The sequence below is a fragment of the Opisthorchis viverrini genome (assembly GCF_000715545.1).
Source record: "Opisthorchis viverrini unplaced genomic scaffold opera_v5_334, whole genome shotgun sequence".
Classification (NCBI taxonomy): domain Eukaryota; kingdom Metazoa; phylum Platyhelminthes; class Trematoda; order Opisthorchiida; family Opisthorchiidae; genus Opisthorchis; species Opisthorchis viverrini.
In genome coordinates, this window is record NW_008751986.1 from 384,142 (window position 1) to 456,230 (window position 72,089).

The 72,089-nt window shown below is 44.3% G+C and overlaps 5 protein-coding genes across 5 annotated transcripts; 3 read left to right on the forward strand and 2 right to left on the reverse strand.

Moving 5' to 3' along the window:
• Positions 1-12,408: 12,408 nt before the first annotated feature.
• T265_10052 (hypothetical protein) lies at positions 12,409-24,639 on the forward strand (the record flags this gene model as incomplete). Its single annotated transcript, XM_009176306.1, has 6 exons — positions 12,409-12,574; positions 18,999-19,093; positions 19,851-20,216; positions 21,262-21,541; positions 24,352-24,573; positions 24,602-24,639. The coding sequence occupies 6 exons, from the start codon at positions 12,409-12,411 to the stop codon at positions 24,637-24,639; spliced, it is 1,167 nt and encodes a 388-aa protein (XP_009174570.1).
• A 13,236-nt stretch (positions 24,640-37,875) lies between these two features.
• Positions 37,876-38,670, forward strand: T265_10053 (hypothetical protein; the record flags this gene model as incomplete). The annotated part of the gene is made up of 1 exon (XM_009176307.1): positions 37,876-38,670. The coding sequence occupies one exon, from the start codon at positions 37,876-37,878 to the stop codon at positions 38,668-38,670; it is 795 nt and encodes a 264-aa protein (XP_009174571.1).
• A 9,122-nt stretch (positions 38,671-47,792) lies between these two features.
• T265_10054 (hypothetical protein) lies at positions 47,793-48,077 on the reverse strand (the record flags this gene model as incomplete). The annotated part of the gene is made up of 1 exon (XM_009176308.1): positions 47,793-48,077. One exon carries the CDS (start codon positions 48,075-48,077, stop codon positions 47,793-47,795), a length of 285 nt encoding a protein of 94 aa, XP_009174572.1.
• A 12,457-nt stretch (positions 48,078-60,534) lies between these two features.
• T265_10055 (hypothetical protein) lies at positions 60,535-65,247 on the forward strand (the record flags this gene model as incomplete). Its single annotated transcript, XM_009176309.1, has 2 exons — positions 60,535-61,761; positions 64,921-65,247. 2 exons carry the CDS (start codon positions 60,535-60,537, stop codon positions 65,245-65,247), a joined length of 1,554 nt encoding a protein of 517 aa, XP_009174573.1.
• T265_10056 (hypothetical protein) lies at positions 63,055-63,462 on the reverse strand (the record flags this gene model as incomplete). Its single annotated transcript, XM_009176310.1, has 1 exon — positions 63,055-63,462. The coding sequence occupies one exon, from the start codon at positions 63,460-63,462 to the stop codon at positions 63,055-63,057; it is 408 nt and encodes a 135-aa protein (XP_009174574.1).
• Positions 65,248-72,089: the final 6,842 nt, after the last annotated feature.

Consider the following 72,089-nt stretch of genomic DNA (forward strand, 5'->3'; position numbering starts at 1 on the left):
GTCGACCACATGCCACAGGAATCAATGTTGAGATTAGGTCTCCACAAAATTCTACAGATGTTTTGGGAAGTGTGAAACTATGCGTTCCGACACATGAATTTTATGTGTTGGCTTCTAAACAATAAATCAAATTTATAGTCACAGGTTTCCAACCAAAACTCTCAAGAAACTATAACATTTAAACAAAATGGAAAATCTGCCGAGAAATAACACTACCGGTAACTCCATGAAGACCACCTTTCGTGGGCGAAATCGGCTGTCTTATTCCATCAGATACACCGTCTCGACCTAAAATGGGCGACGAATAGTAGCCCATTTGTCACTTTCCCGTCTAACAGACAAAAAAATAAGTGGTGGCTGACAGTCGCTGCTCTGTTAAAACTAACAGCATGAAACGCAACAGTGGCTTTCTATTTACACACCTATCCATGCTAATTTGCTCAACGTCATCATTGAGTGCATTAAGTGCACACGCGTTGGCTTTCCAGTCGGATCACGGGTCAGATGAAACCCTGATTCTCGTCAAGGCCATACAATCAAGTAACCTGAGTGTTGTTCTTGATACCTATTGGTTGATGTGAAATGCGCGAACATCCATTACAGCAGAAAGATAATTCAAAGACCCGATCGATAAGCACGTCCGTGTGATTATTTAGCCTGGCGTAAGCCGGTAGAAAATAAAACGCTAGTAGGGCGCTGTTTTGGGTAAGCAAAAGCAATTTTTATTTGGCACCGGTTCACAACCTTGCAAGAAGCCTATTATCCTCGGCCGTTTGATAATCCATCAGTAACATTTTATTTGCCTAGATTCGAGACATGGGCAATAACCCTAGAGTTGTCTAATCATGAGCGTAGATAGGGCCAAATGGAACGACAACAAAGAAGTTCAATTTTTATTCATTGCGGTGCTATTTCGTTGGCAATATAGCAAGATGTTTAGGCTACTAGAAAGTTGAAAACAAAGTGGTTTTAATTGAACCTCCTTACAGTTCGGAATTTTGGTTGAATATGAAGTTCACCTTGGACTATTATTTCAAAAATAGCTGGTTATTGGAATTATTGAAAACTTCCTGTAGAAGGAACAAACCCGGTTGATTCGAAGTGACCTTCTGCAGACCAGGGTAAAAAAATGTGCCTACGCTTTCTGGTTACTTTTGCTGACGTATTACTTAATACCGCTAAAAGGAAAGGCGGTCTGCCCACTCACAGTTAAATGCTTCCAAATTATTTGAAAATAACCACTATCAGATGAGATGTGTCAACGGAAATTCGCTGAGACGATAGAGTAAGGTAGTAATTTAGTAATTCGTAAGCATGTACCATATGATGCTTCAAGCTTCAGGTGAATGTTGGTGCAACACGTTCCTCCAATGTTATGGGATCTTGGCATAAATGTTCTAAGCATCATACTACAATGTTGAGATGATTCAATTAGTTTTTGCAACTTATTTCCAGTTGGATTAGCTGTTGTGATGACTATGATATGATGATGGTTCAAGGATGGCGATGACGACATTAATTGAACGAAAATGCTTAGCCTGCAAACCGTCAATTAGGTATATAACACAAAATAAAAGGTCCAACATGTCTCATTTCTGGTTATCTCAATAAATGAAGTCATTTTCATTAGGTTCTCCGAAGTTGTTTTTACCTTGGAATTTTAGGATTTTGCACAACTGAATATCATCTGCAAAGGTGCTAACGTTCACTCTTTTAAATTACTTCGTGAAAATTTCTTGCAGCATGGATATAAGAAAGTATAAACGTCTTTCTAGTTCATTGTTGTCAGTCATAATCGATCTACCATAAGTGTCTCTAGGGCCTCAACCTAATTGTGTGTGGGGTTGCAGAGCTGTGAATTGAAATTCGTCCGCTTTGAGGCTCCAGATGGAAACGTTTTTTGAACTTCTGAAGTGGAGGAGGTTAGCTCACTATAATGTACGCACAATTAGCCCGTAATTTTTATGTGAATTTCTCCTGATCACACTGATAAAACATTTTTCAATTTTGTCTTCCTTTGATCTACCCTAGTTTAGTCAGTAAACATAGAAACGTTTAAGATAATCTTGTATCTCTCGAGCGTTGCCATTGGTATGCATTTTTGTGAAATTTGCAGACGGAGTAGTGCGAGAAGATATACAGTTCATCAACAATCGGCACGGTATAGTTAATACACAGATACAAATTTGCAATATTTTTATGGTGGGCTTTGCGTATCACCAAACACAAAAAGAACACGCAAACACTGACTTCTGATAAAAAGACTAAAAATTCTGCCGTAGAAAATGCATACGTGTTTTAGTTACCTCTTAGTTTGATGACAAAATAAAAACCCATACAGTGCGTCCATTCATTGGGATCAGCCCATGGGTCACTTTTGTTCGGTGACGTTATGCTCCCGTTGTTGGGCCTTATGGAACTCTTGCCCACAGCGCAAGAATAATTGCGTTACGAAACAATTGCAGTCAGGTAATCGGTGTCAGCTTTATACAGTCAGATTGTCCGTCAAGGTAGATACTGTCATGATCATCATGCCATCACAGCCAAAAGAGACGATCAGTAAGAAAATTGTAATCGCATCCAGCGATTAAGTATGTCTATTCGTGTCGACAGAATGTGAAATTCGACCCAGCGGTTTCAGAATCCCGTATTCTAATTTGAGGTCCTCGTGGGCGAATAAGCTCATTTGAAGAATGTACTCTATTCACTTCCTGCCATTTTCACATGAAAAGCAAGTGCTCAATGAGTTCGATGGTCCCTTACAAATAGGACCTTTTGTCATGTCTAAGTGATTGGTACACAGACAGTTTCGTGGCTTCAGATCAGAAACATGGTTGTATGTGGAACTAAGCACGAAGTCAGTTAAGGTATTCGTAGTTTGAGTGAATTTTATACCGTTTCCATTCCGCCATAAATTCATCCCAAACGACCGAATGCGGCTCGTTTCAGACACTTGGACGTTCTCCCTTCTCATCCAGTAGGTTCAACCCTCACCTAAGAGTCCCTCGAAAGTATGCATACTGACCCCAGCTTATGTAATATTCCGCCGAGTCGGTCATCGAAAATCCAGAGATAACTGAAAAAAAAACGATAGAACCGGCCTCCGGACAGTAAAACTATCACTCGTAACCAGAAGGGTAGAATACTTGAACAGGACAACGCAATGTTTTATGCTTATCTGGATCCTACTCTGCTTCGTGAAGCCTTACTTTAGGCTGTAGTCTTGGTCTACATCCGACTGAAATATCATAGAGTGTACTAGCGTAGAGAGTGTAGACATTTATGACTCCAAAATTCAGTGGGGGACATCAGTCACAATGGTTTCTGTAATTTATTGAGCATGATATACAACGATTTCGAGGTGTCCATAAAAATATTTCCGAAACCTCCGTTGACGAGATCCTGTGCTTTTGTCGAGACCATTTTCCACTTTCTGGTGATTTCGCATCAGCTGCTCAACATAATGGCCGTGCTAGTTCTGTAGTTAATTGCTGTTGACCAAAGTCATTCGTCTTCATCCCAGAGAGTGGAATAGTGATGAAGGACGTGGGCTATTTGATAGTTGTCTCGCGGGGTGTATTGCTTTGACTGCTCACACCCGGGACTTTTTTCGAATTCAACGTACTTCAGTTACCAAATTGCTATCATACCATTCAAATGGGTGGAATCCAAAGACATAAACTGAATCACAAAGAGGGAGCTAAGAGGTAAGGTGGAGAAACGAGCTCAAAATAATCTAGGGGTCATTCCTACCTCTCTGGATAAAAAGCCGCCAATCAATGGTAAGGTCCGGTGTAATCTGGTAAACCGATACATCGGGTTGTGATTGCATACTTGTACCTACTCACTTTTACTCAATATTTCTTCCGCTATAGTTCCGTGCGCTGAGCTCACACAGCTCTCTTGTTAGCATAGCAAGCGAAGGGTAGAGATCAGGCCTTTGGCCTGTCACAATATCGATGAAGCCGGTGTATGACTCCACCAACCCTTTCATTCCCAGTTGCCGCTGGTGATTGAAGTATTCGGAACGTGGATATTTCGTATACTGACCGACGCAAACACTGCCCTGTTCTTTCTATACACCTTACTGTGGGAGTGCAGGCTGTGTGATGGATACCAAAAGGCAGAAGGAGCAGGCAGATCATGTATGATGTCACTGAAATGATGCATACCATAATTTTGCTTATAGTATCAACCGAAAATGTGCAACCAGATACCTCTGTTACTGACTGTAGGATGATCTCCAAATAGTAAGGCGCAAAGTCTTTTCTCCACTCCCATTTGATATGTATTTTCATGGAAAATGCCAAATTTTCAGCACCAAGTGTAGTTGCCATAAGATAACTTTCCTGCTCTCGAATTCTTTGGTGCATGTCTGACGCCCCTGTAGGCTATGTTTACTAACCCAAACTTCTGTGTAACCAGCACCAGAGTTATGGTATGAGCCTATTCCATCACTTGAATGCTACTGTGATTGTAGGGCTCATTTTCACATTAACCATAAATCCGAAGATATAAAGCACCACCATTTACTTCTCAACTTGCTAAGTGCCTTACACTAATGCAAAGACTCGTTACGCCACTCTATTGACAAATTGTTCCAGAGTGGTAAACTGACAAGTCATTCACTGACATACTCATGAAACACCATGTTGTAATTGGTTACCAGATGTGCAAAACCTGCAATCATATCATTCATTTGAGCTAACCCCCTCTTGCCCTGCATCTTTAAACTCCAGGAGCAGTAGCAGTGGTGGCATGATGGCAACGCGCCCTTCCCGCATGCCGGATGATCTGAGTTTAAATCCCGGCATGATTGCTGACATGCTTCAGTAACAGCAAACTCGAGTCCAGTGCTCCTTTTTGATGTAGACCACCTAGAATAATTGCGCCAGGACAGGAGGGTTGAGCAAACAAATGTGATTTGAATACAAGGCCAAGAAACATCTCTTTTGCGGCAAGAATTGCGTCCTACCCACAAAAATAACGACTTCAGTTTTATTACACTTACCACCGGTAATTAGTCTCACACTAGGGTCTGTTATATCATCAGCAGAGGTTTTGCCGCGAAATAGCTCAAGGGTTGATGGGTGGGATATGTGCCTGAAGGTTTTTCGTTTGACCACAACCCTGGAATCTGGGCTGTTCCTTTTACAACATAAGTCATATCATTGCTGCCCATTTTGCTTTTCGCGGTAGTGACTTACTTGAAAAGACCAACTAATTCACAGGTTTACCACACTTCTGACCGATGTTTCCCAGCTTCGTACAGTTGTCTCTGCTCAAAGAGCCACTTAAGATAAAGTTAGGTTATCTATCATCGTGGACCGATGTAGTGATGAACAGACAGTTTGAAGTTCACTACCACTTCCTCCTCTTCAGTGCTGAAGTGATTTGTGACGCCCCAGCTGGAAGCTGATAACTCTAAAACCCGTTCTGGTCAAAATCTGTTTGAAAATCGCCTAACACAGCTCTAGTCGTGCGCAAGCTTTCCAGTTTTGGAAACCTATATGTGCCAAATCAGAATTCTCCCTTGTCTGGAAGTAATATTCAGCTGGAACCCCTACGGTTCATGGACGAGTGACGAAGTAGTATTACTATGTTCACATGTAGATTTTATTGCTATACGATGGTGAAACGTTTATGCTCTTCATGTTGGCCGTGATCAGAATGCTGAATGAGCAGTCCACTGACATATTCCGGGTGGGCTAACGATCTTTTGCATTAAATAGGTATTTCAATGAGACAATGAAGTTACCGCAGAACCAATCCAAACTTCATGGTCAAAAGAAATCCCAGGTAATTCGTTTTCACTGAATCATGAGCCGATTATCCAGTTGCAACCGAATATGCCCAAATAAATGCTGCCAATCAAACTTGGTTGGCCCGGCAATATATAATTTTAGCACAATTTCCTGAAGTATCGGCTAACGTCATTTTTCTACCACTTAAAATCCACCTAATATGTGGATAAAGTACTTGAAATGAAGTGAACTGTGTTTAGTGAATCCTCGTCAAATCATGGGAAACAGGAGGCAGGTGTGCCGCTTCAAGTGCAGGTATTACGAGGTTATGTTTTTGTTTCGTTGATTTCTGTGCATTTAACAGTGCTCCCCGAGCGTTATTCACAACGGAAAAGGAAAACGGTGGTACTATTAGGTTGCTCTGAACACACAAAATCCATAATAGCACTGGGGATTATATTTTCATGGATGTGCTTTGCATTATGAATGAGGGATTGTGAGACTTCACCTTGTTCGTTCGGAGAATGACGATGGCAACTGTGTCGGAGACCTAAACGGTCTGGGTATCACTAGAATACATAACGTTCCGAACATCACATGTATAAAATTTCCCACTCATTTTGCACTGCACTCATGCAACTGATTTTTATGCCGAGTTTATCCACAAAATAAGCGTGGTTTAGAGGACGATATATTACCAAGCTTGGAAGCAACACAATCCCGAGGCAAAATAGGTAAAAGAAGACAACTGCGTTATTCAAATGTTTTAAAAACCTCGATCAGAGTCGTTTTGAAAAATATTATTTCGAAATGCGAGGCGGATATCACACGATAAATGGTCAAGAGAATCATCACGCATGAGCAAGTTTTTCCTGTCTATCACTGGTATGTGAAAAGCATGAGCATTTTGTCATTTTGTCACATACGCCAATTTCCGTCCCCAAAATAAAAATCCCGATTTGAGAATAAATATAAAAGCACTCTTTGACAACTGACAGTCGGCCCTCTTGACGAGCCATTTCGCTGCATTCATGTAAAGATGGAAATTTGCACTCGTTGATGCCTAATTACACCTCCCACTTATACACCACAGGACAAAATTATATGACCATCGAAAGTCTCAGGCAGTGTTGATAACTTCGATCGTTAAACAACAGAACTTTGCACGTGACTGGAAAGGGAAGTGACACGTGCTTACCAACTTTTGGTTTTCCGAAAATTCTAATGGGCACACCATCGGAGGCTAAAGGAACGTGGCTTCATTGTACGACTAAACTGGTTTTAGACCTTTGACAGGCTCCTGATCAACTGAAAACCACTATTTCATTTTAAAGACCACCTGGCAGAAAGAAAAATAACTAAAATCAGCAGTAGCATGTCACTCCATTCCAGGTACTCCTGATCGGAACTTGGTATCCTAATTTGCACATTTCTAACAACTGTCATGAAAACATACATAAGAAAGAATTCCAGTAAAACATCAATCATTATAGCTTTATAGTATTAATCTGCACTGCGAGAAAATCTGGTATGCTGAGTTGGACAAGATACCATTTCTCAGCTTGGAGACGATGACCCAGTATATGCATCGAGCAATGTCATACCCAAGCACTTGCCTTTGTCCGAATCACAAAAACCATGCAGCACTTCTTTTTCACGATGGGACACTCCTTTAAACCCTTCTGGACTGTTACAGAACTGCACTAACCTATTTAATTATCGTGCTGTGGTAATACTCAGAAGCCAACAAGCACTTGATGATAATAAAAAATTGAACGATCAGTGAGACACTGTTCCTGACAAAAATGAATCATTAATGAACATCTTGATCAAAGGATATCACAGCAAGCAGAGGAAAGGAGGAGAACAGTTGGATCTTTTAGTAATCGAAGTTTGGTGGTAGGTCAGTGAGTAGGTCCAAAGTTCTACGGGGAATTAAGGTACTGTTTGGGACTGATGGGGTCTCATTGCGCCAGGTATCACAGCGGAAGATGGGCAGTGACCAGGTTGTCCTTGAAGTAAAACTTCGTTAAAAGCACCACCACCAAACAATGACTGAACTGAAAAACGACGGAAAATACGTCGTTCTATTTGGGCCTAGTGTTCAGCATTTCCACTTCTTTCTGCTTTATTACAGCATAACCATTACTAAATGTTCCATCAACTCAGACAACCCATAGGAGGCAACAGAACCAATCAACTACCAAGGTATCACGATCCATTTCGATTGAATTAACCAGTGGATGGCGTATGAACCATTCAACAGTACTTTTGGCATGCTTATTAAGTCTATTTTCAAGTATGTATACGTCATCCTCACATAAGCGATGACTAATTTGGTCTGGTCAGAGGCCGAAGATAAAAATGATCATCGGGGATCCGTTTTTCCTGCGCAGTCCGGAGTTTTGTAGAAAATGGAGAGGGACGTAGAAAATCGTGGAAAGCAAACAACTGTGAAGCGAAATACGTTCAATCAGTTTTTCAGTGCAAACCGCGGAAAACTCAAAATGTCTATCAGATGGTGCATTCATTACCTTTTATTCCATATAGTAAATCAGGTTGAAGGATTACAGGTTATTCCTCTGAGTGAAGTGCAGATAACCTCGTGAGAATGGAGCTTGAACGCTCTCGCTCTGTTGACTACGCGATAGTGTTGTTGGCTAAATTCCTATTATTTATTACTATTCTTCACAATGATTCAGCTCAGCTTTCAGCCTAGAGAAGAAAACTGCTTATTTCACGCATTCATCAGCATAATAGGATACACTAGTCTATATGACATGCTGAAATTAACGCCCAATAAATGTGAGGATTGATGGACGGATGCAGCGATTCGCTTAAGGACACTCAGTACAAAATAATGCTGCATCTTAAGACACAGCATGCACACCGAAGTTTACTCCAGTCACAAAAATTAGCCGGTTTTGACAGTTGTGGTCGACTTATTGCTGTAGGATTCTGTTCACGGAACGGAACATTAGCATGTGACTTAAATTCGCGGCGCTGTTGCAAAATTAAACACCTAACTAGCGTCGTACACACCAGTTTCAGGCTGCGGGTCGAGCCGATTTAATGTCTTCAGAATGCAGTTGGATACCACGGCACATTCTGTAGCCAGGAAAATGTACCAACTGGCCTAACTTCAAGAAGATAGCAGAAGACGGTCATATGTGTTGGTTGCATCTATTTGCGATCTATTGGTGGTGCACGTCGCACTCAGAACAACGTAATTTGCCACGTCGAAATCAAGCAATTCTTATTTCCAATTAAAGGCAACTCATCTGACACAAATGGAATAAACTGAAGTTAATGGTAGTGCAGAACACTTCAAGGATTGTAGGCGGTGTCAAAGTTAGAACTACTAACTAACTAATCATGGAAATGAAGGATGCTCTAGTGAACTATTAAGAAATGGGTAATGATGATATCCCTCAATAAAAGTGTATGTCCCACCGTAAATGGCTTAATAAATAGAGAGCGTTTAGGCAATCCAACAAAGAGCAACAAGGCTGAGTAATGACTGGAAAATTGATATCTCCGAATAAACTTCTGGGTTTTTGTGAAATGACACGCGTGTATGAAGGTTAACGAACATTGAAGTAATTTTAGATGAAATCACAGAGGGACTACTCTAGATAGCCAGCTAGTTTTTCCTTCTATTTTTGTAGTGGCGAAGGGTTTGTTAAATAGACTCCACCCGTCCACCCTACCTGCATCGAAAACTCCCCTACTTGGAACGTATGGCCGCGCACATTAGTGCCAAATACATGTTATAGTTCTCTCTGAACAAAGACGTCTGATCCACTCTTTCTTCCCGCAATCGTAATCAAAAGGGGATCACCTCCAGTCTAAGTGAGTGAAAGGGGAATCAAAACCAACGCATCTTGTCAATGCTCACCCCCGAAGTGAGCAAGATGAGTTTGAAAATATAGGGGGTTGTGAGGAAGGCAAAATCGGCGTCCCATTGAAAAATACGGATGGAGAAACTGGCCAGCTGGAAGTGCTGAAAATCAGTTAGATTGGTGCGGAAAGTACGGGACCCTGATGAGCATACAATTGTGTGAAGCTCGCCTGTCAGGTTTTCTTCGACAGTGCTTTTAATGTGACCTCTCTAAACTGAAATTGTATCGTGATGATACATACAACCTTACCTATTCCATTCACTTGACATCGTTTGGTATTTTGTGACAAAAATAACGAAGCTGTGTTTGAATAACACGGAGTTCATGAAATTCCCCAAGTGACAGTCATCTAGGTCCCGTTTTGGTGGTCTAGCTGACAGAGTGATTTAGGGGAAATTTAGTTTATTACTGTGTGATGTCAATCATCACACTGCGATCGCCCCTAGGAGTCACCGTCACCATACTGGAAACAACTATTTTGGCTGCTTCGCTTGGATGGCCTCACCTGTACTGCTCCAGAGCAGATAGCATGCTAGCGTGAGCCCATGTCACGAGACAGTTTGCGCGCGCGGCAGATCGATAGTACGAACGAACACAGCCCGTTGAATCAGATCTCGTCGTGTCATAGTAAATTTCGGTCCTATCCATGACAGGCAGACATCTCTATCCAGGCCAGATGGGTCCTATCCGACCGGCCTAGACCAAGAGCCAAGCTTCAAACGTCTGGCCACCGTCAACCAATAAACATGAAGCGAGTAAACTCCAGCATTCCTGGTTAGTTTGCATGTTGAGCCAGCCCATCCAAGCCTCGCGAAATCGTGCGCCAGGGCCTGTGCACGCAGTGTGTGCAACTATGTATCACGTACGTGTGTATCACCTTTCTATGCTTTGTAAGTGTGTTCGTGCGTCACCGTATCTTGGGCTGTCTGGCCACGCATGGTTCCACAATGGAACAGGCCAAGAGGCAAGCCACCGTCTGTCTGTAAGTCGAGCAGCCCTACACAACCCACCCCTCAGATCATGTGCGCACTCTCGCGGAGCTCGCCTGTGCGCACGACACAAGGCTGGTTGACACAATCCAACACACCGCCTCAATTTTTACGTAGCCAGTGAAAATTAAGCCTTATTTTCATTGTTAGCTTACGGTCAAATAAACTGTTCTACCGCCAGAGGAAAATTGTGGAACTTGGTAGGTTCAGAGAGGCAGCGTAGGTAAGTTTACTTATATTTGCTTTGATTATTTGTCATTTCGTGGACATAGCGATTGGGCAGTCACCCAAACAGTGAATTTTAAGAATATTTTCTCGAGCAGTACCCATGCTGATGTTACCCTATCACTCCATCCGTTGAAACCCAGTGAAGGCAGATCACGCTATCCCATATAACCAGACGGTATATGGTGGAAATATTGAACGTTGACTCCTCTATAATCCCTGTGTAATTAATTCCCCTAGTATAACAAAATTATTTTGTATCGGAAACTCTGATTATTGTAAGGCTGAAATCGGTGTTTGGACCTTCCAATGTTACGAGTGGAACATGCTTCACCTGTTTATCTGATTTCGAGTTCACCCGGAGGACACCGCTGGACACACCAACCCAGTTACTCTTACGCTGCAACAAAAAACCACCCAAACCATCAATAACGACCAGTTTTCATACATCTTTTCTTACTCTAGGAAAAGCGTATTGTACGAGAGTAAATAACCATTCGTTATTATCCTATCTTTTGCTAGACTGCTCCGTTGATGGCCTAAACAGGCCAAACACCGGAACATCCGAAATTGGGGGTAAGTTGCCACCAGACCACATTTCTTCACATTTTCAGAGAATGTTCCGCACTATAATAGTTTGTCAAATCAACATCATGCGTATGCACCTATCGCACACGCACTCTGGTGTGGTGTGTACTGTGTACCCAATGCGCCGATATAATTGGTTGAGAGTCCGTGCTACACTGAACCGTATCGCTGTCTTTAACCTCTGAATAAAACGTCACATCATCTTGCATATATGCGGTCCGCGATGGTGTTTGTCTGTTTGTAGTCACCCTTGTTTAGGTCGTGAAACATACGTACACTAATCGGCCATCGATCAAGCGCAACGGTGTTGTCACACTGTGCTAAAGCTCTCTTCCAATATCATGCGTGCGTCCAGTTGAGCATCGTGCGCCTTCGCGGATTGGACTAGTCACGCCGGTAAAGCCGTCCTTTTCTCGTCGATACCCTATACGCTTAAAGTGTGTTTTCGTATTGATTCTTCCGCTACAATTGTGGTTTTATTCATCCTTAAGCGTCCTCAAAACCACTGAACCTCTCCATATTTCCGTAAGCACACAAAACGCGCAACACTATCCAGAGATTTTTGTTCCCCGATGAAGATAACAACCTCACCCGATATCATTTTAGCTTGGTGATTCTTTTGGGTGTTTATAAATGCCTCTTGCTCCGGCTCGGCAGCGAAGAGGAAAAAATTTCGAAAAAAATATTGGATTAAGTAAACGTAAGTTTGAATTTCACTTACATCGAGCAGCTTCCCAGTTTTTCGTATTTCAGTGAATTATCCCCTTCAGGGCTATCTATTTTTCTGGTGACCAGTTGATACTCTGATTTTCTTATTTACTCCATGTTACTTATTTGAGTAGTATTGCCTTTTATTTTTTAGAGCGTAATTCACTTGCTCCCAACACGGGCAGATATAGAACACTGCTATCCAATAGCGAGGGACAAAAGAAGCGTGGCTTAGACATATCGGCGGACAGAATGAAGGGAACGGCCAATACGAACGGACATGTAGATTCTCCAATGGTCAATGGGAAGCAGTCTACCGTAGGCCGCCCCCGTAAGCAACGCACCCTCGAGTCTGATGTCACCGAGATAGCCATTCAGCCAAAAGAACGTCAGTCTGTGATTCCCACGCCTATTATAAGTAAGTACTGAGCACCGTATTTCATGCATCACGTTCTTGAACTGCTAGGCCTTGGACTCCGTAAGCACATCAACTAGTTCTGTTCGTTTTCGGATGCTTGATAAATTCGTCGGCTAGCGCGAGGTCTCCCAACTGTCCGATTTTATTTGTTTTTCCCTTAAATTTGGGTGGCCCTCCGAATTCTACTGCACCACTCCATAGTAGTAGAGATTTTTGCTGGGACAGAAGCGACTTTATTTATTCAGAATGGCTGGGTGAGATCAAGCTTCACACATCTGAATAGCATTCCTTCCTAAGGCGAGTTGGACGTCTCCTAGGAAAACACCAGTTAATTGCTGAGGTTATTGGTGCTCAGTGCTTATCGTAGTTTCCTTGAACTTTTCATCATCCTATAAAATTCGTCGTTATTTCCCAGAAAGGCACATTATGGTGTTTTTAATGGGATTTCTTTTCAAAATTCCTAAGCTGACAGGAATCTTACACCACGGTATTCCCACTTCGAAAAAACCAAACAAATTCGGTCATATCACTTAGGTACTCGTATATCAGAGGGACCATATTTAATGACACTTGTAGGATGACTTACCTCTTGTGGATCATGTACGCTGCTATATGTATGTACATCCAACAAAGAAATAATCGCGGGTGTCTACTCGATACGATAGACAGTTTGGGTATCCATAAAAATGTAATAAGCCACCGAGGTTTGCGAAGTACTTACTACAATGAAATGTGTGGCTTTTCCGTTACTTCGCTTATCTTTAATTATCTATAAGCTTGTTGCCGAAAAAACAGTCAGACAGCACATGAACACAGTGCCGCTAACCGACCCAGTGCAAGACACAGCACCGTCGTGGTTTCCGCATTTGAGCGCAGAAAACTGCATTAGTTGCGGTTTGAGAAAAAAATTGCGAAATAACGTCCCTTGTTTAATTCTTGAAGAAGAGCTAAAGAACATCGTTTTACTTCTGCGTCAGTTTCTGCGCACTAATTCTTTATGTAGGTTATTGGTAAAGCAGCCCATCACTTCAGACATCTGGAATATGCTGGCGAAATCGAACTAATTGATTATGCTGTTGTTTTTGAGTTCATGACAAGGAGACTACCACCCAAGATCCCAATCAATTTTGTATTGAGTTATCATCGGTAGGGAAAAACGTTTGAAACTCGTCGCCTTGAGCAAACCCGTCCACAGTTATTCCACCGGCGAGGGCTTTCAATCATTTTAAGGCGCGGTCGATAAAAAAATCAGCATCATCGACAATTTGTGAAATAGTGAACGGAGGAATGGAGTGCTAAAACCCTGATTCTAGTAAAACTCAGTAGATTAATTTTGAGCTTGGGAAATACAGGTCAGCTTCACAGAACCTACCTTCAACGGGACGTTCATTCATTATGAAAGCAAAATTTTTCCATGCTTCTTTTAATTAAAACAACTTCATAAGTTCAACTGATTTTATTAGGGTTAGACTGCAGTCATTGACGTGATTCTCCACAGTTAATAGGAGGTGCTGCGGAAGTTTTTTATGATAATGAAGCTTACGATTTTGTATAATACTGACAACCTTGAAATGATGCTGGGACAGGCAGACATAGAACGGTGTGGTGTGCAGTTGTCCGGAGTTGGCATAACATTTCGTTTTGGGGCTCAGAGTTTGTTATTAGATTGATGGACTAAGTGAGCGGACGTCATCCACTCGTTCCTGATGTCCCTGTATCCAGTGCCAGTGTGTCCTATTACACTAACTCCCTGAAAACGCCTTGACTTTTGGCCGATATCAACTTTTATTTTCCACATTGTAAACTCACCAACACTGCTGCGTTGTCTTCGGGATGTTTATTGCTAGCCTTTTCCTGTCTTTTCATTGCAAGTGAAGTTGTTCATTGATCAACGCTCCTTCTCTCCTCAGGTTTGATGTTGCGTTCTTTTCGCCACGTCTGCAGCCACTCATTTGACATACGGCATCTGTAACCCAAATTTATTGGAAAGTATGATGAATTTCTGCTTAATTGGTTAGCTTTTGAGGGTTAAGCGTTTTGCTTGTCTCAAAAATCAGTCTCTCAACTTGACTGTTCTGAATGTTGTAGTTGCACCGCCCTTCCACGTTTTCACTGAAACCCCGATCATTTGGAGTTTCTGTACGATAAAATGAATTTAGGCTTGTCCAACCAGTGGCCCTTTCTTCATCTAGCTTTCTTGCGCAGTTTCAGCTGTCTCTAAACTGGGTGCTTTCTCCCCCCCCCCGCATCCAACATTTGCCAGGACAATTTACAGCACTAGAAATTCAAAGCTGGGAGGGGACCTTATCATATGTAGTCTGACCACTGTTCTTCTTCGGCATTTAACTGGTTGATTTACAAAAATCATGTGGACGCAGTTTACACTGGCGGGAACACCAATTAACGATTATTAATGTTTCTGAAATCCGCTCATCAGGTTAGCACATATCCAGTGGTCAAAATAATGATTGTGACGAAGAAGAGCAGTTACTATTGGCCGGGTGATTAAAAACGGGGTACAGCATAAACAGCTCTTTGGTAAAAATAATCTCATCTACTTGGACAGAGTGGCCTTAAGACCTATTGTTCGGGTGGTTCTGATAGCATGTTACATGACCAACGTAGATTCAAATTTAGTTCGATTTTCCTGTGACAGTGTAGCGCCGACTCATATGGGCTTATTGTGTCTTCTTCGATGGTTGCCAAGCCATGTCCTTAGTTCCATTTTGGGCTTTCTGTAGACGACTTGAAACGGCTCGCTTGGATATGTTTAGTGTCAGTTATACCTGATGTGGCTAAAGTTTTGAATATTTGTTATTGAGGCTGGTAATGTATTTCCTGCCGGTTTACTGTTTCATGCACCCAGAATATTTGGCCCTAAAAAAGAACTGAAAAAAATACATGACCATATTTTAAGTGTGCATCTTGTTTGAGCTTTAACTTGTGATATAATGGTAAACAATGATCGCTGTACTGCTGCTGAGAAAGATCTTTGTGAAAATTTGAAGATGCAACGCTTGGCTGTGTACCAACGGTTTGCTTTTGGGATCTTAACAACATCGTCACAGTTGATTCACCTTGAGTCATTCCTAGTTATTAATCCGTTCGGGGTTTCGTTAGCTATTAGCACGTTAGCGACGCGCCTCATTTCAATGTATAATATAACATGAAAGCAGACCCGTCTGACCCGGTTCTTTAAGGTTTCTATCAACCTCAATGGCAGAAATCTACTAAAGTTTGTGTGCTGCTCTGCCTAAGTGAGCTTCACAAAGTCGGCTCACGTGTATCGTCCACTATCGTGATGCGGTATCATAACAACCGTGCGTGTTGCCACGACCATGACCGGCGAGTGGTTCTCACTGGTAATTAGACGGAATCAGTCGAAATATAAGCCCATCGGGTCAACACAAACAAATGATTTGAAACATTACCTGCGAGATCCTGCCTTGCTTGTGGCCGAGGAGATAATCTTGGGAATTACAGGGACACACCTATGCGCACTGCTTGCTCGCTCCCATCTGCACCTGTTTGAGATTTGGTCGGATCATGATTCAGCTGCGATAGGAAAAACTGTCATGCTCCTTACCATCTACTGCATGCCTGCCGATTAATCCAGATAAGTAAGGACTCATTGTTTTTCTTCCATTCGCTGAAAATTAGCTAAAGCCACTTGATTTTCGCCAGCCGATAATTCACATTCGCACATGGAGAGGAGAGCCGTAGCGAACTAGGTACACAGATACTGTAGTAAAACAAGTGTAGGAACTTCTCACCTTCGTATGGTTAATCCAGGATAGTATAAGTGATTCGTTTGGACTCGCGTGTTGACGGCAGCGTCGCGGCGACCGTAATTTGTTTCTGGTTATGTCTTTATTTTTCCGGTAGTGCAACGTTACGATCTCATGAGTACAGTTAAGCCACATTTTACTCGCAAGTGTTCACGAGGTCTCTTTAACGAAAAAAATCACCGTTCTTGTTCACTCTCGTTGCAGCGGGAAGGTAGTGTAATTTGGCTCTGCCTGAAAAGCCAAGAGGTGATTTACACTTTTAATCTTGTCTAAACAGACTACCCAAACTGCGTGCGTTGCATGCAGATCGAATACTGCTTCTGGGTTCTGAATCTGTGGACAGTGACCTCATCTGACAACTAAACCTGTCATAGTTCATGCCTTCTCCATTCCGCTACTGTAAGCGACACTCATCAGGCTTTGGATAAGGCCGCGTGGGTACAGTCACTTCCCACCACCAAGTCGTAATGTTTTACCTGCACAATCTCCAGTAAAAAGTTTTGGCTTATTATCTCATCTAATGTATTTCTTGCTGAATCATATCACTTGTCACGCACCATTTTTATCACCGTCACTGTCGTTCTTTAGGTAAGGTTGACTGGCAAACAAGTGTCGCTTGCCTCTTGTGTGAGATGACAACTGAAATTTTAGTGGTATAGCTAACTTGCAAAATTTCATTTCAAATAAAGTAGCCGTCCAAGAAGTCCTTTTATTCCTGCTTAGGTAGAGATACTGAATAATCACAGAAAACTACTCTAGTGACAGGTAGCGTGTTAGAATGGTGACTGCAGTAGCCAGCGATATTTTTTAGTTTGTGTAATCACCCATCTGTTTTTACTGGTATAAACAGCGTTAGCTTCCAACTGATTCATCCGCGACTACGATTAGCAATTCGTGCCACGATGGACGGCGTTCATTGGGATTTGAGTTCGAACCATCTTACTACTTTCCACGAGTAGTCTTAGTTTAAGTTTAAAAATCTCGTCGTGATGTAGACTGAGAAAATTCGCCCTTCTCAAGCCGTCTTCATTTCTTTCCCCGGTCGACGGATGGTGAGTGATCGGAGCATGTGTCGTCTGTGAATGACGAGACTTACCTTGGTTGTGGTCTGTTAACTATGAGGAGTTCGTTTTTTGTCCTACCCTGCCTAATGTCAAATGACTGGTGATTCATTTTTACACCTTATTGCTAAACTACTATTATAGTGTGTAAAAATATATGATATATTCTATCCGGCCAAATTAACATTTGCCAGCAATTCTTGGTTGCTTTTCCTCTTTTTCGCAAAACTCTCGACCTGACGCTCCCCTGAGAGTTTCATGAGAGGAAATCAGTGCCCATATCTCGTAACGGATTCGCGCTGCCGTTTGCGATTTGAAAATGCCAATTAGTTGAATAGTGACGATATGGTGGATGTACAAGTGTTCTCTAAACTAGTTCGCCCCTAGATAGGTATCATGTAGAAACAAAGATCGAGGGGCTAGTGGAATTCTCTCTTACAGCATCCATCATGGGGAATCAAGAGGACGGTTTTTAACTTCGATATTACTGTCCGATATTAGTTAAAACGTTCATCATAACCTTAAAGAAACATTTCTACTACGCACTTTTCGCTGTTGTGCTATGATACTCCCGTTCGACTCGCTCGAATCCCACCTCCCCCGGGTGGAGAACAATGACAAAAACAGAGGGCAATTTCCCTCTTGTTATTAACCTTAGGTTCTAAAGCATGGTGTGGTGCATAAAGAAATACAGCCACCTTGTGCTTCATATGTTTCTATCATTTTCTGTGGATTCCTACGCCCACAAGGATTGGTTATGAAAGTTCATGCGCGTGAACTTAGGGTAGTGTGACACATAACAAATGTGTTTATGAAGGATGCTGCATCTAACTATCGCCTGTTTTCAGGTGACCATTTGCAACAACTACTTATATTCTTCGTTTCCAGCCCAGTTTTACAGTTGCCGTTGCAACTTTCTGGCAACCGGCTAAACAACCTATATACTTAATATGCCATCACAAATGTTACTAGTCTAACTTCAAAAAAATAATGGGGACTGATTTTATTCTGTAGTGAAAACATATTGACACTCAGAAACTCGGGACTTGCATATCGCAGTAATGGACATTTTGGTAACATTTGTATAAATTCCTCGTCTGCCCCATTAGAGCTCATCTCCTGGTGGATTATAATGGTCACCATAGAATGATCTGAGAGAGCTGTTCTCTATTTACTGGAAAAGCAATATGAATAGGGAGTGAGTTGCACCGGGCTTGCTGAAACAACTGCTTTTTCTTTCTAAAATTGAGAAGCTCCGATTGAAGACGCGTTTCAGTGCACTTGAATGTTTTCTGATTGACAACCTGACAATGCACACACTCGTTCTATAATCTGCAACACTATGGCAACCACAGTTCTGAAGTAGTCGATTTTGGTCAGTCTGATTAAACATCTCTTATGGATAGTGACATGGAAGTGACATTCCAGTTTTTTAGCTGCAAGTTATAGGTTAAATCTATCCTCAAATCATCTCGACTGGAAACGAATACGGCTATAAATAAACGCTATGCCTTTCAGCTAGGTATTTTATTTGGCCTTGACATGCTCATGACAACGCGCACTATCTTCTTACAGGATCTGGTCCGTTCGATTGGCCAAGCTACCTCAAAGAAATCGGTGCGTCCAGTGTACCGACCTCACACTTCATCCATGTTCCTCTGGAAATCCAAGTAGGTAGCTTTGATTTTGTATTTTACATCTGTATTCTTGCATACTATTCCTGAATTCCCACGGAAAATTCAAGCTTCAACACATCTAAAATTAAAACTCGCGAAAATTTCATTCCGGGGCTTCCAGCTCCAAGATACGATCATCTGTTTTTTCAAATACCCTCTTAGTATTTCTCACCATTTCATTCAACAGCCCCATTTTACAGTTGTTCCTAGTGATTTTTGATACCATGTAAAATTATTTGACCATTCCACACTATTTCGGTGATCGTTCAGCCGTAACGCCCTTTCAGCAACTAGCTTTTATGCCACCCTAAGAAGGCATAAGGAATGGGATGCAGCTAGACTGCTCTTTCTCATGATCACATAGCGGCCATCTCTTCGGCATAGATGAAGTCACCCTGAGAATGCCCACACTACTAGGGGGGTGTGTACACCTACCGGATGCACGATACCACCTACATCGGAATTTTGTTTTGTAGTTTATCCTGTGACTGGACGTTACAGTAGTTTTGTAAATGTCTTTCATATCTGCATCTACGAATGTTCAGCAGTTCTTAGGTTCGACTCGTATATGATTTACTATTCGCACGGACGTCAACTACGCCTTTTTAAAGGGCTGTTTAGATGTCAAACCGTCCTAGATGCTTACCAAATAAGCTGACGCTCTTGGTAATCGATTATTACATCATTTTATTCAGTGTATTGCTTTTTGCGTGTGGTGTACCCAATGGGGTTTGGTTTCTTCCCGCCACAGAATGACTGCATTTCTCCTAGACTTGGAGCCAATACACCTCTCACCAGTAGCTTCAAGTGTGATCAATGCATGGAGGGAATTGATCCGCACCATGAGAGCCTATTCTGTGCGTTCAAGATTGTTGAAGTGGTGGGAAGGCGCCTTCGACTGCGATTTCTTGGATACCCTGAAAAATACGACTTTTGGACAACTGTGGACTCACCATTTTTGTTCCCCGTGGGATGGTGTGCTCACAACAAACGTCGACTCCAACCACCTAAGGGTTATTCGGATCGTGAGCAACTTACCTTCGATTGGGATGCATTTTTGACCAAAGAGGGTTATACTGCCGTTCCACGACACTTGTTTCGGGTGTCTTGGGATTGCGTGAGTTTATGCTGTTCGATATTCGAACAGAACATTTAGAGTTTTGTCCCTTTCACATACATAACTTATGGGGTCTGATCTACTGACGTCGTTTGTCCGGATAAAAACAACCCTTTTGCTGAATTATCATTCCCTTCGGCACATTTTAAACGCAGCCTTTTCTGGCCCGGATGTTATGTCTCGCTCGTTCTTGATCAAAATTATGCGACTGTCGAAATTGGCAGAAGTTTACAAAGATAGCAGTCTGGTGGCCTGGTGTTGATTATCCGAGGAGCAGCGCAGTAGTTCTACGGCGTACAGGGCATCACGAATAGAATTTCGCATGATTTTTTTGTACGGCAAATTACTCGCGCGAATGTCTAGAGCCGTTGACTACTAGCTTCAGAAGAAAACTAGCTCACACAGCACCGTTCATTGTGGAAAAGCTATACAGCCTGCACAATTATGTTGTGATGAGTCGAAGCTACTTAAAATTCAGGTTGATTCCTAAACAACGTAGCGCACTGACTAATTTTTGTCTCGAGGTGCATGGTTACGCTTTATGTAAGTAAGGGTTCTATTAGTTCATTCGTACTAAAGCAATGAAGTATTTTCAGCTTCACTTTTCAGTTATAGCTGACTGTTTTTCGATTACATGACCGGCTGTGTGATTCTAAGTAAGGTCATTGGTCAATCATTCGTTTGAGTGTCAAGGGAAAAACGTGTTTTTATTGATGCTTCTCTGAGACATTATTTGTCACCCTTTTTTACTGGTTTCCAAAAATTCACTCCATTTTTCATGGATCCCCTTGGCTACGAAAGCCCTAATATCTCTACTCATGATTTCAAAGCTTTACTGAGGTGCTTTTATATAGTTTATGTTGTTCCATTCTACTTGTGCCACGGTGTGACTTCAGCCAAACACATCATCACCTTAAAAACATACTGACTTATTCCAAGCGACAGGGTGTTTCTGAGATCTGTCACTGTTCTGCCATAAGTAGTCACTTACATTGGCCTTGTGAATTATCAACGCCTAGATTTCATTTCTCTCTGTTTGTTCTAGCCCACAAACGAGTTGCCCCCTCACATGTTTCGTATTGGACATAAACTGGAAGCCGTCGACAAACGCAACCCTGGAATCGCATGCGTGGCAACCGTGAAGGATAATATTGGTGACTACATATTAATTCATTTCGATGGATGGGATTCCGGATTCGATCAATGGGCTCATATAACCTCCGAACTTTTACATCCTGTTGGCTATTGTGAAGAAAAGGAACTAGTTCTATCCATTCCAAGTGGTGAGTACTCCTTGGCTGACACCAGCTTTCCGTTTGCGATCAGTAAATTAGTACATCTAGAGTAATCTGTCAAGTGGTTCAAGAATTGCCGCTGCTGGTTAGCAGGTTCTATCCCAGCTATGGGGGTTGAAAGCATCATCACAAGAACCTTTGAATGAAATACTTTGAAGAGCTACCGGTGAACCCTTCATACCTTTTGCTCGATACGGTGACGCTCAAGGTGGCGGAGGGCTGCCACTCATCTATTTATTCCGAAAGGATACCGGCGAAGGATAGCGGTACTTTGTCCGCCTTTCATGCAATGGGATAACAGGGGTTAGTCGTACTTTATCTAGAAATAACTGACAAGCTATCTGAGGAGTAAATTCGTCGCTGAATCAGTTTGATGGTACCACTGGATGTTTTCATCTGGGCTTTGAATGTTTATACGAGGCAGGTTGGCGAAGCCTCACAAATTTAAGGTTTAATACCAAGCGATTTTTTATGGTTTTTGCCCACTCTTCTGGTCAGTCTCCACAAAATTCTGCTGCTTCTCAGCGGTTTTTGTGCAGTTGTTACTAACATCGGGTTGACGGACGAAAAAATCCCATACTTAGGAATAAAGCTACTTGCTTATTGAAGTGTAATGCATATGTTGCAGCGTTCTATTGTCAGGTTAGATGTAGCACCCCAAAAAGGCCGTGGAGGCAGCGTCAGGCTGGACGTCAGTGTCTGTCAGGTTGTTAAGATCAGTATAGGGAGATCGAATCGCCTTGTTAGCTTTTGGTCACATCTGTACTTGTTTTCGACCATTCTACTGGTCTTGGAATGTCACCACAGGAAGATGATATTTAAGAAAAGGAAAGTATCTATCCATCCATCGTTTGATCCTAGAAGCCTCACTATCCGTTACGTTCGAAAGTGGTGGGATGTTTGGAATGGCTTATGGGAGTCCAACATACCATCTGCAATCAAGGAGAAGATGGTGCACCTTGTGAAAAACGGAGCCAGACGGATTGGGTTGGGGTGGAGTTTGGAACAAGTGCATAAAGTCACCATCATCTTCCTGTCGAAGATGTGAGTATCACCTTCTCAAGTTAGCCCGCAATTTGCTTTCACGTGTCCGACGGCGGTACAAGCGATTTTAGGGGTTTGGAGAATAGTCTTCCGCTTGCAACAGAAAGCGAGGAGGGCTGTTGGCACTCAACCAAAGAATAATGTATCGTGAAAATTATGGTACCTCCAGTAAGGTTTTCTTACAATTTTCTGCTTAAGATGACAATATAGCGGTGTGAATGTCCTTCGCCCCAATAGTTTCCGGTATAAGCTTGCAGAAAATGCTAAATGTGTAACGCTGGAATTTACAACCTCTCCAAAGGGATTAGTTGTCTGAAGGGGACCAGTTATCTTGTGTTCATGTGTATCTTCTGGTTTGATACCACAACCTTGCAGTTGTTTCACTAATGCTACACCATGATCTCCTAAAATAAATTACCAACAGGCCAACTTTACACTTGATGGGTTTGACAGGACGTCTCTGCCATAGAATGGATCCCCAAATGGCAAACGTTCCAGGCTAGCGGACCGAACATTTTGGTACCTAATTTGTTTCTCACGGGGGACCAAAGTCAGGACCGAGTGGTTTGCTGCGCTCGTTTATGAGGAGACACGTTTCAAATGGTTCTGCTTCGGAGAAGCCAGTGAGCTGAAGATCTAGATTGATTTCTGTGGCTTAAGATTCCAATGAAAATGTGGTAGTATTTGTAGTAGAAATCGACAGAGAGACGTTTTTCATATCGTTCTTATCATATGAAGACTTGGTTTAGTAAGCACAATAGCGTTGTTTCGTAGGCACGAAGTAGACCGCTCTACGTCTGTGTTGTTAAGCGAAAGAACCTAATATGTCATACTTTGTTTGATTACATCTGACTTCTTCCGAACGGCGTGTATTAGGTGCCCGGTTCTTACGGTCAACGAATGCGGCAGATGACTAACTTGTGATGTGACTTATGCTGTCAGTGAATTTTTAAAACCCATCGCTTGACATACACACACAGAGGTAATAGCAGTAGGTTGGCAACATTGGTAATATTACACATTCTTTCAGAAAGATGTCCATCAGAAAGATAGAGGGGGCGGTATAGAAATGAGCATAATTCCTGTCCTTGAACAGTCTATCCACCTTCTCGGTGGATAGACTTTCTACAAATACACTCATTTGCATGTCAATCTGGTATTCACGGGAGACTCAACTGTCGAATAGTTTTCAGCAACGTTGTGAGTGATTTCCTTCATAAATGACTTTTCTTTTCTGATAGGGGGATTACTGTGCATGTTTTTCAACGTATAACCTGGCCATGAGTGGACCAAGAGTCTACTTAGGTATCGTCATTATTAACTATCTCCCTTGAATCCGTACTTGCTCAGCTCATACGAGGCGAATGCAACATCAACTATGCATTCATGCTTGTTGTAATACACTGCGTTCTATTTCAGAATGGAGTACACGCCCCACAGGATTTACTTGGAAGCAATACTTGAAAGAAACTAATTCCAAGCCCGTCCCTAAAGAGGCATTTGAAAAGGTAATTTTTATTCCAGTGCACCATATTTTCCCTAAAACTTAGTCGGCTAGGCTAGTATAGTGAATTCTTTGAGTCTTCCTCAACCCCAGTTTAAGATTGAATGCTTATTACCGTAGGTCTTCTCAAGATTATAATACAGGTCGTTGTGACACAACGAGCATATTAAGTATCGATGGTGGTATTTTCGCACGTTCTATCTTTTCTGTCTTGATTCCACATTTTTGCTTTCTCCCTCTCATCCATCTTCTCGCGCTTATATGTAGCGTCCTAAATCAAGACAATCGTCAGATCAGCTACAGGCGGGGCAGCGCTGCGAAGCAGTTGATAAGCGATGCCCTCAACTAATCCGGGTTGCCAATATTGTCGCCAACACTCCTCAGGGTTTTCTCACGATCGGTTATGACGGCTGGGCGGAGAAGTACAATGTGTGTCTGGAGGCAAGCTCTCCCGATCTATTTCCTGCTGGTTACTGTCAGGCAACTGGCCACCCGCTACAACCACCACCTGGGTGTAAGTTCGGCAGGTTTGCCTTTTTTAGATTCTCCTACATCAGCTAATCGTCTTATTCATATTTAACGGAGATGATAGGTCTTGTACATTAGCCTCTATGCTTGAACTGAATTTATGCTCGTCAAATACCCAATGGGTTTCGGTAATTTTTTGGTGCGAAAAAACTGGCACATCCAATGCATGCGTAGTGTACAATGATGCTTTTCGTGCTGTCTTGCCTCATGGATCAGAAAAGCAACCCCTGCATTCAGATCTTCGACGAATTTCTGTGTTTGCCCATTGGTGCCTCCGGATCTAGTTGCAACAATGAATCAGTAATGCTGAGATATACCACATGGTTTTTTGGAAAGGTAACCCTCAAGGTGGTTACGCTCCACACACAGATTGTGCCGTTTAAGACATGCACTACATAGGCCTCGTATTCCTCTCTACGCCCAGCCCGTTAGCGGACGGATACGATCAGGGTGACCGTCCATGACTTCACAGCGAAGCATGAAGGTCCTTAACCGTCAGTTAATCCACGTTGGTAACTGCTGTGTTTCCGGATGGAGACTCTGGACCAGAGAAAACACGGGTTATGTCACGGCTAATTGCGGTGCTGCACCGAAACTCCCGTCTTTGCTGCGTAGATCCCTTACTTTTAGTACCAGTTAACGCCAATGAACTAATTAGGCCATCGCTTGCAACCTGTGGCTCTGTCTTTTTGCTTATCCTCTATACCACCTAGAACTACTGTACTACGTAGATCATTTCTGAGCTGGAAACTGAAGTTGAACTGAACTGAACTGCACCTGGTACAACTTGGTCTGTTGATCTCATGTTAAGCTAAGTCAAAGTTACGGAAAAACGGGAGATCAGACACATCAATATTTTATCGGCAAAGCCATTTCTGCTATCGCATGATAACAACCAATCGACAAGCAAAGAGCAAGGATTGTTTTTGCAAATCGTCTGTCGTTTTGGTTGTCCCCAAAAGACATGTAACTTGAAGCGAAGACACCCAGGCTAATGCGGCTAACAAGAGGATGGATAAAGTTCCGTGGAAAAATAATGCGATAACTCAGTCCAAGCAAGCTCAATAAAAGGTTTTCAGTGTAAAGCCAGGTTGAAGAATCTTTACAAGAATCGTATTAACCGTGGGTAGATGTTTGTAACTTGCCGATAGGTGAGTGTATTATGATGCCTGAGAAGTATACGTAACAAATTGTTGTGACAGTGAGCTTGGAAGGATTGCTTGTCCACTTCATAATGTATTGGAGATTGCGCCTAATAATGCCTGGATATGTTTGAGCAAATCAGCAGGTCAGTTGAAAGGTCCTCGTATTCAATCTTGTTGAGTCAGTATGCGATCTATATTCTGTACCGATTATGACCTTGAATGGACACAATCTGCTTCCTCTGTTCTCCCGATGGTGAAATCGGTATGAGTTGATTTTAGTGAAACTATTGATTGCTTGGAGCCTGCTTATCATCACACCAGAAATTTCTTTCGTTATTTACCTGGTCTGATAGTGATGTGCGCGGTACTCAGCATTTTTTCCGTCTACGTGTTTTGGGTGGCCGAGTGGATAAGATCGTCGATCTGCTCGTGGGTACCTTCAAGTTGGCTGCTGTGCACACAGGTTGCCTCAGAAATAAAGACAGAAAAAACAACCTACCCAACATAAGCTTTATTCAATGCAGCAATGCCGCAGAAGCCGCATAATGATGTTTTATACACTTAACTCACCAGAAGAATCGACGTCGTCTCGAAGAGACCAGACCTTACCGTGGTGTGACGATTTGCGCACCTCAGCGACCCATTAAGCTACGCTAAGGGGGGGAGGTCCCGGCGACACTAACAGAGTCTCTCGTACCAGATTGGTCAAATGGTTGGAGGTCTGACAAACAAACACAGTCTCCTGGTCCTCCAGGGTGGTGGTTGGAAAATGTGGCAACTTATTCCGTAGAAATGGAAATGTATTTTCTATTTCCCTCTAAAAACCGCTGCCTTGCGGTTAGGCTTTGGTTGAGGACCATTGTCCTCCTTCCTAGATGTGGGTGCCCTGACAGTATCCCAACCCACATACAACCTGTACTTCAGTGAAGCGTCGGTGTTCAACACTGATGTCATGCTGTCGATGATGATGATGGTGACGCCTATCCTGTTCGGTTGTTAATTGTGGTGAGAGATTCTCTGAAATTTCGAGGAAATTTCTTGCTTTCATCAAGCTGGAATACTTTGGATCAACCATTACTGCTATCAGTTAGGCTCAGTCATTCCATGAAAATTGACGGAAGACGTAGCATTGCGTGGATTATTGTAAATGGTCACTTGTGAGCGATTTAGAAGCAGTATGATGCATAACGAATAAACTGAGGTACACATTCAAAGGCGTGAATAATTGCTACAACGCCCTGCAGATGTACAATTTATAAAAACGGGGAAAATGAAAGGCTCACTTCACCAAATTCATGAAACTGCGAGTACCTTAATGGAAACGTTATCTAAAGTTGACTGGGAAATTATAGAATGAGTTCAAAAATATCCCCAGGTAACCCCAAATTTTTCCAAGTTTACTAGTACAACAGCATTAATGGAATGACGTATCTCCACAGTTTTAAGTTCCGCTTATCGTCGCTCCAACTAAAAGAATTGTGCACTCAGGATTGCTGGTTATGGGAACCATTTTTGGGAACCCTGTCTGTGAGGTAGGTTCTCCTGTGAACAGTATTACTTCTTCGCAGAATGTGTTGGGACCCCATATCGCTTAAAATATATGTTGACCTGTTGTTCCAGTGGAGGCTTATTAGTGCACAGGTTGTGTAATTGATAGTCATAATATAACTCAGAAGGTGTATGCACTAATAACAGTTTATACTATGGTAGATAGTAGTTTACAGTTACTGGCTGCTCCATGATAAACTACAGTGCGAACAAGGGAATAAATCAAAAGGTGACTTGTCGTTTGTGGATAACTTGTGAGAGTTCCTGGGTGAAATTCCGGACGCCGGGAATGTGTTTTCTCCGCAGTATGGCAGCTAGACCTGTTCAATGACTGTCCCTATGTACGCGCGCGAGCATGTTTGTTGACTGTGTCTTCCTATATATAGGAAGGTATGGCTTGTTCCGATGCGTACAAGACAGGAACTGACTTGTTATCGGTCAAGGTTGCGAGTGGGACAGGGTTTGTCATGTGATTTGTGTGCTTGCAGATCAGGCGCGTCGTGTGACCTAGTTAATACGGATGCACTAGACAAATTATGTGAAATTGGTTGAGGGAATGTCGTCTACGGGTTCTTTTAAGTGAAAACTGAGAGCCTTTTAAGTAGCCCCTGAAAACTATGTGTATTCAACCACTCTTGGATGAAGCAGAGGTCAATTATCCAACTTCCAGATGAGCTCTTTCGGGTCAAACTAGGTACGGACTTTGCTTTTGGGGCAGTTCGAACCGGCGATTTCGCACTTCGTCTTTGGCTGTCGGAATTTATGGTTTTGGCAAGCAAGATGGCTAAGAAACCGGTAGCATGTACAAATATTATCAGTCCTGAGTGCTAGGGCTTGACTACTAGAGCTGGCATTCGATCTTTGCTGTTCTGCGAAACATTCAGTTTTCTTCCTAGTATTCACAAAGGTTGTCACCGATAAGTTTCAGGTTCTTCAACAATTCCACTGCAATACATTATTGAATTATTCTGCCTTTCGGGGTGCCCTTGGTGCTGTCCATCCCATACGTACTCTAGTATAAAATGCCAGCCTAACTAACCATTTTTTCAGGTGTTTCAACTATCTTTAAGATCTTCGCTGCCACGTATGTAGTGAATCGAACGGGAATCGAAAGCCCATTCTGTGAATTATATCCCCACTGTTTTACTAACCAGAAAATAAGGAGATCCGTTGCTAAATGAATTAGCCGTAAATCAATAAGTAAAGTTGGGTTCCGTGTTCGTCTAAATTGATTTTTACCGTATTTCTAGCCACTACTGTTGTGAATTCGAATTCCATGGTGCGGTTGAGTCTGTGCTTGAAAGATTTGTGAATCAAAGCAGCGCAGACGACGTTAGACTACAAGAGACATAACTTGGGCCACGTATGGACTTCATAACACAAAACAGGAGGTGAGCAAAACTGGAGGATTCGTGCACTCTGGAATGAGTGAGGCATTCGTCTCATGATTGCAAGTCATGCTGATAGGATGCTGTCGTGGGAACGGGTAGATCCTACTGGTCCAAGAGAATCACTGCCCCCAGATTTCTAAGTGTTTATTGAGCTATGACATATTCTTCTAATCTAAACTAGCTGGTTCTCTGATCACCTCACATAAGTAGCGTCTTCGCAGTAATAATCCCCAACTAAACAAGGTTTTATACATCGGTCCCCGGGTCTCAATTGGGTCTCGGTTGAGAACAGATAATCAAATGAAAAAGTCGTATACTAAAATTAGAAGCAGAATATAGAACGACCGAGAGACCATAGGCCTTGGCAATGGCTGTCTTGGACCATGAATGTGGATTAGTTAACATCCGGCAAAAGTGTATGCATTTACTTCATGGAGCAGCAAATACTTCCGTCAAATTCTTTTTACGCCAATACCGTTTACAGAAAATGATTTTGAGATAATTCTTCCAATCAGATAGGCCTACTCGGATCCATTCTCAGAAGCAGTAAGACAGTTGTAGCATCATTGTGAATGTATTCATCGCTCGGCGGCTGATTCTACACACACCATGTATTCGCCCACAGGTTGGTGGTAATTTGTCGGAGTCAATCTCACGTAATCACCCGCAGCAACTAGCTGTCGATTCCCCGGGTCACTGAACCACAGAGTGCATATAGACTTGTTTCCTCTGTGAGCTCACCCACATGTAGACCCATATAGAGAAGACCACCATCAGGACCCTTTTACAATCACTAACAAATCTATTAAAATAGCTGGTAGACCTTCTCACGCCTACCTGCAGACAAAGACCAGTCAACCGTGCGATAGGCGTCACTCATTTCAAATTAAAGCTCGTAGCTTGTCAGTGACGGTTACCGACATTCTCAGTTCCTTGCACTAACTGTTTTCCTCATATTTTCTCAATCCCGAGGCATGCATCTCATATAGGGTTGTAATTCCAACGTAAGAAATCGTTCGTTTCTACTGTCCAACCACTACTTGTGAAACAACCTTGCATGAGTGAATCGAATTGCGAATTTTACTTTCTGCTGGACTCTGTGATCAGATGACGCCTTATGCTGACCTAACTGGCACACAGTAATCTGTCTTCAGATACCGAGACCAGTCGTGACAATGGGACAAACCTCGCTTTGTGGCAAACGTGGAAGCCAAGTTGCCCTACCTCGGTTAGCTATTGCAGTTGGTCTTGCTCACTCAAGAGACCTTCCGGAAATGAGTGTGAACTGGGGGGGGGGGGATAAGTGAGAGTTTGAATGTATGACTGCGGACGCTGCTAGCCTATCGGGCATAACATTTATTCATTCGGAACTGAGCACTCCAAGGTCCAGTACATATTCTACACAATTGCAGATGCTGGTCATTGACCAACCTATACCAACACGCAAGCTTTTGGTTCCGTGGAAAACAGCAAAGTTCATGGATGCGGATGAAAAATACGAATCATTTACCGTTATCTTAAACCCTGATCGGAGCCATCATACCGCGAGTCCTAAACATCTGGTTGGAGGACCTCATCAAGACCCAGTGGGCTGTCGACTTCAGTAAGGAAATGTTCGTGAATATCGCTCTGTTAACAGGAGGTCCGTCACCTTCTTACTATGCGGTTAATTTTCATACTTCCTAAGCAGAACATATGGATCTTCGTTTGGGATGCACTGGTGATATAAGTGAGATGTCCAGAACATTATGAACAATCGCTCTTGAAAAGGGTTGCACTCATTCGTGTGCTTGATGGGAGGGACTAGTATAGTCGCAAATAATGCGTCGAAAAGACGCCGTGTTTACTTAATTAACTACACCCATAATAACAAAAGCGATTTATAGCAAAGAAAGTGATCAGTTTCCCATAGTCTGTTTCCCATGTAGAGATATAGGGTCTTCATAAAGATGTGACGTATATAAGCGATTTATAGCAAAGAAAGTGATCAGTTTCCCATAGTCTGTTTCCCATGTAGAGATATAGGGTCTTCATAAAGATGGTGACGTATATATATATATATATATATCGCAGTAAAAATGACCACTTTTTCTTCCCCTATTTTTCCGAGAAGTAAACGCTTGTTCCATCGATTTTCGTTTGTTTCGTACTGAAGTCTATGCTGTCTCCGTCCACGCAGAATTCCGCTATTTCACGTAACCTATCTACCAAAGAGTATAGAAGTGGTGCAAAGGTCCAAACCTGAACACAGAATTAAGGCTTCGTAATGTAGTGATAACATCCAACTCCCCCTAACTTTAGCCAGCTAAATTCTCGCGAAACGAGTTTCTCCAGTCTGCAAGTTTAGAAGTCGCCAACCGTGTTAGACAATCAAAACGACCACATTTCCTATTTCCGACAAGTACTGCTCAAATCCATTGAGAGATTTTCGTTGCAACGAACAGGGTTTGTTTCCTTCATATTGTTGCAGCGTCATCAGGACACTGGTGACATAGAACTTGCAGTCAGCTGGTCAGCTAGTGACTGAAACGGTAATGCGCTAGGGAAGTTCAGAGAGAACTATTGAGAACAATTTATTTCTTTTCCCATTTCCTCTTTACAGATAGCATAGGTTGCTGCTGCAACGTACGTCGTCCTCTGAGTTGAATGGCCTCCCGCAACACGGGCCCTGGAGACAGTAAAAACGGTTGAACGAAATGTAAACTTTAAATGCTAATCAGAATAAGTGTTGGAGCATAAAGGGGCATCAGTTTTGGAGCTATAAAAACTGACTGGTGCCATATGAAGTGAAGAAGCTGAAGAATGAAGCAAAATCTTCAAAAGGACATATGGAATGTGAGAAACCCATAATGCTATTAGTCTGGTAGCTGTAACATCCAAAGTGTTCCCTGGTCTTATTCTCCGTAGGTCGACGGAGCAGAAAAAGACTAGAAGTCAAACTGGGTTTTACCCTGTCGGAGGGTGCATGAATTGGAAGACGGTCCTGGCACTGGTGGTCGTGGCAAATTGGGTATTGAACCTGTCACACGCGAAAGACCAATTATGGTTACCACACTGGACCAATTCTATCACGATATCGTATAACATGACCTGATGACCAGACTGCTTCTAACAGAGGATTAAACCATCCTGATCGGACAACAAAAGCAGCCGTTTCTGGTTCTGGGAGGTCTATAAATTTAGTGGGTTTTATTAGTCAACTTATGGGTGTTACGTCTTGATGTACGGTAATGCAACTCTGTATCGGTCCCTTGGCTTCCTTGCTCCGCCCACTATAGTATATCAAAACGCACGGTAGCTCTACACAGCCCTTTATGGAGACCAAGGAAAATCATTACAACTGTATTTATAGGGTAGTCACAGAGTGTTCCACAAGGTCGTGCCAGAATGTCCGTGAGGGGGCGAGAACCGTCGAGTCAAGGTGCTTGACTCGGATTGGCTGGCATTCTGACCAATCAGGGCATGCCTACGTCTGGCCCGTGTCCTGCACGTGACACATGCATCCAACTGATGTGATGTTCGGTTATTAGGGACGGCTGGCCCCCGAACACCTCCCCCTTGAGAGGGCTGTCCAACCGACTGCTGCTTTGGACTCCACTGTGATGACTCATGGAGGTTCTGTCGCACGTCGGTCCGTCCCTGGGGCTGCCAGCATGCTGATCTGGAATCCGGTACCCTCCACTTGGGAGGTATGTCACGGCTGTCCGGTTTCCAATGCGACGTGGTCCCCTCACCAGACCGCAGTCTGTTGCCTGAAGTTGGTTCACTTGACGCGGATGTGCTGATGTTCTTACGTGTGCCTCGTGTTTGACATCGTCGACCCTGCGTCCACCGTGGAGAGCATTCCTCATATATTTGAATCGGTGGCTGGTCTCTGTGTGACTGTTGTGGCGTCCCTTCTGCCGGCCCCACTTCCTTGACTTTCCGGATAGCAGTAGGACGATCCGCCTGAACCTGCGACTGTAAACTGAACGGTTCAGATCGCGGGTGAAACGTTGCGGGCTGCTGGGAGGGTTCACCAAATTGCACTGAGGTGAGAGGGCTACCGCTGCCGGACGCCAGAAGCTGAATAGTCGCTGTGTCGCGTATGCTCCATCTGGTCTCCGGTTTGGCTGCAACTGTAGCGACCACAAAATCGTCAGGACGTGATGTTCTCGTGAACGTATCGGGGCCGTTTGCAGTTGTTTCGTCACAAACGGCATTGAGGGGTTCATCCAACAGTTGAAGCTCATTAATCCAATCCAGGCCCAAGAGATCAAGGCCTGTGTAGTTCGTGAGGTAACAAGTGCCACTGAGATGAATTCCCTTGAACGTTACGGAACAGTTCAGCTTCCCGGTCAGTTTGAGGCTTCCACCAGATGCATTACGAACGATGCACTTTGTGGGTTCCACTGGTGGCCTTCCAATTTCGTTCCAGGTTCGTTTTGAAATCAGAGTGAGGTCAGAACCTGTATCCAGTTGGAGAGTAACTGGTGTGCCATTGATACATAATGTGACAAATTTACGTCGACCAGGTGATTTCATCCTGAATGTGGCGGTCACAGCCTCTGCCTGCGTCCTTTTGTCGGGTCGGTGTTTGCGCGAGCTCCTGAAGTTGTCTCTGCAGCATTCTTCTTTGTGACCCTTTCGACTGCACTTACTGCACCTGTGGTTCCGGTAGGGACAGTGGCGTGAATAGTGCCATTCTTCACAAAACCAACAGGGTGTGGGCGGTTTTCTTGGAGTTCGTTTTGAACTTGACTTCCTTTTGGAAGTTACTTTGCATACCATATCCGGCTGAGATAATTTGGAATGTCCAATCATGGCAGCATCAGCCTTGAGATTGATAAGATGCTGGCATTCGGTGGTAAGTTTCTGAAGCGTCAACTCTGGATCCTGTTCAATTCGATTCAGTAGCCGGGTCCGAATATCTGCATCGTGTGGTGATTGAAGACCAGCCACAAAGATGAGACACTTGAATTGATCCTCGGTCATGGAGCTGAGCTGAAAGCGCTCGCATTCTCTGTTGACCACACCGGCATATGTGATGAAATCCTCAGTATCCCTTTTGGTAATCTTGAGACACTGATAACGAATATTGAACAAGGAACTTTGTTCACCGAATATTTGGGCCAGAATTTTGACAGCATCTGCGAAACCAAGGTCACGAGGGAGTTTGGGGAGAATGAAATTTGTGAACCGATCGTGTTCAGCTGTCCCCAGTTTCCGCAGCAACAGACGAACTTTCCACGCATCATCAAACTGAGCAAAGTCGGTTTGAAACATGTCTTCATATTTCTTGAACCAACTTTCGAAAGTTCGTCCAGATTCAGCATCAAAATTGAATTCGGTAATTGAGCTGGCAGCAGCATCTGCGGAAGAAGACGGAGGCTCACCCTTTTTTATCGCATTCACCGACATACTGCGCATCAGAGATTCAACAAGCCTCAGTTGTGCTTCTTCGAACTGCTTCTGTTGTTGCTGTAAAATTAATTGGAGTTGCTCTGCCGAAATTGACATCGTGGGTTCGGGTTGTCGCCAGTTGTTATAACTTGCTGGACGGTAGTGCAACTCTGTGTCGGTCCCTTGGCTTCCTGCTCCACCCACTATGGTATAGCAAAAGGCACGGTAGCTGTACACAGCCCTTTATGGAGACAAAGGAAAATCAGTACAACTGTTTATATATAGGGTAGTCACAGAGTGTTCCACAAGGTCGTGCCAGAATGTCCGTGAGGGGGCGAGAACCGTCGAGTCAAGGTGCTTGACTCGGATTGGCTGGCATTCTGACCAATCAGGGCATGCCTACGTCTGGCCCGTGTCCTGCACGTGACACATGCATCCAACTGATGTGATGTTCGGTTATTAGGGACGGCTGGCCCCCGAACACCTCCCCCTTGAGAGGGCTGTCCAACCGACTGCTGCTTTGGACTCCACTGTGATGACTCATGGAGGTTCTGTCGCACGTCGGTCCGTCCCTGGGGCTGCCAGCATGCTGATCTGGAATCCGGTACCCTCCACTTGGGAGGTATGTCACGGCTGTCCGGTTTCCAATGCGACGTGGTCCCCTCACCAGACCGCAGTCTGTTGCCTGAAGTTGGTTCACTTGACGCGGATGTGCTGATGTTCTTACGTGTGCCTCGTGTTTGACATCGTCGACCCTGCGTCCACCGTGGAGAGCATTCCTCATATATTTGAATCGGTGGCTGGTCTCTGTGTGACTGTTGTGGCGTCCCTTCTGCCGGCCCCACTTCCTTGACTTTCCGGATAGCAGTAGAACGATCCGCCTGAACCTGCGACTGTAAACTGAACGGTTCAGACCGCGGGTGAAACGTTGCGGGCTGCTGGCAGGGTTCACCAAATTGCACTGAGGTGAGAGGGCTACCGCTGCCGGACGCCAGAAGCTGAATAGTCGCTGTGTCGCGTATGCTCCATCTGGTCTCCGGTTTGGCTGTAACTGTAGCGACCACAAAATCGTCAGGACGTGATGTTCTCGTGAACGTATCGGGGCCATTTGCAGTTGTTTCGTCACAAACGGCATTGAGGGGTTCATCCAACAGTTGAAGCTCATTAATCCAATCCAGGCCCAAGAGATCAAGGCCTGTGTAGTTCGTGAGGTAACAAGTGCCACTGAGATGAATTCCCTTGAACGTTACGGAACAGTTCAGCTTCCCGGTCAGTTTGAGGCTTCCACCAGATGCATTACGAACGATGCACTTTGTGGGTTCCACTGGTGGCCTTCCAATTTCGTTCCAGGTTCGTTTTGAAATCAGAGTGAGGTCAGAACCTGTATCCAGTTGGAGAGTAACTGGTGTGCCATTGATACATAATGTGACAAATTTACGTCGACCAGGTGATTTCATCCTGAATGTGGCGGTCACAGCCTCTGCCTGCGTCCTTTTGTCGGGTCGGTGTTTGCGCGAGCTCCTGAAGTTGTCTCTGCAGCATTCTTCTTTGTGACCCTTTCGACTGCACTTACTGCACCTGTGGTTCCGGTAGGGACAGTGGCGTGAATAGTGCCATTCTTCACAAAACCAACAGGGTGTGGGCGGTTTTCTTGGAGTTCGTTTTGAACTTGACTTCCTTTTGGAAGTTACTTTGCATACCATATCCGGCTGAGATAATTTGGAATGTCCAATCATGGCAGCATCAGCCTTGAGATTGATAAGATGCTGGCATTCGGTGGTAAGTTTCTGAAGCGTCAACTCTGGATCCTGTTCAATTCGATTCAGTAGCCGGGTCCGAATATCTGCATCGTGTGGTGATTGAAGACCAGCCACAAAGATGAGACACTTGAATTGATCCTCGGTCATGGAGCTGAGCTGAAAGCGCTCGCATTCTCTGTTGACCACACCGGCATATGTGATGAAATCCTCAGTATCCCTTTTGGTAATCTTGAGACACTGATAACGAATATTGAACAAGGAACTTTGCTCACCGAATATTTGGGCCAGAATTTTGACAGCATCTGCGAAACCAAGGTCACGAGGGAGTTTGGGGAGTATGAAATTTGTGAACCGATCGTGTTCAGCTGTCCCCAGTTTCCGCAGCAACAGTCGAACTTTCCATGCATCATCAAACTGAGCAAAGTCGGTTTGAAACATGTCTTCATATTTCTTGAACCAACTTTCGAAAGTTCGTCCAGATTCAGCATCAAAATTGAATTCAGTAATCGAGCTGGCAGCAGCATCTGCGGAAGAAGACTGAGGCTCAAACGTTTTTGTCGCGTTCACCGACATACTGCGCATCAGAGATTCAACAAGCCTCATTTGAGCTTCTTCGAACTGCTTCTGTTGTTGCTGTAAAATTAATTGGAGTTGCTCTGCCGAAATTGACATCGTGGGTTCGGGTTGTCGCCAGTTGTTATGTCTTGATGTACGGTAATGCAACTCTGTATCGGTCCCCTGGCTTCCTTGCTCCGCCCACTATGGTATATCAAAACGCACGGTAGCTCTACACAGCCCTTTATGGAGACAAAGGAAAATCATTACAACTGTATTTATGGGGTAGTCACAGAGTCACAAGGTCGTGCCAGAATGTCCGTGAGGGGGCGAGAAGCGTCGAGTCACGGGTGCTTGACTCGGATTGGCTGGCATTCTGACCAATCAGGGCATGCCTACGTCTGGCCCGTGTCCTGCACGTGACACATCCGTCCAAATGATGTGATGTTCGGTTATTAGGGACGGCTGGTCCCCGAACACTAGGCGAGAGCGAAGTATCTCCAATTCAGGAGTTTCATTGTACGCGGTGTATAGACAGCTATGTCCATTTATTTGGTTCTTACATGCAGATTAAAGCCTAAACGAATTTGAGATACTGGCACCATCTGTCCTATTTAACAACGAACCCTGGGAACTCAAAACACGGCAGACCGTTCTCAACATTTAGGTGGTGCCATGTGCTAGTACTAGTCCTTTAAATGGTGAGCTTAAGATTAGTTGATATCTAAGAGATTCAAGTTTTACTGAGTACTGTTTCGAACGGCCACTGGAACAACGTTTCAATACTGGTAAGTGAGCCATCATCCAATTTGAGTTTTCCTGGTCCCTGGTTGTTTGTAAAAGGCTGTGAGCGTATTGTGGCTGTGGTACGCTAGAATTCCCTGACAGACCAAACTGCGAATTTAGCATCCATACTTTTGCATGTCACAGGCATAGTTGATGTAGATTGCTATGCATTTAGTGATTTCCATCTAGTCGCTACATGCCAGGCATGCCTAAAGGCACAGTCCAGTATTGCCTGGCGATGGTCATTCTTCTGACGGTACCTATTTTCCTACCATGATGCTCTGCAAACATCTAGCGTTAGATACGTGATTCGAAAAGTCGACAGGAGCAATAGTTCTAGAGGTAATACGGTTGGATTAGCTTGCCCCAGCTGTTTCGGTAACCCGAAAACCATTGGACGAACGTCGGGCATCCAAGATTCTGGAATGTTTTATTTCATGTTTGTGTTTTGAGGGCAGACGTTTTTCTATTTTCCATGTTTTCATTGAGTATCGGTATCGGTACGTTTTAGGCCTATTTTACCCCAGTTACGTCGCTTGCGAAAACCAGAGTATGGTGCAGTAGAGAATTTTGAACATTAAGTCTCTATGTCGCAGAGCCGAAAATACATATATACTCAATTGTAGGCTTGCGAGTACCTCACCATCAGTGCTGAACTCATTGCTTTAGTGATTTCTCAAATCTGTTACATTGTATCACCATAGATGAATCGGATAATGACATGAACAGCGTGCATGACGGTCACTCAAACTCATCCACCAGTTCCGTCAACACCGCACAGGCGGGCGCATGCCCAACTGTTGGCTGTAAAGGTTACGGACACGTCAAGGGCCCTCGCTATTCGTATCACCAGCGCGTTTCTGGATGCCCTTATGCTGATGCCAATTTAAAAAGAGATGTTATCCGTCCACACGAAAGACTGGCTTCTAATAACATTGCATCTCCAGTCCCTGACTCGACATCTGTGCCTCAAATGCCCCGACTCGAACAAGCTGCCTTACCTTTCAATAATACACCCGCCATGTTGCAGGATTCTATATCCGGACCCTGTCTCTCGCCGGACTCTAGTGTCAAAACTGATCCTTTTACATTATCTGGCGCCAACTCACCTGTGCTTCCCAATCCCACATCACATACGTGCAATCCACCCCGCACTGGCAAGCACAGTTCACTCACCTCTTGCCCTATAGTCCCGTCAGTGGAAATTAACGGTGTTACAGAACCTATGGCTCCTTCCGGACTCCCCGTTTCGAACGCATTCACACATGTTTATATGTGCGATAAACGCAACTCCGATAGTGTTCCAAAGTGTGAATTGAAGACCAACACAACTACTTCTGTCATGCCATTGGATTTATCGTTGGAGCGTGATAAGGTCGCTTCGGATGTAAATAACACTGCTGAATTGACTCCTTTCAGCGACACTAAGCAGGCCATTTTGAAACTAATCAGCGGTGAACAAAACAGTTCAGTCGGCAAAAAGTCGGGCAGTGTAATTGGCTCACCAATGGAGTAAGTTTTTGTCAATTTATACCATACTCACACCTTGCATTCCACTCACGTGAATTTACTCTCCAGCGATCTTTTAATGACTGGGATGTAAAAGTGAGCTTCGGATTAGTAACCCCTTATGCCTCCTCATTGTCCCTGAATAAAATGCGACAACCCCCCCCCCTCCGTCAAGACGAGTTATAGTTAACACTACGGTTAAAAAAGAAGTATACAAGGTATGCTTGCCCGGTCAACTTGACTTGATTGACCCTAGCTCCTGAAGGCATCAAGATTTCCAGAAGAAATTAGCCGATTTTGAAAGCACTAGGAGCTTAAGCTAATGGTTTGCACACTTTGGCATACTCAGAATATCAAATGAAGTCCAGCATTGAACCTAATCATCGAATCATAAAATGAGCTGTTTTGAGGTTATCATCTGGAATGCTGCGATGTGCCATTCAGTAGCCCCACACTTCCCCTATGCGTATGATCAAAGCTGTCTTTCTGCTCCTCATAAGAAAAAGCGTCAGGGATGAGAACATCATCAATTCGACCCTATTCTTCATTGACAGGCTAACGTGATATTATTATTGGGCTCATTCCAATAGGAAATTGAGCCTGAATTGGCTTCTCGCGTCTTTCCAGCTTATTTTGAAACATTGAATGCATACCTAATCATGCTAGAAACAAGTGAGATACTAACTAAACTGCCCGACGGGTCTCACTTGTTTATCTTTTGCTAAAACTTACCCATTGGGTACTCAATATTACAAAAATACGAATACATGGAGATATCCGATAGGCCTCCTCCGAGCAACCAACTCCATACACTGAACTGCTGCAGGAAAAGCAACTTGTTTTCAGCTTATTGCTGGGATTTTGTCAGGTCCTTTGTCCGTTGCCTCTGCATAACATGTTGATCTGTTTTCACCAAGGATATGGGTAAGGTCACGTGTAACAAGGTATATCATGGACCATTTACGGATCATGCCATCACAGTTGCCTTCCAGCACACTTAGCCACAGTACTAGCGGCCACTGACGTGTCGTACAGCGAGCGGAATGGGTCCTCAGCATATCCTCGGCGCTATCTACACTATGTATATTCCAGACTGCTGAGGGACTCTTCGCCACTACTCACTTCCACTGAGTGTATTTGAGACTTTTAGAAAGTGTCCGAGAACGAGTTAGAACAGAGTCCAGGTTTTCGAGGATAAGCAACGTTTTACTTGTCTAAGAACAAGCGCACATGAGCTGAAATGTACATACAAAAGTTCAGTACGAGTATATATGGTAAGTATAAGAATAAGCACACAAAAATCATGACATTCACCCCGACAGTGTTTGAACAGGCACATATGAGCTGACGTAGACAGGAAGTGATGTACTGAATCAAGCTTCTCTGTTCCTCAAACTGTAAGGATGAATGCGTCGCTGTTGTTCTAGAATCAAGGGATAACTCGGTTGGTGTTCGGAAGACGGTACAGAAGAAGATTCCGATGCTTGAGAGCTATCGGGCTGGCGTCCGGTTAGTTCAGTCGTATCTGGGTGTTCGGTATCCTCGTTGGATTCAGACAGATTGAGAACATTGTCAGTTGTACTCTGAACAGCTGGGGCTAGACGGCGAAGGGACACGGTTTCGACTCTTCCGTCTCGATGAGCAATGTGTGCGTAGTGTGGGTTGCAGTTCAGAAGGTCAACTTCTTCTACTAGTGGTTGGTACTTGGATGACCTATCACCTCGTTGCAGCAGAACTGGACCAGGGGTGGTCAACCAAGATGGCAACGATATTCCAAATGTTGATCGACGTGCGTATTGGAACAAACGTTCGTGTGGAGTACAATTAGTGACTGTACATAACAATGATCGGAGGCTGTGTAGAGCATCAGGGAGTACTGATTCCCAACGGGAAGGCGGGAGATTGTGAGATTTCAGCGCTAAGCTTATTGTTTTCCAGAGAGTACCGTTGAGACGCTCAACTTGACCGTTACACTGTGGATTATAAGCTGATGTATGACTCATAGCAACACCTTTCTCCAGAAGAAAGCTATTGATCTCAGACGACATGAACGATGAGCCTCTGTCGGAATGGATATAGGCTGGCATTCCGAACAGACAGAAGATTTGTGTGAGACAGTCAATCACAGTTGCCGAGGTCATATCCGCACACGCAAATGCAAATGGGAATCTAGAGAACTCGTCAATTATAGTGAGTAAGTAGCGGTTGCGTGTATTAGATGGCAAAGGACCTTTAAAATCCAAACTCAGACGTTCAAAAGGTTGTGTTGCTTTAATGAGTCTACCAGAGGATTTCCAAAATCTTGGCTTCAGTTCAGCACACACTTTGCAGGAGGAAATGACGCGCTTGACATCGTCGACGGAGTAGGGGAGATTCTTGCAACGCACAAAATGAAACATACGGGTAATGCCTGGATGGCAGAGGGAGTTATGGAGCTCTCCGAGTTGGTTATTGCTCCCCATGGAAGCACATACGTTTCGTGACAGAGTGTCGGCGACATGATTGTCCTTGCCAGGTCGGTATATGACATCATATTTGTACTCGGACAGCTCAATCCTCCATCGTTGTATCTTGTCGTTTTTCACTTTACCCTTCTGTCCACCGCCGTACATGAATGAGACTGAACGCTGATCGGTGATCAGTTTGAAGGGTCTTCCGAGTAGATAATGCCGCCATTTCCGGATGGATTCAACGATAGCGTAGGCCTCCTTCTCGATGGCAGAATGATTCTTCTCGCTCGGATTGAGTGTCCTCGAGAAAAAGGCTACCGGCCGACGGTTTTGGCTTAGGGACGCGGCTATAGCCACATCGGAGGCATCCGTTTCAACAACCAGAGGCTCGTTATAATCTATTGTGATTAGTGTAGCATTTTCTAGTTCGTTCTTTAGGTTGTCGAAGGTCAACTCGACGTCGGCAGGTAGGGGAAAAGTTTTATTCTTTACCAGTTTGTTGATTTTGTCGGAAAATGAGGATATCCAATGAGCATAATATGCAAACATACCGATGATACGTTGCATTTCCGTGGTAGTACGCGGAAGAGGTAACTGACGGATGGGTTCCATGCGTTCAGGGTCTGGTCTAATGACACCCTTTGAAACCTCATAACCTAGGAGGCGGATAACTTTTGAAGAAGTGACTGTTTTGTCATCATTAAGAGTGATCCCATACTTCCTCGTAGCTCTCAAAAACGACTGGAGATTGAGATCGTGTTCCTCTTGGGTCTTGCCACAAATAGTCACATTGTCTATGTAGGCATACGTGCTTTTCAGCTTTTCAGTCGTAATGATATTGTTAATAGTTCGCTGAAAACACGCAACACCGTTTGTGACACCGAAGGGTATGCGACGAAACTGAAACAGGCCACCACATGCTTCGAATGCTGTAAAAGGTTTGTCGGATGCCGAGATGGGGACTTGATGGTAAGCAGACAAGAGGTCTAATGTACTATAGACTTCGTAGTGCGAAATCTCCTCAATCATTTTGTCCAAGCGTGGCAGAGGGTAAGCGTCCAGATATGTGAACCGGTTGATAGTTTGGCTGTAGTCAACAACCATCCGGCGTTTGTGATTGATACCCTTAGTAATCAAAACCTGCGCTCTCCAGGGAGACGTTGACGGTTCGATGATGCCTTCTTGCAATAAGCGGTCAACTTCGGCGCGAATGAATTTTTCATCATCCGGATGATGCCTTCTTGATTTGGTTGCAACAGGCTTGCAATCTGGAGACAAGTTGGCGAAAAGTGATGGTGATTCAACGTTTACAGCCGTCAGGCCGCAGATGGTGAGCGCATCACGATCCCCGCCGAATGAAATTTCTACCTTGCCATGTAGACCTAGAAAGTCATGCCCGAGTAAAACGTCGGTGCAGAGGTTTGGCATTACAAAGAGCTTCAGTTCACTGTATGAGGTATCTCTGTATCGGACAGAAACACAAGCGTAACCAGTCGTTCGACAAGATAGGGATGTAGACGCCATTGTGACGACTGAGAAAGTTGGATAAATTTTCCAATTATGCAGTTTCACGACCTTAGCGTTAATGAAACTGCAAGAACTCCCTGTGTCGACCAGAGCACGGAGAGTGATGCCATTGACTTCGATAGTTGCGATGGCATGCGCCAGGCAGGTAGGAGCTGCTGCAACGAATAATGACGATAAAGTAGGCTTTGTTGTACAACTTGTGTGGAACTTGGAGGTATTTTTTGAACGGCACACGCGGCGGAAGTGACCGCGTTTACCACAAAGATTGCAGACGGCTTCGCGAGCGGGGCACTTTGGACGAGGATGTGCATCATAACCGCAGAAATAACATGTCTGAATGGATTTTACAGCAGCAGTGGTGGGATCAACACGCAGTTCGGGATTCTGTGAAATGGGTGGAATCGTAGAGCAAGATATGGGTTCGTTACTAACATATGACTGTGACTGTTTGTGAGCCAATTCGAGGGATCTAGCCAGCTGATATGTTTGGTCCAGAGTGAGTTCGCTTTGTGCTAGAAGCTTCTCGCGGATGGATGTGGACGCCAGGCCATTAATTATAGCATCACGCACGCACTCATCTTGATATTCAGTTGCAGACACAGATTTAAACTCACAGTCTTTGGCTAATGATTTCAGTTTTTGTACGAACTGATCGATATCTTGTCCACTCTCCTGTTTGTAGGTCTGTAGCAGGTAGCGTGCATATATGACATTTTTTGGACGGACATATAATTTCCGTAACGTGGCGATTGCAGATTCATAGTCGGTGTGATCAGCAATGTGATCGTATACTAATGGATCCACAAAGTGGATGAGAGTTTCAAGTTTGTCGGGTTTAGAAGATTCGACGGTTTTCAGATAGGTTTCGAAGGTACGAAACCAGTGATTCCAGCGTTTTGCTGCATCTGCGGAGTTTGGGTCAGCGTCGAAGAACCGAGGTCGTAGTTGCGGGTCCATTGTGTTCTTAGACAAGTAAATTGAGACGTTTAGAAAGTGTCCGAGAACGAGTTAGAACAGAGTCCAGGTTTTCGAGGATAAGCAACGTTTTACTTGTCTAAGAACAAGCGCACATGAGCTGAAATGTACATACAAAAGTTCAGTACGAGTATATATGGTAAGTATAAGAATAAGCACACAAAAATCATGACAGTATTGTCGATAGAAAATGAAATATTTGTTATTCTCGGTTTGACAACGCAACAACAAAGTTGTATAGGAAGTTTCTACCGTGCTTGTTGCGATTTAATTGCACCAAGAATGTCGTCGTTTTTTTCGTCATTTTTTCTGTCAAAGTTCCGGGACAGACTAAAACTAATGGATTAGTTACCTGTAGTGGTGGTGTGGTTTCTTGGGGTTAATCCTATCGTCTGTCGTAGTATTCTGATAAGAGAAAGCAGTCCCGTTGCTCATTTTCGTAGGTTATTAGAATAGAGGAGCATATCATGCTCGGATTGGGACTGTGTAATGACCAGTATCTAGAACCCTATGCCGAGCCTATCCAGTTTATTCGGTACGATTCCAGGGGTATGAGGTATTCGCCAATAGTCAAACAGCTCGCAATTAACTGTGAGAAACTCGAAAACTGCAAGAATAGGCGCAAACGCATCGACTGATCTGCTTTCAACGGGGTGCGTATCCTGTTGGCCTGTCTTTTTTTCAACCCGAGTTCTAACAACGTCCTCGGACGTTCAACCGATAGCTCGGTTTGTGTCTCCTTCACTTAACTGAATCCACCCTACTGTGAACTTACCCAGAGGAGTATATAGTGAACTTTAGGCTTCCTCGCTTACTGACAATATGTTAGTTGAAATTTAAAACATACTGGCGTTTCCAAGCGGCCAACGCATTTTCTCAATAGCCCAAAATTAGCTGTGTGCACGTTGAAAAGCCTACGGATCAAGCGCAGTCTTCGCACCTGATCTCACAGGCCCATTAGCGACGACTCACCATAGTAGACCCCGTTGATAAGTAAGCTTACCGCCATGTCGGTCTATGGACACGCTCAACTTTGTAGGACGAACGTAAGAAGGAGATGGTAATGCAACCTACGGACCGTGAATAACCCACTGCAATCAGGCGTTGACACGTGAATCCCCCATCCATAAGCTAGTTTGACGGGTTTCCATAGCCTGCCTCCCAGGCCCCTGTTAGGAATTGCACAGTATGGCGATGAAGCTGCTTCACGTAACGCACAAACTGTGCAACTGATCGAAAAGAAGCTTAGAGCGTATGTGTAGAACAAGATTTTGCAGACAGTTATGAGAGCACAAGCACCCGACTTCAGGGAGATGAAAGTTATAAACATCAAATTCATAGAAAGAAATCGTCCGTCTGTAATATCCTTTCGCTACCTAGCTGCCTTGCCACTCGAAGGAAGCATGAGGGCTGGGATACTGCCAGGTTGCTCAAGCCTAGACAGGAAAAGTGGTGATGCAGAGGTCGGGTCCGAACCACGGGCCTTCCTGTCAGCGAATTCGCGCTCCAGCCAGTGAGCCCTCTTGCCCCCGATTTAAAGCCCCAACCATGCCAAGAACAGTTTGGGAAGTTTTAAAAGCCGTTTGATGACACAGTGAAATTTCATGCACACTCATCACAAAAATTCGCAGTTCGTCTTCGTGGACCAGTTTGTGTTGCTTAGGTGGACTTCGTTCAAAACTATTCTCAAGTGCGAAATCAGTATATCTTATCTATATTTATCGGGTGCTTTCGACGAAAACAGACTTGCATTAGACTTTCAACCCCGGATCGGCTGCTTTAGTATGTGGGGACTACTCTTATCCAGGGGGCGGTACTTGTTTGCTTGGCTGGTGTACAGCGGCCTATCTCCAGGCCTTTGAGCTGGCCCTGGTAACAAACTACATTTCCTTCCATGTTCATGATCACGAACGGTAGCTTGACCGTCTCGCTGTCTAAGGCGCCTGTTTTGGTGGGACGCAGGTAAACTGCTCACAGTGGTTAATATGAATTCAAGTATGCAGGGCTCACTTTAATAGCTTTTGCCTGTCTGGGCCACATCAGCTGCCCAACCTCAATTTTCCGTAGCAAAATGCTCCGCCGTGTACTTGCCTGCAATACTGTTCGATTTAACAGAAAGTGACTATAACCCGGAATTTCACTTTGATGAATTCGACCCCTCACCAAGTATTTCTTCTAGTCCATTGTTGAAGATCGTCTGCAAAAATGACAACTGGATCATTCAACGTGAAACAGGCAACAAATCAACAGCTTCAAGCTAACGATAGAGTTTCTTTCCCCAAACTCATTTAATGAGTACTGTAACCATAGTGTTTAAAAAATGTCACATGAGTTTTTTCACTTTTTCTCGGATGATGGGCCATCGTGAACTGCCTCGTAACTCGTAGGAAAAAATAATTGGGTTGATGCCAGAGTACCAAGTTCCGTAGGGGAGTACATACTCAAGTTTTTTCTTATATGACAGATGCCTTCTGGAAGGCTATTTGGCTACCCTTAATTGTAACCGACTTCTAGTTGCATTTTATGTAAATTTTGACTTTGGGCATTCAACAGTCTGTCCGATTTCGACAGTCTGGATGGTCTTATATTTTTATTGCGGTCGTTATTGTGTTTTTCTCCGACCGCTGTTCCATCAGGGACTTCGAGAAATTAACACTCAGTCTGTGGATTCCTCTTGCTATTTTCGGGCCCCTGGAAATTTGTAGTCCTAGGATTAAAATTATGATTCTGCTGGATCCCACAGACAGACTGAACGACGAAATCATGAAGTCACATAGTTTTCGCCTCAACTCCACCAGGTTTCCATTTAAAAGGATGATGTCCCGAAAACTGCGTAAAAGCAAGAAACTAGTTAAGATCTTTTATTTTATGATAAGTATTTCAAACAAGTGTAATGGAATGGACCGTCCGTTAGAAAGAGTTGCTGAGTAAATCTGCAACCATACCGTGCTATAAATCGTTCATTGTTTATATCGGGCGGAAAGCATTATTTGCATACCATGGCAGGAATTTTAAGAAATCGACTCCAGTTCGGTTTCATTTTGTTGCTGAACACCTTGAAAAGTCTTTTTTGTTGCTATTACACTTCTTTGGATTATTCTCTCCAGTTTTTGGTGATGAGCAGATTGATCTTAAAAAACCTAACTGTTCCATACAAAAATAATGTAGTACCGTAACCAACGCTATCCTGTCCGTATGTACACAACAGACACAGACAATTTTGCGTAGTAAGTGGCGGTACTGGCGCAACGAACTGAGGTTTTAGTTCCGTCCAGCACAACTAATTAGGTTATTTGCACTTCGCTACCCCAAGCTTTTAAGATGGGTTATCAGTCTTTCAGCACGCAGAAAAATTTTCCACTGAGTGTTGGACTGACGAAGAACAACTGGTGCACCCTTTCTGTCAGGAGATCCTGATATGAGGTTTAACACCTTCCTCTATTGTCAGATTGGTTTTTAGTATTAAGAAATAGGCATGGTTTGCATCCTGCGGTGAGCGGATATGGCAGACTTTTGATGGTTTACGTGTCCCTTGCGGAACACCTAAAATGTATTGCTTCCCAGTTGCATGAGAGTCAATTCATTATTGTACAAGATCCCACCATCAGTAGTTTTCACCGTTGTATAATTTGTGGTCATTTTTATATTGTCTTGTCGGGCAACCATCCGACTATTATAATCTCTGTCACTGAAAACCAATGCCTTTTTTGCCTGGTCCACTCGTTCGGTGAAAGCGGGCAGAGCTTGCCTGACTAAATTGTGTTAACTTTGTTTCATCGAAACTTTTCCTAAGTGATAAAATCCCAAGGAATGCTAGGAACAAAGCCAAAACGAAGAATTAAACATGAGATAAACTTGTGACCTCATGGCTACTTTGTGTCCCTGGCCTACGTATTCGTTTGCTGCAAAACCCGCCTCATTACGAAAGACAATCGTTTTGCGCACGCTGGCCACACGAATCAGGTCTAAACGTCATACGAGCAGAAATAGAAGTTTTCAGAAACCAGTGAGACCTCATAGATGGGACGATATAGTTTTTACGCAGCTTCCATGGTGTGAGCAGTTCCGGCTTAGAGGGAAATTGCCTAGCTGTGGCATCTTTCAGTGCCGTGCTACTCGAAGGAAACACGAGGATTGTGCTACAGCAAAGTTATCCAAGCACATGTGAATTCTGGCCTCAGTAACGTTCCTCTTCCTGCTCAATAGTGACTTCAGCATGCGAGAAAGGGCCCTTCCGATGAGCAGCATTCGAATTGGTTTCAGGCAGGTCGAGATCGCTCCCTCTCTGACCATTAATAACAGTCAGGAGTAACGTACGAGCCAATCGAAATGTTTCTGCGCAAGGTATCCCAGACCCTGAACCTAGCTCTTTTATCGGACCCTGGGGAACCGCTTGATCGGTTTTGCCAATCCCAGCTGGTATCAGTCGGGCTGCCCGAGCAAGCGTGATGAGGGAACGCATACGCCGTGCGAATGCGCTGTTTACGGTTGCACTGATGTGTTATCATGGATTCTGTCTGGCTACGCTCACACGCTCTGCCATTCGTCCACGCTTTCGGTCTGATTGGTCCACACAGTGAACAAGGTGACTCAGATCCTAGGGTGATTGGACGCTTGATTGCTGATCATGTGGGGTTTTGCGATGGGCGCTGGATGACAGGCAAGCCGACGCCCGAAAATGGGCCAGGTGGCCCTCTCTGAGTCTGCTCCCCGTCCTTGTGTCAAGATGTAAGTCACCCTATGTTTTTTCGGACATGTTTCGGTAGCTCTGTACTTCGGCTGACCAGGTTCAGTGCCTTGGTGTATCGTTAGGCCAGAAATACTTGCACGAACACTAGTTGTTCACATCGTATCTCGACAGTGATTGTTGTCATACCGCATGAATATCTAGATATCCTAATCCGGTTGTTTGAGGTTTTTCGAGTTTTCTTCTGTTCGCGACACGATTTAGTATGAACGGATGGAATCGCGTGAAGAGCATCTGCAGAATCTCAATTTTTTTAGAAATACTTCACAGCAAGCGTACTGATGTTCACTTGTTTTGATATTCTCGGTTAGACGTGGTTCATACCAAAAATTTCATGCCAGATCCTTGTGGAAGTTTGATCTAGCCTCAGACCAATCCTCAGATTGTATCCACATAAAAAGTGCGAGGAATCTAAGGAAAATTCTTGAATTAAGGGCGGCGCATCGTGAGCGATGATAGTATTTCCGATTTCTTGATGTCTGGCTCAAATCAATTGATACAGTAAACCGGGATCGGTCAACCTAGAAATCAATAGCAAAAGTTCCAAGTGTTCGTCAGGACTGACACGGTGTTTGAGAGTCACACGGAGATAAGACGTGTTTTTTTGGCCGGTAAGGGCCAGCATTTTCTGTACAGAACGCCTCTGAAAACTAAATTGAGACTTGTAAGTGTGCCAGTGGCTGCGGCACTGGCTAAGACCCTAGGTCTACCTATTTTCAGTAACCTTAGTGGAACTTTGTAACCGGCTCCAAAGACCGCTGTAACGTTGGTCTGATGTCCTATATCATCGCCATCATCCGCGGTAAGAACCGCGTACTTGCCGTACAATAGTTCAAGCTGCCACGTTTTCGTTCACTGATTTGGGGAGGTGCGGGAGATAGCTACGCATTGGAGGCGGTAACTGATATAAATGGTGCGCAAATGCAGTGACGCAAGGGGAGTTTTTATTAGGAAGATAAGGAAGGGACCTATCTTTCGAAGGCAACAGCTCGGATGCATGAGCGCCATTGGGCGCGCGACCGAACCATGTCTGCCTCTAACCATTTATGTCCCGTTTCAGGATCCCATCCAGATAGGCGACAACAGCTCAGCTGAGTTTGACAGCAATTGCGTTCATACTTTGTTGCTAAGTCATCGTTTAACCTCCCCTGGCTCGTTTCCGCCCTTTTTGTGGTTGTGCAAGAAGGGCTTTTCGAGGAATTCGGTTGACTGGCATGCGGAGCACGTGGCCAAGCCAGCGCAACCTATGGAATGCGGTCAGTTCATCTATCTTGGGCGAGTTATTCCTTTCGAAGACCTTCCGACCTACTTTAGCATTACTGACCGGGTGTTCCAACCACAGTCCAGACATCGATGGTCAAACACTGGAAGTCTTTGATGTCCTGAGCTCTCAGCGGCCAGGTTCCTCATCCGGATAAGAATACCACCTTTGCCTAGACCATCCGTACTGTCCAGGTAGATAGATTTATCCACTACTCCAATCGGCTCATTCGCAAGCTTGAGGTTAGGGTTCTAGCCAACTAGTCTTGCAGCAGCAAGGTATGAAGCGCATGCCAAACTGGGACAGAACTATTTAGACTATTTGATGCTGCAAAACCATGCTTGGGTCTTGGGTGCGTGTTTCGGACACAGCTTACCTACATTCGTGCATTTCAGTGAGCATTGCCTGTTTCCCAATTTGACATAGAGTAGGGATTTCGAAAGGTCCTATGTAGAAGACCTTTTGTAGGTTTAGCAAGACGTTATTTTGTTCATTGTTAATAGGCGATGGGGTGCATCAGGTCCATTGGTCAGTTAAATGTGCCAGCAACGTTTATTTGTGTGGTGGGAGGAGGTTGAGGAGGGACATCGGTGGACACAGAACTGTGCTGGCAAATTACAGTTGCTCAGACTGAGGAGGCGGGTTGGTTGAGATATCTCACCTTGAGCCTTTAACTCAATAATTTGAACTGCTCAGTTGTAAGGGTCTGTTCTAACCATAGGACACAGGGAATAAGGCATTATTGCCTGGCTCCCAATGTGGCTGCGCACAGGATGTGCCTTTCGAGCAGCACCAGACCGTTTGGTTTTAAAAGTATTTCCACCTTAATGTATAGTGCTCCAGCGCTCACAGTCAACCGTTGGGTGATCGGACTTTTTGGTTTTCAGAGCCATCCTTTTCTAACCCATCTTTCCTCGGGGAGAACTTAGCACCGCTCCCTCCATAAATATGGACATGCTGGTCTTCTGGAGGAAACACCTTACTGCCTTCACACTACTATCGCGGAGGATTGTACAACTTTACCCCCAGACCGTCTCGTATTACGATTATTTGTAGTATGAAGTCTCGCTGCTCTTGTTTTGGGTGCTCTCCTCTGGCCACCCTGGCTTGGTTGCCCCTCGTGGAACCAAGTTACAGCCATGTATACCGCAGAATCTTGAGCCATCAAATCAAGGTGGAAGCTTTAGGTTGGGTGTCCTTTATCAAGCAGGTGGGTTAAACTTAAAACTGTAGTGCTTTGAGAAAATTCGGTGGAGCGCGTTCGCATATACCCCTGGCTGTTCGATTAATATACCTGTCGTCACAGGATCGGATACATCAATAAACACATAGGTCATCTGAGAAAGAAGCTTGTCTTTCGTGTGCTGTCGGCTGAAGGGGCTAATGGTGAAGTTGGCTCATAACTCAACCGTACTTTTTGTTAAGTTTTCGAACCAGAATTCTACTTGCTTGGTGCACTGTATGGGTTATAATTGTTTCTCCAGAAGTCTGGATAACCATTCTGACCCTAAACATGCTTATAAGGAGCTTTGTTTCCCCCTTTAAGCTATCCGAAAAATTCCTTCCAGTTGTAGCATTTAGACGACGTAACCTATTTCATTTGATTTTTAAGGGAACGAGGTTTCCTATAAGTTTACTTCCAGCCGTTGACTAAGTTTCTACACTATGACCAGGCCCGGACTTTAGGCCAGTCCTTGACCATCACCTGTTGTTAGAAAATGATAAACCCATAGGAGAGCTAGTCTGAAATGGGGATGGGTCTCGAGTAGATGGATAGTGTGGAAGGAGAGCGGCGAAGGGGGGATATGTAAAGTTCCGGAAGGGTTAAAGATAGACCCCAGCTGTGAATGGCAACACGATGTAGCGTGCTCGCTGTCGTCAATTAACTGAGATGAGGCCGATTGCTTGGGTGGTTACGAAGTGGGGTTGCTGGGTTGCAAATTCATAATTGCAATGAGACGGTTGAAAGTAGGTCATCTATAGTGAGCGCAAAACATATGGAAGATGGAGAGGAATCGTCCGCGTAACTGTCGTGGACTTGAGAAATGGCGCCTTCTAAGTGAACTTGTGCACAGCGATTCTCTAAGAAGTTCTCGATCCGATAGGTCGTATTTAGGTACACAGATAACTCACTGTTAGAGCGGCTGCCACTAAATCCACATTAGTGACTACTCAGTGGGGCATCGCATTCAACGTCACGCAAGAGCTGTGTGACCAAAATGTATTCCATAGCTCTGGGTAAAATTAAAGTGATTGCGATTGAGTCAGAAAGCGATCCATGTCTGTGGATAAGGGGTATTTGTGAAATTTTCCGAGAAGAGGGTACAAATTCAATTGGTAGGGGTAGATGGAATAGACGAGTGCTTATAGAAAGGCGAGTTCCAGAGCACGAGTTCGGAGAGGAAACGGTGGGATGCGATCTGCATCGGAAGGCTTTGAGGTCTCAGTGGAGGAAAGGGACTGGCAAAGTTCCCAGTGGTAATGGCGGGGAGGGCCGATTGAGTGAGCGTCTAATAGATTTCGAGAGAAAATCTTGTGGCGCGGGACTTGATGTCTCTTGGGAAATCCCAGGTGGCGGATGGACATGTGAATGAACGCAAGTTACAGTTTCAAGATTGCAGAACGATCGACTTCTAGCACTAGATGACTTATTAGCCGTGCGGTTAATGAACATCCTTGACCTTGTTGATGGTGACAGTGGGAGTTATGAGCAGTCATCTACGTGTGTCTATTGGAAAGCACGTTCACCAGAACTTTCTCGGTCGACAAAAACAGTTTAAGTTCTATTTGAGATCAGAACACAATGGTTTAAATCAGTAATCTCAATAAATTTCAGTCGGACATTTATAAATAGTTTACAAGATTGAGGGGATCTTTTCGGTTAAAACTCAGAAGTAACTGGTCTTCGAATGAGCCTTCGAGTTCCTCTCAGAGGGTTTTTCGGTTTGCCCGGGTGAAATCAGTACTTTCACGTGCCTTTTAGTGGAAGTATTAACGCAACCTAACCGCAGTCGCGCTTATCACGAGTTCGTTTTTTTTACGGATGACCTTCGAACGATTAGGCGGTATTCGATAAATCACGTTGAACGATTGAACTACGTTGACTTGGTGGTTTGCATCGATCAGGTGGTTTGCAGTTACACTAATCACGTGCTTAGCTTCTCCGGTTCGAATGCAGTATGACAAATGCTCAGTCATTCTCCGGGATAGATAGTCGTAAGACCCACGTAGTTTAGAGAAAACCCGCAAAGAACTAGACTAACGCTGAAGAATCGTACTCGAATGGTACAGGATCCCCACGTTACCGTAACTGCCGGGAACCGTTTATGTGTGCAACTGTACAACAATATACAACCATCCGACTTCATAATACCACCCGACCAAAAGGCCCGGGTGGACGATTGGTTAAGGCAGTGGACTGCAATTTCAACGAGCTGACGTCGGACACCATGTGAACGCCTTCAACTTGCCTGACGGCCACCGTCCGAATTCGAATCGGATTTTACAGCGAACTGCCTATAATACAAGCACTTGCATTAAATCCACGTTGTTGGTGTTTTGTCTCACAATTTACTCCCGCGATGCCTACCTCCCTAAAAGTAATATTGTTTGAACTGCGACCCGATGATCGCAATATGATCTCACACCACAGACTGCATGCAGCATATTTTCGTTCTGACAAGACACGACGAGGGCACAGAGATCTAGGGCTTACTTCGAACTCTGTAACAACAGCCTTACCATAGTCATTATCTGCATGTTGTGTGTCGGTTAACCTAATCATTGTCCCAATGATTTCAACCGCTGGATCGTCGTTTCAAGTACGATATTTTCGAGTCTGATGATGCTATGCGTATCTAACTACGGGCTGAAGGCAGGTATAAGTGAGTATAATTCCATGATCGTTGGATTCTCCTTAGTTTCCTTTAATGGGATCGTTTCACTAAAATGCAAGAAGGAATAAATAATTCGTTGAACATTCTTCAACTGGTTTCAACCGGAACCGTCAGTTGGCCTTCTAAGTCAGATAAATGTACTTGTGGTATATATCTAGAGACCTGGAATTCCCTGTTCAATTTTCGTGCCCACTTCCTAGTGGTGGAAGCCGAGAGTTGACCAAACCTTGGCTTGGTCGAGGGGTATGAAGGGGATTACGAAGCGTTTGGGTGCTGTCCGTGTACTCGCTTTGCCCACTTCCTAGTGGTGGAAGCCGAGAGTTGACCAAACCTTGGCTTGGTCGAGGGGTATGAAGGGGATTACGAAGCGTTTGGGTGCTGTCCGTGCTACTCGCTTTCCAGGATGGGAACCTCGTGATCACTTGCACGTGGTTGGAAGCGCTGCACTACATGGCTGCCGGTCGATGTCAGTGGCATTCCCGTTGTCATTTTCTCTCTAGATTGCCTGATTGAATATCCGGAGATGTAGGCACCTCGGAATGATTGTTGTAAGCTATCACTGAGTCTCTTCCTTCATTGTTTTTTTTACAATAAAGCTTTCAGATAAATCATGCTTGTACGGTAGCGAAGCATTACTATTGAACACTGATGTCATGCTGTCGATGATTATAATGAATTTACTGCCCGACGCCCAGTCAAGACAAAATGTCGATCAGAGAAGTTTGCTGACAAACTAATTTTGGGGAGACAGAATGAATGAACAGTTGAAAACTCGACCGTACAAGAACTGAAGTTTTGGGCTGAAAAACATGCTGCGAGTTTTCGCCAAATTACTCAGGCTGTCCTGATGATGTACCTTTTTCTGGCCGAAAAAACACTCAAAGGTCGTCCAATTAATTTTTCTGTCCCCAGACCGCTCAGGTTTTCCAGGTTTATAGACCTAATCAATTTCCCTCGGTTTGACGCCAGCACTCCTGGACTCTCCACACAAAATCACAAGTGGTTGAACGCACAAGCAAGTACACTAATCTTTCTTCTTACGGTTTATGTAGTCATGTTACATGTTGCCGATTTTATTATCTCGCGTACTATCGCACCCCAAAAAGTCAGTGACTTCAGCGGAGGACATTGGAAGCACTAACAGTAAATAACGAGAAAAACATTAGAGCCAATGCAGTGTAAACAAATAAGTCCTCATAGAGAGAACGATAGCCTCCGGTACGTATTTTTTTAGACCATTTTTAGGCAAGAGCACGCAAAACGCCGGACTGAAAATGAGCTCGGTTAAATAGTACATTCAACCCGTGCGAAAGTGACCAGTATGATATGAGTGGTCCCTATAACTTTACTGATTAACTAGCTAGATAAATGCAACTTCGGGGTTCGGGATAGGTTGAACTCGGCAACCATATGACCTAAAATATCGATAAGTGAACTGGTTTTGGTAATGTGTTGGAATATTGGTAGCTCGGATGCATTCATTGGTAGTTGATCAGACGACTGTTGATCCGTTCGGCAAACTTGGCAATTGACTTGCAAACGCTTCGTCACCATTCGAAGGGACATCGTCAGTGCGCCGATGATTTGATGTCGCACTACAGCCAGCTACCAGATGGATATTATGATTGTTATAATACAATTTATGGGATTTAAACGTAATGGAAGAGTTCCAGTAAGTACACGACAAAAAATGTGTTAAAGCTCCCGCACTAACGTGCAATCCAATTTCATGTGCATAGCGATGATTAACGTAGTGAAAGAATCGTGCGCCTGGAATGTTAAGGGTTAAGCTGCGGTCGATCACCCGCAGCCATCCTCGTTCAATCTGGTGTTGGCCCCTGAATTTTTAGAAACAACACATCTGGATGCCGATACGGTATGAAAAGGCCTCGGTAGTTATGCCTTTTCACCACACTGACGCAGAAGCACGCGGACACTAGTCATACAAAAAAGTCATTTAATGTCGAAGGAACCTATGATGCTTGCTGTTGACGGGGCTTGGCGGGACGAGGAAACGTGGTTGTGCTGTATCAGATATGTTTGATCATTACTGGGTTCCACGTAATATAATGTTAGATTTGGGGAATTTGAACTCGCTAGAGCAAAGAGATATGCTTGTATGGTCACTCATTGCAAAATCTGTCTAAAAAATACGGTCCATGATCCATTATATGCACAGGGTAACTTGATACTTGAGAATACCACACGGTGCATGGATGACTATAATTGTTCTTCCGCATCTTCAACACACACACTGCAGCCGTACAAGTAGCCCTTTTTGACGGTTCCGAGGGGGGAGGGGGAGGGGGCTCAGCACCAAAGCTGCTCTGAATTAACACAGAATTGCTATCTACATCACGCACCCTGGGTGATCAGTCTATGTTAGGAGGCTGGTTGGGCTATGACAATAGGGTTACCGACCGAATGTAAAAGAATGCTGTAAGAAACTTAACGTCGTTATATTTACCGTGTTTCTCTCCACTAGTCCAACGTTTTTCGAGCAAGATCTCGGAAGTGAGACAAAACTTGTGGATTTGTGTGGGCTACTTTCATCCAAGACTGTCGTGAACAGTTGAACAGTAGGAGTTGCGCTCATATCACTGTCTCTGCAATAGACCTCTTTCTATATTGATGTGACTATTCTGGTTAATTTACACTAAGAGAGCAAGCGGTGAACTCCAGTTCCACTCTTACTAGAGCTTATAATCAGTCCGTAAAATCTTCATTCTTCGACTCCTGTAAAAAATCAGAGAGCGTGGGTTCAAAGTACAGTAACGGGTACTACCCCTTACTGAATTCTTAGGTCTTTTCTCACTGACTAGCGCAGTCTTGAGGTACAAAAAATCAGTTTGCGTTTTTTCCTTTTTTCTCTTCAATTTTCTCCTGTACGAGTATAAGCTGACATGGATATCTCAGATCTTGCTTCCCCATACACGATGGCCGTTGGCAAGGTCTCCACAGATAGGACGTTGGTTCAAGTGGCACAAGTCGTCGACAGTATGTAGACCAATACTTTCGACATCCGATTACGCTAATCGATATTTAACTGATCTCAACAGCGACGCACAATGCCCTTGTTGCACTTTTCCTCCCATTGTTTGCCATTATTTGCACGTAGTTTTTCAACCACTGGTATGCATATGAAGTCCGGTTGTCCATTTGTACTGGTCTGGCGATGATCCCTGGCCTGATGCTTTTCGTGATCCCTCAATAAGACCGTTATCACCACTGTCACCTCTTAAGTTGCGTAACAGGTCAAGTTGAGCGTATACTTTAGTGAGTCGTTTAAGCGGATTGCTGGGTTCCTTCTCATTGGGCCACCCAACTGTACCTTCCCATCGAAACAATACGGATACTATGTAATACGGAATTCGCCCACCCATCGTGGTAGCCTTGTTCCGTGGTCCTAACCGCACCCGTGCGAACCGAGCTTGGGTATGAAGGAACTCAGGCTAGCGTCGCTGTTGATTTACGTTGATTGGGCTTGAATAAAGAAAAGAAAGCGTTCAGCTGTAGCACCCTTCCGGTGCCTAGCTGCCATGCCACCCGAAGGAAGCACGAGGGATGGGATACTGCCAGGTTGCCCAAGCCTAGACAAGGGAAGTCGAGTGGCGGAGGTCGGATTCCAACCACGGACCTTCCGGTCAGTAGATTCGCCCTCTAACCACTTGGGCCATCTCGTCCCGAGTGCTTGAATGCTCCTCCTTGATAGTTTTCTGCTCAAACTTTGCCTCCCATGATCACTTTGCTGAGACCTTTTCGTTCCTCTGGATTTTTTAAATAATAGTTTCTCTTGTTCTCAGGTGCCACCACTTCTTGACTGTCGTTCCTGTAGTTGAGACAAACTAACCGCTTGTCTCAACATATTAACCAGATATTTCAACAACAATTGGTTGCACTATGCGAGCGGGCTGATTGGGGGCCTATCGGTGCCGTTCAGCAACAGAGCCTATGTTATCCTGTTTTTTTCCATAGCGTAACTCAGAGGCTCGGAGAATACAATCATCGCACTCCAAGATACTGATGGCTCACTTTACCTTTTTGCCTTGTGGCTCTGATGCACGAACAGGTAGTACGTAGGAACGTGGGTTGAAACAATCGGTTGGAAAGTCCCACACCGCACCAAGGATGACAATTCAAATTCCCTCACGAATCTTCAGCCTGCCCCCCATTTTTTAGTGGCCGACAGTGTGCATGTATTTTTTCGTACAGTATACGGAAATCCTTCTCTTTAGCACTCGCTGTATCTGGAATAAACACCGTAGGCGGCGTTGCACTATTTACGTTCGTCGGTGCGCCTATACCTCATCCTCTCATCATCACTGTCATCAGTCCATCGTATGTCACATCCTAAGAAGTCACTGGACTTTATATGTAAACAAACTCCTCTTGGCCCAACTCGACTGTAGAATATCGTATAGAAGTCTTGTCCAAAAATGTCACAGTGTGCAGGTGTCAGCTCGAGATAATTCAGTAGTTAATGTGCGAACTTATTGACCAGAAAGTCCGTGGTTCGAACCCAATCTCTGCATCTCGACTGCTCCTTTCTAGGCTGAAAATATAATCAGCTTCGCTTGTTATTCATACTCCATCAGAACTGCTCTCTGGAGCACGTAAGAATCTCTCAGAGAAGATTTACCGTGGTCACACTCGCCGACCGATTAACTTGGCTAACTGGTCTACAGATAGCTTTCAAACACTGGTAGCGTTTGAGACCTGAGAAAATGAGTAGCATGTCTGTCGTAACTTTTGGTTTAGTTAATAATCCTGTGATAGAACTTCTGGATTTACTGGCTGTCCAAATATTCATAATCGTTATAGATTTCCTTTAATCGATCATCCTGCTTGCCCTGCACACCTACGCTACTTGGACACGCTGCATGTCATAAACGTAATTGATCTTCTTGCTGAGTAACAGCTTACCATGATATAACTGACCCGAACAGGATACACTGGCGGATGACCCTTGATACTCCGTATAACTTTGGCACATTCCAGTTGAAAGCCAGTGGAGATTATCAGGTTTCCTAGGGACTGGTGAGACATGCTACTGTGTGGTGGCATACTTGATGCGCTGGGCACTTGATGGGATTATTTCACCTGTTCAAAAGTGCCTACAAGTTTCGCATTGTAGCCCTTCTATTGAATCCATCAAGCTTTTCGCTCTTTGCGGAAACCCAGTTTTATCTGGCGTTGGATGATGCACTGAATTTGGTTGTGGTTGCAACCAGAAGGAATCTATTGCCAAACCCCCAACAAATTTACGGTTCTCTCAGACATCTAACGCTTGAGTTAGGCCGGCTGGATGGGTAGGGAGAAGTTTTAGCATCATGTACAGCTTTGGATATCTCGCTCCAGCAAAAGTTTATACATATAACATAACAATATTATGTATATAAATATATAATATGGGGTCGACAGGCAGGCGTTGGAGGAACAGGTTCTGTCTGATACGCTTGTTTGAAATCACGATCTTTCAGCTTCTCAATAGCTGCGGGGTGTGTGCTTCTGCGTAGACCTGAAAAGTGTAACGAAGGGAGATTGACTTCTCTTTCTCGAAAATTTTTTTTACAGAAGTTGCCAAGCGAACCACTCAGAGGCCTTTAATTAATGGGTATCCAATTAAATAGAAACGCTCAATACAACAACCACCGCGGCATGTCCAGCTCCATCAGCCTTTGCATTAGCAGAGATGCGTAACCGAAACCTGAAAGAGAGTGAGGGGCCAGTCAGTTCAGTTACAGTACTTGCATCCTGTATCCTTGTTTCTGACAACATAAATAAATACAGGCCGCCCAGTGTACTAGCAAGAGCCTCTTGTTATCCTGCTTGCTTCAGTTTGCGAACATTAAAGGCAGCTAAGTAGACCGGCTTTCAGGGTTCGAAAACAGACTTCGAAGTGTTTAGGATTGTTATTAAAGTCAGACTTACAGAACCTGCAGCTGGGTGTGATGCACGGCGAGCATAGCGGTCAGTCATTGTGCTGGGACCTGCAGAGAGAGTATTCAAATTTGCCCGGAGTAGGCTAGAAGAGGGATAACGTTAAAGTGCAGGAGGTGAGGAGTCAGTAGTAGCAAGTTTTCGCTTGTCTGCCGTGCTGTATGCTGCGGGTGATGACACTACGTAACCGCTGATGTTGCATGAGAGCGTTGTTAGTTGTAAGTATCATTGTTGTATATATCCTGGGATACTGATAGGGTGTCCAGACGTGGATAGGAGGACGATTACGGTCCTCGACCAAAGTCTTTGGCTCAGAAGCCTGACTATAAGGCAGTGGTATCTGGCAGAAAACACAAGTGCAATACCATCTTTGTGGAACAAGTGGCCGCACATGTTTTAATCCCCAACCTGTAGCTCCAGGAGACTGTGTTGGTCAAACTAACCATTGACCAACCTGGCATGCGAGCATGTGATTGTCGCATGGACACCACCCACCATAGCTCAATGAGTCACGGAGACACAAACTATCACACGATAAAGTCCGGCCTGTTTGGGACGGAGTGACTGGTTCCTGTCGTATTTGTTTTGGACTCCACTTCGGTTCAAAATGCTAAGCTTATTAGTGTAGCGGGAAATATCTTGGGTGCAATGTACAAGATTGACATTTTGTATAATACACAAGGTACCAGTGTTAGTGTTGTATTAGGAATCTACCTAAGTGTACGCAGTGTGTACACAGTAGTTCTAACCTTCCATCCATTGTAAGGAGATTTGTCTGAGGTTGCCTTTCGTTTTCCAATGAGCATCTGCTATATCCATCCGTCCCCCCGGCCATCATGTGACCAAGGGTTTACGGGAGTGCTTACTCAGCGCCCTTCTGTGAACCACAACCAACGTGATTTCCCCTATGCTACGGTATTTTCAGGGTTTCTGTGGTTGTCTCATTTAGTACCTTCTGTATACAAAACCGTATTCCCTTTCTGACTGACGGTCTTCATACCCCAAAATACTTTGTGTTGTCGATCGCCACTTCAATGAATTGACTATTTTCCTTTTCAGAGTTGTTTCTCAACCGATGAATCCATCTGGTAGTCACCCAGCTGATGCGTTCACTGGGGCCTCATTGCCGTTCGAAAGGAATTCGTCTCCACCGGCGCGTCCTCGTGATGCACCCAAATTAAATCAGGTCGCTGGGTCTAAGGGAGCCATATCCGACCGCACAAAAATCTTCAAACAGGATGCTAAACCCAATTTAACTCAGGTGGCCAATGAATATGCTCGTCAGCAGCAAATGTTTGGACTTACCGGCCTGCCTGTGAAGCGAAAACGTGGAAGGCCGCGCAAATATACCACGTTGACTGTTTTTCAGACGCCACCGGCCACACGTTCTCCCCAGCATTCCGGCGTTTCCACTGCACGAAACAGTATGCCTTCTTTTTCCTACACTACGGCCACAGCGGGCTCACAACCCATACAGTCAGCAACGACACCAACCATTGCTTCTTCAACCGTCATGCCCACTCTTTCAATCTATACACCCCTTACCGTGGGCGCTCCTCTGCCTGGACTTTATTCAGCTGGTCTGCTTCTTCCAGGCCCCAACATGCCTTTGAATAGTTTGGACACAGCTGTGGCACGAACGGACTCCCCAGTTACAGGTAATGTGGATTCCAGTTCCACAAGTTATACCTTAGCGATGACCGTGTCTAGCCAACATTCGGGAAGCACTGAACCTGCTGTTGCCCGATCGCCACAGGCCCTCGACTCGACGCCACAGCATTCGAACAGCAGCCCATCTAGTGTACCTCCCGGTCTCCCAGTTGACCAGAACTCATCTTCGTGTGATGCCTGTTCTGCACACACCCTCAGTGGTATGAATCCTTGTGTTGATTCTTTTGTGGGCTCTAATGTCTCTGCTTGCTCCGTTACCAGCTCAACGTCCGTCTGCAAGTTTTCCGGCTCTTCCGTCATACCTGGGTGGTGCAACAATTCAGGCACAAGTACTGCCACACCAACAGCGCTCTGTATGTCTCCGCACGTCTATCTGGATCCAAGCCGACCTGCGCCATCGGTGATGGATGTATGCCAATCAAACAGCGGTACTGATTTTCCCATTAATCCCTGTTCTGGTCGAAGTGAGTTGGATCTAATGACTCGTCTTCTCCCTCAAGCTACCGCTGCCTTACGTGCCTCAAAGGGAGCCGGTTTGTCTGGTCCGCACTCATGGAACGTGGATATGGTGGGAAGTTTTATTGGCACGCTTCCAGGCTGCAAGCAGTTTGCATCAAAGTTCACGGAAAACGTAAGTTTTTCAAATGTCTGCACGGTTAAACCATTTGCCCTATCACAGCCAAAACCCAACATATCCAGATTAGATTACAAGTGCGTGTTTGGCAGATTCAGTTGCAGTATTAACTGAAACCACCCTTTACTGATCTAGGTGAAGACTGAAAAAATGGTGCGTCGGAAATGAGCATGAGAAATCAGTTTCAGTACTGTATGTTGAAGCTATTTACGGTTTCTTCACAATTCTCTGAGGCAAGCACCATCATCTAAATCATCATGAACCACATCTCATCATTTATAGAAGAAGCCTTCGAGAAGTACACTTTATTCTTCGGCCCCAATTCGTTTCTGCTTCCGGGCAACGGAGGCTCCCCGAAGGAACCATATTCCCGAGACGATCATGGCCTATTGACAAGAAGGCGAAATATAAGCTAAACAGAGGGACACTTTGATCAGTTCGTGACTAGAGTCGTACTCTGATATGCCGTTTGTAATGCAAGATCTTTTGATCCGTGCTATGTTTATCTGTCTACCCTTCATCAGGCAAGGGTAGAGAATCAAAGCACATAAGTTCGTCAAGCTGACAAACGGCCGACAAACAGGTCCCATCATAATTCAACATCGTATTTGAGTTACCTGTAAACTTGAAGTTGTCAACTTGTTTGGTATCTTATAGCGGTACATCATCCAAAGAGCATTTTTGACTGTGGCGAAGTAGTTGTTTGTACGAAAAACGAACAACCGACTGGCTGGAAGCGTTTGAACTGAAACTGAGGGGAGCGTATAGCTGTTGCTATTTCTTCTATCAATGGTAAGGAATCCAAGTATGTAGAATGTGCAACAAACGGACAACTGATTTTGTACATTGAAGCTCTGAATTGTCTCCTAAATTTATCTTCTGGCCAGCGTCCAATAAAACTCTCGTTTTCATTAACTTAGGATGCATATCTCATCAAAAGAGATTTATGTGAGCTATGAAAGGTATCTACCGCTCCTTCCTATCAAGCAATAAACTTCCTAACTATTTATCTTTTAACTGGTGTTTATTCTAAGAGTATACAGGCGCCGAGAACCTTTGCATATATGGTAGAAGAGAGCATACCCCCAAAACGAGCACGATTTTGATCATTCTCGATAATACGCTTCATTGGTGGAATTACTATCGTGTTCCTCATTTATCTGAACTCCGTTAGGAACCTCTGAACTGTATTTTTGTTTAAGAACACAGATATTAGGAGATTGACATGCCGAGCGTGAGTTCGTCATATTCTTCAGGCTCGGTACCGTATTGCAGTTGTAAAGTCGTCCTTCATGCGGCTTCAGAACAAACCTCTCGCTGTGCCAAATCCGGAAAGCTCATGGATGTTATATGATAGTGCGTTAGCCACGCTTCTGAGTGGTAGTTCATTAATAGATCTGGCTCAATGTTAGAGCGTTTCCACTGTGATCTTTTTTTTGGAGGAGGTGGAATCAGGCGCTTGTTCAAGCGGGCAGTGTATGTCCGTTGATTCTGGGGGCTTGTTCCCTCAAAGGGAATTGCGGTGGAAAAATATCCGCTGACTTCGAAATTTTCGACTTGCTGGAGAAGTTTCTTCTTACGCAGCTTGTTCGCGAGCAGTTGACGGTATTTCTTTAGGAAAATGAACATCTGTACGTTTTTTGCTGATTTCGATTCGGATTCTAAAAGCAGTCCAATGTACGGGGGAGTTTTCACCATCGACACCCAACTGACCCAGAACACTGACCACTTTATACGTGGACTTATAGTAGACGGTATTTACCCTTGTGGGGAACAGCGGAGGTCTAACCCCGACTTTTGGCTCCACGGAGAGAAACAAATCCTTGCAAAAACGTCAGTCCAATGGCCGCTTCGAAGAGTTTACTACATTTACGCTATGCACGGATTTCGGATATAGGTGGCGCAGAAAGAAACGGGTTTTGATGAGGCCGCGTCTTGAGGATATTTTGTTTGTTTTTATTGTCAGTTGTTTTCTCAAACTTCTGTGAAATAACCAAATGCAATTTTCATTTCACTACGCTTATTCGATGGTTTATTTTACCTTCTTTCCTTTAGTTTGGCTCTCCAAATAGGCGGCTTACCCCGGCCACCACTTTATTATGTGATTCCATCTAGAACGCAGAGTGTGAAAATACAGTATAGTGGGGTGCATTAGCTACAAACGGAGAAGCAAAATACAGCGGCTCCACTTGCTGCAACTGTTTACTCATTAGGAATAGTGGGTGTAGAATATAGCATCCACGCATTAATGAACGACACGTGTTTGCACGACGTCTTCAGCCTTCTCTTACAAAATATGGAAATGTTATTTGATGAAACTGTATATTGGTTGATTCCGTTTACCGCTTTTACCAAGAACGAAGTTCATTGATTGGCCTGGTCTATCAGAAGAGGGTATTAATACGTTTCGGCCAAACAGTATAGGTTGACTATGATTAAAACAAAAAAGTATGTATCGCCAAGCAAGGGTCATTTAGCATATGGTCTTACACTCCCCAACAAATGATGAACCCCATTGTTTGCCTTCATTTTGTACATCCGGATGACTTTTCCCACTTCCATGGTCTAATTCACAAAAGTGTAGTATCACAGAACCAGACTAGAATTGTTCCGATAATTACAGTTTAAGCACTTACGTTTTTGGGGTTCAGTGCTCTGAGTTAGTATTGGTATCGCGATCTTGGTATCCGTGTTACTCTTTGTCGCCATTGCTTACAGTAGGATTTCCAGTAGTTGTGACGTGCGCTTTGCACAATTGCATGCTTGACCGTCGATTATGACGACGCATCGGCTGCTGACTGACAGTTTCTGTACCGAATTCAGATAGATGGCTGCAACTTTTTGGTCCTAGTAGATGTAAAAGCGAGTGCAATATTCCCCCACCGACGCATCACTCGTCACATAAGAATAGTGAAGGAAGGAAACACTTGTAGCTGTTGATCGTAAGGGGACACAATTAGCACGTATATTGCCCCTTATTCATTCTTGGCCAATAGAGAAGCACTGTCACAGGTTTTCTGGTATGCTCCAGGTGACTCAGCCCCAACATGCTTAGTAATCTGAGTTACCTTGGACGAGCCATTTGGTATCTGATCTTTCATCCGCCAGCACGTTAACCTGTGTTGCAATTCGCCCCCTTTTTTCATTTTCCCACAGGAGATCGATGGTGCAGCACTGCTGTGTCTTGAGCAGCATGATTTGATGCAGATACTGGGAATGAAACTTGGCCCTGCTGTTAAAGTTGCTGGTGCTATCCAAACCCTCCGTAGAAGCTTGATGGCCACCCCTGTATCAGAACTTCATCCGGAATACGCCGGGGCAATGGCTGCTGCAGTTTCTTGTTTCAGCAGCAATCGACCGACTGCCTCTTCGCAGGTGGATAGTCTACTCTCTGATGAGAGTGAAAGGACAGTTGCCTTTGCGCCGTCTGGTCACTCATCACAGCGAACTCCTTCCACAGGAGACGCAGTCTCGGTAGCGTGATCTACACTTGCAAACGGACTATGCATGCACGACGAATTTCTCGCAACACGTTCTTGTCATGTACTGTCATTTCCATCGCTTTTTGTGCAGTTACGTCGATGTACAGAGCTACAACTTTTCACAGGCTCATTGTCCAGGTAAACGCACTAGTAGTGCCTTTAACGTTTCGTGCCAGACACAACTAATAAAATACCCTGTCGATCTCCACAGATTACATCATATTTTCTATATCCATTACTAGTTTCCTGATCGATGAGCTTCTCGATTAACTGCTCTCCTACCTCACATGGCTCGGCAGTTTCCGTGCCTTCGAGGGATCTTTAGAGTCGTACTGTTGTTCGTCTTTCCATACTACACGTTTTTTGGTTGGAGTGCGTGCACCTGGGCAGTCAGTATTCTTGACTCTGCGTTCTTTTGGTTGCACGAGACCTTTGCTTGCTCCCACCAGCACTCTATATCCCACCTATTCTGATACTTATATTTGCTTCCCCTCCCATCTGGTTCCATTTTCTTATAGCTTTTGTGATAGATTTAGCATCCAGGCATAGTGTATTTCGCGGGTTCTACTCTTCGTTATACTGACATGCCGAACTGCCGGTGGGTTTGAATGCCGTCAGTTCTGTATTTTTTGCAGTTACGTACTATCAACTGTGTATCGACTGTTCTGTGAGTTACTCCTCACCGGAAACATGTTGAACGTGATCGACGGCTTCTTCGATCGAAACCTACGCATTCCTGCTTCTGCCTGCCTTTTCCCTGCATATTGGCAGTGGTTGAGGCCATTTGCTACTTCCCAGCCACCACTGTGTCATACTTTTATATTGATTCTCAAGTCTCGTTATTGTGGTTAAACCACTATACTGGAAATTCAATTTTGTACTGAANAACCTCCGCATTCTTGCTTCTGCCTGCCTTTTCCCTGCATATTGGCAGGGGTTGAGGCCATTTGCTACTTCCCAGCCACCACTGTGTCATACTTTTATATTGATTCTCAAGTCTCGTTATTGTGGTTAAACCACTATACTGGAAATTCAATTTTGTACTGAATTTTGTTGCTTTTGTTTCCACCTAGGATACCCGTCCGTTGCATCATCTCAGGGTTAAATTGTTTAAAGCAAGCTGCATTACTTCTGTTAGTGACTTCTTTGCCGTTGCTCCATTCTTACAAAAATATCCTAGTCAGTGAATTAAAGTGGAATAGTTGAGTTGGTTGGATCGGACGTGAAAGTCGAACTGTGTCACCATCGTAATCACCGGATATTCCACTCTCGTAAACTGTAAACTCGATGGTGACCTCCCAGAATCGTCAGCACGCCAGATGTATCAGCGAAGACCTCTGTCGATTCATGTGACCGATAAATTCCAAACTACCGATTCGGCCTCTACACTGAATCTTAGATACCGAAAGCATGACATGATGACTGCGTCAGACATCATCACCAAAAAGCACCCTGCTATGACTTAACTTGAACCTGGTTCTTGGTTTCTGTGCTCAAAATAAACCCCAAACGTTCATTGAACTTTTGAGATCTAAGCTCCACTCGGTATTTAATTCCACTGGTCTCTGCGCATTCTCGCATCTAACTGGCGGGATGAATATCAGATGGTCGGTAGTTTCCGAGCCACCAGTGATTCGGGTACCTTCAAACTGCTGGTGCACTATGTGCATATTGTTCCTGTTGGGAAGCCCGAGAAAAATACAGCGCAGTTTTGGAAGACAGTAACCAAATAGTGAATCATCAGGTTATTGGTCGAATAAAGACAATGGACGCATATCGTACTCTCTGGTTAGCCGGTCGGTACGATTAGCTTCTGCTTCCTGCTACCAATATCACGCTGTTTGGTTCATGTGGTCTTCATGATCGGTTTTTATTATACAAAGCCTCACTACACTGACTCTTCAGTTGGTTAATCAGGCTGGTGTCATTTTTCATTCAGCCTGCACTTCTTCAGTTTTGATAAGAGCACGCGCTTTGCAAAGGCTGTCAGGTTCACCTATTTGTCCAATAGTTCTTTGGTCACATATGGTTGAGAGAATAATTCATTCAATGCGACTACTCAGTGTCAACCATATGAAATATCCGAGTCTCCATTGTGTTGCCACAGCTTGAAATAGAGATGAGGCTCAACTGCCCATAGGCGATCCATCTTATAAAGACTGATTCTTTGTAAGGTGGCAATGTACGGAACAACGCACCATGAACAGACACTGACTAAACTGGAATTTTTCTGAATGCGCTGTATCCATTACTAACAAATATTGGAATTATGGACTTAAGAATCCACAAAAAAGAAAAAGTCCCCACCCATCTTGAACAGTAAAAACCTCGATATAAGTGAAATGATTTCAAGGAAGCGCCTGCTCGGCGATCTTTCTGTCTTGTGCCATATCGAAATAAAATTTACCCGGCGATAGAATCCCAGGACAACCCAAGTTTTTCATAACAAACCCGGGATTTACATAGGACAATCCAGTTCCGTCTTTCCGAGAAGAGTTTTGATTATTTCGTCTCAAACCGCTTGTAAGCCTCTGCTGCAGCCTTGTTGGGTATATCAGTGCAGCTGACTTGAAATACCCAGCATAACGGTTGACGCATCGCTAGCTTCATAGTGGGACACCAAATGCTCGTCCCAACAGGTGAAGTCGAACGAAGACAACCTTCTGACAAACAAAGCACCGGCTCATGTCCGTTCTTCTGCTGCCTTTACGACTAGAAGAGAGGGAATCGTTCACAGTCCGACAAAAAGAAGGACAAAGGAACTGCCAGGAATTGGCAGACACCTGTTGTCGTTTCTGCGTTTCATATGAGAATCATCGTGGTACCCCATTCAAAGGGGTGCCGAACACTTGTCACAATTCTCCATTCCTTGTACTCCAACATGTTACTCCAATGCGTTTTAGTATGTGCTTTGCACCTGCAAAGTGCAAAGTACTAGCAGAAAATTAGACGATTGGACCACGAAAGCTGGTCGTGGCATCAGAACTACTTGTGATGGCTGGATAGCTGCATCACGTCGGATGACAGGGTTGATGGCGGAGTGAATGCTAGTGTTGCTCAAGGTCGTCCTTATTTCCTTCGGATTAGACGCCTGTGGTATTAGCCTATCAGTGGAAGACGGTCTACAGGGCAACAGTGCGTCATGTCATAAAGTGTGGATGCAAGTGACGAATGTGAAAGGGTAACAGGAGAATATGAGATGAAAGATTGAAACGTCTCATTCGAATTCACGCCACCAACAGTTCCAGTCAGATGAGATGAATCCCAACGTATGTAAAAATTTTGGTATGGAAACACGTGTCAAAAGACCAACAACCGAAGAAAGGACGAACAATGTTGAATGCTCTTCAACGCGTGGTAAACGCTAGCACGATCAAGACTCGCACATCAGGCACAAAGTGCTCGTCATACTGGATCTGGTGTGAGAGTAAATGACAAAAATGTACATTCAACCCCATGTGCCACGCGTAAAAGTGTCATAAGCACGCAAAGAGCCCACAATGGCAAGGAAACACAAGTCACCGACTGTGACCTTAGGAAGTCCCAGTCCAATAACAGCCTTGGCGGATTGAGGAAAGCAGATCCCTCGATAAGAGATGATGATCGGTTGGTGGACCAAAAAGTCGACATCACAACCGAATGCACGTAGAGCTGAGATTATTGCGAAAAATATTCATCAGCACCATACTTCTGCTTCTTCGCATTTCACACAGTCACTCCGTGCCCATCCGAGACTATGCCGGCCTCCATTACAGTTGCTGGGCGATCTCGAACAGTGATTAGGTCAGGTTTGATGAAGGACGTTGAAGTAGATGCTCTCAACTCCTCGAAGACGATGTATCCCAGTCGACGGAGACATTTTGCGAATTCCCTTGCAACCTGATTATGACGAGCACATCTGGCGTTATGCATGATCCAGCAGGATTGCAAAATATGCACCAAACTCTCCGTTGACCACAGTTTCCACGACATAAGATCGTCTGGCCACCGTGACCATGGCGTGCGCTTCTAACTCTCGTCCTGAGCAGGTTGCATCGGAGCTGGATACCGCGAATAAATACCCGAGGAAACACGCTCTGGAAATACAATCCATCGATTAGAGAGAGACGAAGCGACCGTCAACGCTGTTATGCAGACTATCACCCCAAGCAGCCACCAGCCCTTCCTTGGTGTTTACGCATGCGCCATGGACTCGGATCGGAAGGCTGAGATTCCGAACAATTTTGCCAAATGCGGAATCGTTGACCACTGAGTAGAAAGGAGCTTTTCAATACGCGTTCTCCGCTACATCTAACCTCGTATACACTAGGAAAAGATCCAAGTAGCCCTGTCCTTACATTTCCAGTTTCGACGGTCATTGCCGGATCTTTGTCACCTTGAAGGCTAACTCGTTCACTTCCTTTATTGGTCAGGTCAACCGTAAATAAACGCAACGTCATTTTCAGAAGACTATCATCGGCTTTTTCACCCATATCCAATGCCATATTCAGAGTCTTCGCTAGATAAACACCTGTTTGCAGGTTGGTTTGCTGCTTACTTTTATTGTTACGTACTCATAAAGACTATTCTTCCCGGTAGCAGTGTTTTCCCAGGCAGCCTTTTTATGGCCTTAACGTTGTCAAAATTCGACAAAGTTGAATTATGCTAATCCAGCGGTATGCACCAATCATTTTACTCCTTGATGCCACCCCACCTCCGATTCAGTAAAACTGCGTTTAAGTCCGCGGAATGTGTGATATGATATGATAAAGAGATGCAATGACTGGTGAGACGCACACTGAACACGGTCGTGTGCAACAGCCCTACAATGATACTGAAGACGTTCTCGTGTTTGACAGTGAACGCCAGTCTGTATATGTAGTGCTCTTGGGTATACATGTAGGGACTGATTGGGGAACTGTTGACTCATAAAACCTAAGGCAATGAACAAAAGCATGGACGAGGTTAAACTGAGATGTAACAACAGATTCCAGACAAAGAGAAATGGAGTGAAATTTCGGTAGAATTCTATCTACACGACTGCTCACATGCCACAGGGGGACGGTTTGGTTTTGAGTATCTAATGGTAACCTACTCGCACCCCAATATAACCGTCTCACGCTCCTAGGATTGTGCGCATATCAAGAAATACTTCAGTTAGCGAATGGTTTCCAAAACTTCCGAAAATCACCAAAAAAGTCCCAAGTGATAAATTATTCAATTTCCCAACCGATCCTTTCCTATAATGGTCCTCCAGCAAACGGATCTATCAAAATTATATATAAAAAAACTAGGTGTAGTAGGTGAGTAGTTTCCTTTATGAAAACTAGGTGTACTTAAAAAGATCTTTCCCAATTAGAAAAAGCAGCTAAAAGGCGTGAGGTGTACGTTATTTAACTTTCCATTGAAGACAGAAGTGGTGGACACTACTCCACGGCGGAACAAAGAATGGTGATGCGCTCTGTTGCGGAACTTGTTGCCATGATGCCCCCGGTCTGAATAACCGTCCACTTCCGTCAAGTGCACAACTAATGACGAGTTGGGCGAGTTGACCACTGAATCGCCTTTCTGACTGCCACAGTGGGTCCGACCAGGCGCACGGCTGTCCAACCAGGTCGAAACACTAATTAACTGACCCAAATAAGTATCAGGACTAGTGACCGAGCTTGAGGTCGCAGAAACTAGCTTGTCCAGAGCTAGTTACTCGGGCTACTGGCATGAGCCTGTTTTTCTCCGTTATTTATTCCGTTGTGTTGCGTATCTCGAATTGAACAAGAAAATCAGCACAACGAAAGCGAAAACGGGAGATGGTTGCCCGTTCGCCAATAGATCGAAATATTAATTGCTTAGGTGCGTTAATTGGTTGCAGATCAGATGGTGATGAATCTGTTTCACGAGGTCGTACATGTATCACCATCAACTGTAGGGATATGATCAGTGTACGTTAGTGATGTCAGTCTGACAAGAAGTCATTAGAAGTCTTGCGCTGATTCCAGCTTTGGTCTTCTTGGAATGTGCGGTTTCCCACTCCATTTCTGTGGAAGAGAAACAGAGTGTCCTATCATTCTAATCGGAAACTTAATTTCTTCAGCAGGTTTCTATGGAATGTGGATGTCAATAAAAGGGGTGGCTTTTTTAGACACGGACGAAAGTGACAGAGAGGCGAAATTGGTTGTTTTCAACCAAACGGTTTCTTACCATACATATTTATGACCGAGTGTGTTTCACTCAAATAACACGAGTGCATCTGCATTTGTGAAGCTATAGGGTTTTGGTCTGTGCTTGGGATGAAGTCAGTAATTTCTTTCACTTCAGTACATGTCACTCCTGACCACACTGATACTGAATTTCGTTTATTCATCGTCGCAAATTCACCGCTGGATCTTTTGTAGAGGAGAGTGAGGCTGAATGCCAGAACATGCTTTGTGTGTTTCATGGTGAGTTTTGGTTCCCATTCCATTATCATGACGTGATGTCAATTTGCTGTCACTTGAGCTGGCCACTTAGAGATACTGCTGAGTGAAATTGTGGTACGAAACGTAATAAAGGTAGCTGTGTGCTTGCATGATTGTGTGATTGTGTAGCAGTGTACAAACCACTAACATTGGATATGCAGTCCGAATAGCGAGGTGTATTTCTCAGTCCAACTTCATATGGCCGATTCAGAGTAGAAGCCACCAAACTCCAGCATCCGTTTTGGCGGATTCATGTTCTCCCATTTGTCAAACAGCAAGGTTCATGGTGGAGATCCTCAGCAGAGACGAGTGCGGAATTTAGATCATTATGACGGATCCTACAAAGGCTTATTTCGCTGCACACACCCTGACTTAGAGGGGCGCCTGGTAGGAACATGTGCTATGAGCA